Source organism: Oryctolagus cuniculus, chromosome 6, assembly GCF_051225735.1.
Source record: "Oryctolagus cuniculus isolate XC-2025 breed Fujian yellow rabbit chromosome 6, ASM5122573v1, whole genome shotgun sequence".
Taxonomy (NCBI): Eukaryota; Metazoa; Chordata; class Mammalia; order Lagomorpha; family Leporidae; genus Oryctolagus; species Oryctolagus cuniculus.
In genome coordinates this window covers 62,496,731-62,568,477 of record NC_142872.1, presented here as the reverse complement: position 1 = coordinate 62,568,477, position 71,747 = coordinate 62,496,731, and the positions used below count along the sequence as shown (strand labels likewise).

General features: G+C 48.5%; 1 long non-coding RNA gene and 1 pseudogene across 1 annotated transcript; one reads left to right on the top strand and one right to left on the bottom strand.

Moving 5' to 3' along the window:
- LOC138850003 (ganglioside-induced differentiation-associated protein 2-like) overlaps positions 1 to 563 on the top strand; it is a 1,796-nt pseudogene extending 1,233 nt beyond the window's left edge.
- Positions 564 to 21,858: 21,295 nt separating this feature from the next.
- On the bottom strand, positions 21,859 to 57,838 carry LOC103347975 (uncharacterized). Its single transcript, XR_007918575.3, has 3 exons — positions 57,625 to 57,838; positions 56,753 to 56,824; positions 21,859 to 22,191 (listed from the first exon to the last, which is right to left on the bottom strand). It is a non-coding gene; the product is annotated as an uncharacterized LOC103347975 (long non-coding RNA).
- Between the last annotated feature and the right edge of the window lie 13,909 nt (positions 57,839 to 71,747).

The window sequence follows — 71,747 nt, the reverse complement described above, 5'->3', positions numbered from 1 at the left end:
AGGCAGCACCGCAGAAGCAGCATCAAAGAAATTATAATCGTTGGCTATGTCGAGTGAGATGCAAGGTATTGCTTCCCTCAATGCCTGATCCCAAACAGGTGTTGATAACTGTGGTCGCACAGTGATGGCGGCGGCTGGAAGAAGCATTCCTGAAACATTCCTGTAACATTAATACGCATGGGCAAGGCTCTCTTATATTTCATCTCTGCAACGGATCGCATTGCTGTGAATGAATATACACTAGTAGTATATTTTCACACACCGACCAGCGAGCACAATCACCCCGACTCTGACTTCCTGAAGAAGCATCTACGATATTGTTGATGTCAAGTACAAGAGGAATTGGAAGGCTGTTTCTTTTGCTCATCCAACATTTTGTTCAAACGTATCCATGTGATTTCCACCACCTTTTCTGTCTCAGGACTGAACAACCAAACCCACCGCGTGGACAGCGTCCACCAGCTGTCCTCTGCTGTGTCACCAGAGCGGATGGGCTTTCCTCCTCCGATGCCGGGGAAAACGGGCCTTACCCTCCAGCTTATCCCCCATCACCGGATTTGTGACCTGCCATCTGCCCGTGAGTCTTGATTCCCAAGGATGCCACTTCCGCCACAAATCACTACCTACTGAAGTGATACTCATTTTTCCTGTACAGATCCAGAGAGCCTTTTGTCCCTACCTTGCTGGTATTTTTTTTTTTATTGACTGTCTATTTTCTGGCACATAAGTAATCTAAAAATGGTAGGCCATTTTGAACTGCACACATTTTAAATTTGTATATTTGCATCAAATGTTAATAGAAACTGTGGAGCAATTTTTTAGTATCTTCAGTTTCCTGAGGGACACTGGATTCTGCATTAGACAAGCCACCAATTTTATTCATGTCATCTCTTTAACATTGCACACTTCCTTTGTGTATTTCAAGTGTTTCTTGAAATATATAGAACCAATGTATGCTGGCCAAAAAAAAAAAAAAAGTCTGGAGGTTCCCCTTCCAGTCCCTGGTGGGGGACATTGGTTAGGACTTCCAAACGGATCTGTGGGCAGCTGTTGGTGCATTGCAGGAGACAAAGGAGGCCTATGTGTTGAACTTTTGAAGACAACAACTTGTGCGCCATCCACACCAAATGTGTAGCAATTATGCCCAGAGAAATCCAGCTAGCACATCACATACGTGGACAGATCCACCACGGGGGCCGAAGTTGTAGTGCCCCCTGGTAAAGCCACCAGCTGCCACGCTGGCATCCTGTGTGGGCGCCAGGCCATGTACGGGCTGCTCCTTCCAATCCAGCTCCCTGCTAATGAACCTGGGAAGGCAGCAGAAGATGGCCCAAGTGCTTGGCCCCTGCCGCCAACGTGGGAGACTGAGATGGAGTTGCTGGCTTTGGCCTGGCCATTGTGGCCACTTAGGGAGTGAACCAGAGGTTGGAAGATCTCTCCCTGTCTGTCTGCCCCTCTCTGTCTAACCCGTAACACTTATTTTTAAGTAAATAAATCACTCTTTGAAAAGAAAAGAAAGAATCCACTTGAAAGGGAAACATTTCACACTCAAAGTATTTTTCCTTTTCTTCCTGTTATGGGTAGTTCTGAACATCCAAAGGTACCTAAGTGTAAAATTGTGAGCAGAAAAGGAGACCACAAATCAGACACTGGTAGCTTTTCCACTTTCCTTTGTGTGTGGAGTTTTAATATAAATTCAGGAACACAAAGCATTAATGCAAGTCAAAATGTTTCAGTAACAAGTTTCAGCAATTCAACTTTATGACAGTTCTAAATAAGCCTGTCACATCTTTCTGGACAATTGCCAGTATTTGGATTTTTTTAAGCAAGTACATTTCTTATGAATGATAACTAAATGGTGCTTGTGGCATTTTATCAGACGTAGTTTCCACCCCTTCACTGTACATTTCTGAGTTAGCCTACATGTAAGTACATGTTAATTTTTAAAAAAATTTATTTATTGGGGCTGGCGCTGTGGCGTAGCAGGTAAAGCCACCACCTGCAGTGCCAGCATTCCATATGGACGCCGGTTCCAGTCCCGGCTGCTCCAGTTCCAATCCAGGTCTCTGCTATGGCCTAGGAAAACAGTAGAAGATGGCCCAAGTCCTTGGGCCCCTGCACCTGCATAGGAAGACCTGGAGGAAGCTCCTGGCTTTGGATCAGTGCAGCTCTGGCCATTGCGGCCAATTGGGGAATGAACCAGCAGATGAAAGACCTCTCTCTCTCTCTCTGTGTGTTTCCTTCTCTCTCTGTGTAACTCTTTCAAATAAATAAAAAATAAATCTTTAAAAAAATTATTCATTTATTTGAAAGGCAGAGTTAGAAACAGAGAGAGAGAGAGAGATCTTCCATCTGCTGTTTTACTCCCCAAATGGAAACAACAACGCATCCAAAGTCAGGAGACAGGAAGTCCATTTGGGCCTCCCCCATGGGCCATCTTCCATTGCTTTCCCAGGTGCACTAGCAGGAAGCTGGATCAGGTGGCAGATTAACCAACTATGCCACAATACCAACCTCCAAGTACATGTTTTTAATGTTGTCTGACTTCTGTGTTGTTCCTGTAAGTTTGCTGTTTAAATACATTAACCTGGGGCCAGTGTTGTAGCACAACAGGTTAAGCCATCACCTGTGACACTGGCATCCCATAAGAGTGCCAATTAAGGTCCCGGCTGCTCTACTTCCAATCTAGCTCCTTGCTAATGTGCCGGGGAAAGCAGTGAAAGATGGGCCCCTGCTACCCATGTAGGAGACTGGATGGAGTTCCAGGCTCTTGGCTTCAGCCTGGGACAGTCCTGGCCATTGTGGCCATTTGGGGAGTGAACCAGCATATGGAAGATCTCTCTCTCTCTCTCTCTCTCTCTTTCTCTCTCTAACTCTGTCATTTAAATTAAAAAAATCTTAAAAATACATTAAACTATAAGAAAAAATAAAAATATCTACAGAAGATACAAAAAGAAAATCAGAAAGGATTCAAGGCATATTACCAAAAAAAAAAAAAAATCAGTGAAACAGAAATACAGCTTAAGAGGCAAAGAAAGGCCAAAAAAAAAAGTTACCAGATTGCAGGAGTCCACCCTTCCCTTTCAGCAATTAGTTTAAACATACAGGGATAATTAAATTCCCCAATCACAAGACATAAAATGGCTAAATAAATCGGAAGACAAGAGCCCACCATACGCCATGAGAGACTGACTTGCGATGTAAGGACTTACATATGTGAGAGTGAAAGCATGGACAAAGACATGCAAATAGCGACTAGAAGAGACCAGAAGTGACCCTACTTTGATCAGACGAAATAGACTTTAAACACTCGCCCAAGAGACAAAGAACATTTACGTACGGAGAAGAGTCAAGTCACCAGGAAGACATAGTAATTATAAATACGCACCCACCAAATATCAGAGCACCTGAATATATGGCACAAAACTAACGGATTAAAGAAAGATAGAGAGCAGCACAGTCACACCAGGACGTTCTGACGACCCTTCTAATGGGTAGAAATCAATGTCTCTTAATAATGGGTAGGAAAAAATAAATAATGGGTAGAAAAGCCAGACAAAAAATCAACAAGGAAACAGGGGACTTGAGCAACACTCGAGACCAAATGAACCTCTGCAGAACAAATATAGACAGGACACTCTCTCCCAACCGCAGGAGAATACACACTCTTGTCAGTTACACACAGAATCTTCTCCAAGATAAATCACGTTGGATTGAAAAAGTCTTTAAAAACCTACGCAGATTGGAACCGCACCAAGTAGCTCTTCCAACCACACGGGAATGAAACCACAAATCCAGAACAGAAGAGAAACTAGAGAACACCCTTGAAAAATCAATGGGACAACGAAGGAATTGAAAAGGAAGTTAGAAAACATCTTGAGAAAAATTAAAGATGAAAAGAAATCATGCTAAAATGCAGGGATACAGCAAAAGGAACAGTAAGAGAGAAGTGTGTAACAGGAAGCACCCACATCAAAAAAGATTTAAAAAATAGTATTTCCAATTGAAAACGGAACTTTAACCTCAAGGGATATGAAAAGCAGCTCAAATCGGGGCCAGTGACGTGGTGCAGCGGGTTAAAGCACTACTCGTATGAGCATCCCATATCAATGCTCTCTCTCTGTTCCTCCCTCTGTCTTTGTTGCTCTGTCTTTCGAATACATAAATACACCTTGTTTTTTAAGAACAAGCGAAGCCCAGAGTTAGCAAACGGAAGCAAATGAAGACTAGGGAAGAAATAAATGAAATAGAAAGTGGCAGAGAAAAGACAAAAGCAAAAGCACTAGCAGAAAAGATTCAAATGAATTCAATCAGGAAAGAAAACGGAGACTTTGCAACTGAGCTCAGAGAAATAATAGGTATTATAAGACACTGCCATGAACATTGATCTGCTGGCAAATTGGATGACCCAGAAAAAAAAATGGATGAATTCCAAGAAGCATACAACTTACCCAGACTGAATTATGAAGAAATGGGAAATCTGAAAAGACTCATAACTAGTAAGGATATTGACTCCATAATAAAAAATTCTTAACATTATGAGATTTCCATACTATCCAAGGTGAGCTATGGATGCAGTGTGATCCCTATTAAAACCAAACACAGAAAAAACAATCCTGGGGCCAACATTATGGCACAGCGGGTTGAGCCACTACCAGTGACACTGGCTTCCCATGTGAGTACCAGTTTGAGTCCTGGCCATTCCACTTCCCATCCAGCTCCCTGCTAATGCTCCTAGGAAAAAAACGGAGAATGCCCAAATACTTGCCAGCATCCCATAGGGACACCAGTTCGAGACCCGGCTGCTCCTCTTCTGACCAAGCTCCCTGCTATGGCCTGGAAAAGCCACAGAAGATGAACTAAGTGCTTGGGCCCCTGTACCAGCATGGGAGACCCGGAAGAAGCTCCTGGCTCCTGGCTTCAGTTCTGCTCAGTGGCCATGTGGGGAGTGAACCAGCAGATGGAAGACCTCTCCCTCTGTGTGTATGTGTGTGTCTCTATCTCTGTCTCTAACTCTTTCAAATAAATAAAATAAATCTTTAAAAATATATACATAGGGGCTAGCACTGTAATGTAGCAGGTTAAAGGCCTGGCCTAAAGCATTGGCATCCCATATGGGCACCAAATCAAGTCCCAGCTGCTCCACTTCTGATCCAGCTCTCTGCTGTGGCCTGGGAAAGCAGTGGAAGATGACCCAAGTCCTTGGGCCCCTGCACCCATGTGGGGACTTTGAAAAAGCTCCTGGCTTCTGGCTTCGGAACTGCTCAACTCCGGCCATTACAGTCATTTGGGGAGTGAACCAGCAGATGGAAGATATCTCTCTCTCTCTGTCTGTGGTGTGTCTACCTCTCTCTGTAACTCTGTCAAATAAATAAAATAGATCTTTTAAAAATACATACATACACACACATACACACACACACACACACACACACACACACACATAGAGGCTGGCACTGTGGCATAGCAGGTAAAGCCTCTGCATGCAGTGCCGGCATCCCATATGGGCACCAGTTCAAGGCCTGGTAGCTTCACTTCCGATCCAGCTCTCTGCTGTGGCCTGGGAAAGCAGTAGAAGATGGCCCAAGTCCTTGGGGCCCTGCACCTGCATGGGAGACCTGGAGGAGGCTCCTTGCTTCAGATGGGCGCAGCTCTGACCATCTGTGGTCAATTGGGAAGTGAATGAGCAGATGGAAGACCTCTCCCTCTCTTTCTGCCTCTCCTTCTTTCTCTCTGTAACTCTGACTAAATAAATAAACCTTTAAACAAAAGAAGAAGAAGCAGCAGCAGCTCCTGGCTCCTGACTTCATACTGGCACAGCTCTGGCTGTTGAGGCCATCTGGGGAGTGAACCAGTGGATAGAAGACCCCCCTCCCCCGCTTCTGCCTTTGCCTTTCTGAAGTTGAGCCTTTCAAATATATAAATAAATATTTTAAAAATAAATTAATAAATAAGTTAAAGGAGACAGAACCTAAAAACTTTAAATATATATATACATACACATAAGGGAAATTTTTAAAATAAAATAAGTAAATAACAACAACAACAACAACAAAAAAAAAAAAAAACAAAGAAATCTTTAAAAAAGAGACAGAGCAAAACAATTCTAAAATTCCCAGGGAACCCACTAAAGACTCTTAATAGTCAAAGCAATCTTAACAAAGCTTTTTGACTTTAAAACATATGACAAAGGCACAGTAGTCTAAACAGAATGGTGATGTCCTAAAGACAGACATATGGAAATAAACTCACACATACTCAGCCGACTGTCTTCAACAAGAGTGCCAGGACCACACAATGAGGAAAGGGCTTCAATTCAACAAGTGGTTGTGGGAAAACTCAACATCCACCTGCAGAAGAATCAGTTCGGCCCCTTTGTGGGGAGCAACTGAGACTAGACTAAGTTACTGGGATTAAGACTTATTCTATGCATCTGCTCTCCCACAATATGGCGCTGGGAAAGGACCAAACAACTTCTACACAGCTGCCTCTCGCCAACTTGACTGATAAGCTGCAGGAGCTGATCCTGCTCCTGATTGGAGGAGAGCAGCGTGCTCAGCATGTGGGTAGCAGAGTTGGGATTGGTGGAAGAGGACTATAAAGGAGGAGAGAGACAGCATGCACCGGGAACATCTGAAGGAACACCTGAGCCGCCCCCGAGAGAGCCGGCCGGCGGTGTGCCGCTCCTCCGCGGAAGCGGGGAAAGTGGCAGGGGGTGCCGCCCCTCCAGGGAGGTGGAGGGGTCGGCAGCCAACCCGGGAAGGACCAGCCGCAAACCCGGGAAGGGCCGAGCAGACAAAAGAACAGCGCAGGGTCCAGTGTCGTTCCTCTGCGAATGGGGAGCGACACCCCTTACCTCAAATCATAAACCCAAACCCACACATAATGGATGAAAGACCTAATGAAGGCCGGATGAGCATGAGGAGCACGCAGTCTGTGGGCCCTATAAGGCCCATGAGATCATTTGATTTGGCCCTGCCAAGGCAACTGGTAGCTGGACTTGGAAATCAATGATGGTATAGCAGGCTAATTTTTAAGTGGATAGTTTCATCTTTTTCCCTAAATTTTGTTATTTATTTTTATTTCAGAGTCAGAGAAAGAAGTACAGAGAGAGATCTTCCATCTGCTTGTCCATTCCGCAGAAGGCCACAGCAGCAGGCACTGGGCCAGTCCCACACCAGGAGCTCCATCTGGCCTCCCAATGGGTGGCAGGGGCCCAAACACTTGGGCCATCTTCTGCCACTTTTCCCAGACCATTAGCATAGATGGATGGGAAGTGGGGTGGACAGGACACGAACCAGTGGCTTTACCCGCTTTGCCACAAGGCCGGCCCCAAATGAATAATTTTCTATGGTCCATGAATGATGCTATAAATATCTGATGGCCCTTGGCACAAAAAAAAATTCCCCACTCTTGGAAGAAAATGAAAGAAAAAGCTTCATAACATTTGTCGGAAACAATTTTTTGGATATGATGCCAAAGACACAGCGACACAAGCAAAAATATTCAAGTGGATTACATCAAACTAAAAGCTTCTGTATGGCCAGGGAAACACAACAGAGAGAAAAGGCAACCTCCAAATGAGAGAAAGCATTTTCCAATTATGTATCTAATAATGGGGCTTTTTTCTTTAAAAAGGTTTATTTATTTATTTGAAAATCAGAGTTACACAGAGAGAGGAGAGGCTGAGAGAGAGAGACATCTTCCATCTGCTGGTTCACTCCCCAGTTGGCTGCAAACGGTCAGAGCTACGCTGATCTGAAACCAGGAGCCTCCTCTGGGTCTCCCATGTAGGTGCAGGGGCCCAAGGACTTGGGCCATCTTCTACTGCTTTCCCAGGCCACAGCAGAGAGCTGGATAGGAAGTAGAGCAGCTGGGACTCGAACCAGCGCCCATATGGGATGTTGACACTGCAGGAAGCAGCTTTATCTGCTACACCACAGCACCGGCCCCTAATAATGGGTTAATATCTAAAATAGAAAAGGAACTTCAATAGCAAAAACAAACAAAAGCAAACAATAAAACAAAACAAAAAACAACTTGATTTAAAAATAGATAAAGATGAGATGGGCTCTTGGTCTGGTGGTTAAGACATAGCAAGCATGTCCCGTGGTAGAGTTCCTGTGTTGGATGTTCAGCTTCAGCTCCTGCCCCCAGCTTCCTGCTATTGCTGATCCTGTTAGGTAATAATGATGGCTCAAGTGGTTGGGTTCCTATTGCTCACGTAGGAGACCTAGACTGTGTTTCCGGCTCCTGGTTCTGGTCCCAGCCCAGTGCCAGCTGGGCATTTGGGGGGTGAACTGGTAGACAGGGGTTCTTTCTATCTCTCTGCCTCTCAGATCAACAAATAAAATTGAAAAAGAGGCAGTGAATTTGAATAGATTTCGCCACTGAAGATACACAAAGGATAAACAGGCATATGAAAAAAACACTTGACAACATTTGATGTCAGGGAAGTGTAAACCGAAACCATCATGAGATGTTGTATCACATCTGTTAGGATGGCCATTATTAAACACAAAAACAAAACAAAAAATAACCAGCGTGGGTGAGGATGTGGAGAAGCCGCGATGCCTTCACACTGTTGTTGGGAATGTGTAATGGTGTAGCAGTTATGGGAGAGGGTGGAAGTCCTCGATAAGTTAAAAATAGCACTACTACAGGATCCAGCAGTTCTGGGCAGACATCCAAAATAATTGAAAACAGAATCTCAAAGAGATGTTTGTACTCCCATGTTCCTTGTGGCATTATTCATAATAGCCAAGTGGTAGAAATGAACTAAATGCCCATCAGTGGATAAATACATGAAGCAAATGTGGGAAGTACATACAATGGGATATTATGCACCATCTTTAAGAAGGAAATCATGGGATAGAGGCTACAACGTGGCTACCCCTTAAGGGCATCGTGCTGGGTAAAATAGCTCCTTGCAAAGAACAAATACCACCCAGCTCCACTTGCATTGGGTATCTGATATAGTTGAGCCAGAGTGGGAAATGAGTGGCCAGGAGCTGGTGGGGTGGGGAGGGAGGACGGACATTTCTGCTTAATGGATATGGCTTCAGTCATGTATGATGACAAAGCTCCAGAGACATGTGGCACTGCAGCATGCCTGTAGTTGGTCATGCTGTATTGTACCCTTAAAAATTGGTTAAGTAAATAAATTTCCTATTATGTGGGTTCTTAACACAATTTTTTAAACGGCAGTAGATTCAAATCTTAATTGCATCCAAAGCATCTTTACAGAAATGCTCAGCACAATGTTTAAAGAAATGCCTGGGCACCCACTGGCCCAGCAAGGTTGACACAGAAAACAGACACAAAAAAATGGCCCATCCCATATGGGCACAGGTTCAAGTCCTGGCTGCTCCACTTCCAATCCAGCTCTCTGCTATGGCCTGGGAAAGCAGTAGAAGATGGCTCAAGTCCTTGGGCCCCTGCACCCATGTGGGAGACCCAGAAGAAGCTCCTGGCTCCTGGCTTCAGATGGGCCAAGTTCTGGTTGTTGCAGCCATTTAGGGAGTGAACCAACAGATGGAAGATCTCTCTATATATATCCTTACCTCTCTGTAACTCTTTCAAATAAATAAAATAAAATTTAAAAAAAAAAGAAAATCAGCCATCACATCCATCATGCTTTTGCATAATCAGTTCAAAGTCAACACAGTGAGAAGGTCAAAGCATATGCTTGTACTACTAAGAAGATGCTTTTGACCTTGTGGACCCCAGACTCTCAGGGACTCTCGAGGTGGCACAGTTCACACTTTGAGAACAGTTGCCCTATGGGGAAACCAACCATTCAACACACAAATACAAGGCTTCATTCTACTCCTTAATGTAGCACCTCAAGATCAATGAATGGTGTGCCAGGCATGTCCAGGTGTGTCCAGTTGTGTCCAGATGTATCCAGACATCTGATGAGAACACACACTGTGAAGGAAACCAAAATAAAAACAAAAGAAGAGAAAGAGTAGGAAGCAGAGAAAAAATAATAAATACAATGCAAGAAATAAAGGGAATATAATAATTATAGTAATAATATACATTATATAGTGCCCTAGGAGAGATGAATGACATTGTATTAATGAAATAAAGGTTACAGCATAAAACCAGAATATAAAATAGTTATACTGAAATTGAGAATATAATAGAAGAAATTTTTAATATTCCCTGAATGGTGGTGAAGTAAATTTGAAGAACTCTCCCAGAAGATAAAATGGAAAGAAAAATGGGTTTAAAAATTGGAGACAGATTATATGAAAATTAGAGAATTAGCACAGGAAATCCAACAACCAAAATAACGGTAATTCCAGAAAAGGAGAACAGAGAAATGGAGGAAGGATATTATTAAAGAGATTTTTTCAATTTCCCGTAATTAAAGGAAATTAGAGTCCACATTCCATACTGAAAGGACCCAGCCATATCCAGAAAAAATAGCAAAAATAAGAGAGAACCACCCCAAGTTTTCAAAATTATGAATTTTGGGAAAGCAGTAGTTTTACTAGGTCCTGGAATAGGGGGAAAGATAAGGCAGCAGATCCCATTACAATAATCAGAGCAGAAAATGGTGGCAACCCACTTATTAGTATTAGCATTGGAAATAATCAGTGGGTGGACAAGAGCCTTCAAATTTGGAAAGAAAAGTTATTTTCTTTTAAATAGTCCAAGTAGTTAAGACAACTGAGTGTCTCCGAACTTTAAGAAAATATTCACCAAGACAGCTGAAACCCCAGGACATAATTCCCATTTCACATCCAGTCTCTCTCCCAACAAAGCTGTCACTGACATCCTAGGTAGAACCTGATCCCTCAAATGTCTGAATACATTGCTATGTATGCATGTATGTGTCTTTAAACAATATTGTTATTTTGCATGTTAAAGCTGTAGATAAAATCTATGTATCTGTACATCTATAATGTATATAAAGTCAGATATGTACCATATGTAATTCCCACCCCCAGCACTGTTGGTAAGACTTGTGTTAATAAGTCCAGCCATGCGCCCTTTAATTGAGAACTGTATCCTCAGGTACTTTCATCACCGTGTGAGCATCACAGAGTGTGTTTACACAGCCTACAAGGTATGGGTCAATCACAACACAGCCTCTTCGTGCAATCAAGAAATGGGTAAACACAAGGCGCAGGCAAACTCCTTCACCGTAAACTTTTATCTATAAATAGGAAGCGGACACTCTAAAACAATAATAAGAAGTAGAGTAAATATACAAACCAGTCCCATGCTGTTTATTACCCCTGTCGAGTGTTCTGCACGATACATAATTGTATACGCGGTTCTTTTACGTGCCAGGCAGCACAGCAGTCGTGTTTACGCAAGCAGCACCACAAACGTGAGCAGTGCATTGTGCTATAACTTTACTATGACAACGACAGCACCAGGCATAGGAAGTCCTCAGCTACATCATAATCCACAATAGGAAAACTCACTCTCACAACTCTTGAGCCCCTGACCTATTTTGAGACTATTAAAGCAATGAATGTAACTGACTTCCTATAGCACATCGTCTTTGCATGTCTTTTTTCTTTGGCTGCTCAATCCCAATCTTTTGTAATGCCATTTCCAAAACGTATTTCAGCTTAAAATTAGTTACTAACTTCTATCATGGGAATTCCTTATTTAAAGATTTATCTTTTTGAAAGGCAGAGCAAGAGAGATCTATTTTCCATCTACTGGTTCACTCTCCAAATAGTTGCAACAGCTGCAGCCAGGATCCAAGAGTTCCATCTTGGTCTCCCATGGGTGCCATTCTCTGCTGCTTTCCCAGGGAGATGGATCAGAAGGGTAGTGGCCTGGATTCAAACCACCGCTCTGATATGGGATGCCAGCGTCACAGGTGCTGAGTGAACTTGCTGCACCACAACACTCATCAGGGAAACTCCCTATGTAAATGACAACAAAGCATCTGTTTGCTTATGTCCTTGACTGATTTATAGAATGCTAAAGAAAGGTATTTCACATAAATAATCTTTTATCAAGCTTTATCATGGCATACTCTGTAACAATAAATTCCAAAGAAATTATGGAAGCATTAACATCAGTTGTCATATGTGCACCTCTACACTGCAGTGAAGGTACTTAGAAAATGTAGTGTGTTTACTTAAATAGAACCTCTTATATCAAATATGCATTGTTTATGGGAGTTGGGAGAGTGAAGAGGACTTTGGAAGAGATTTTGTTTGAAAAAAAAAAATGTAATGATCTCAGTCTTACCATCCCACTCCAGGGAAGAAAGGGGGGATTTTGTCTCTCGCCGCAAGCTTTATGAAAGATCTCAACAGAGTCCTTCGTAATCCCTGCAGTTCAGTAGCCATAGTGATCTGCCATCTGACTCTGGCCCAGGAAATACCAGAGTAGACTTGGATGGATAGGATTATGGATGGGTGGGAGGATAGATGGATGGATGGTGGATAAGTGGATGGGTGGATATATGGATGGATGGATGGTGCCGCCGGGTGGCTCACTTGCTTAATCCTCCACCTGTGACACTGGCATCCCATATAGGCCCGGGGTTCTAGTCCTGGTTGCTCCTCTTCTCCAGTCCAGCTCTCTGCTGTTGCCCGGGAGTGCAGTGGAGGATGGCCCAAGTGCTTGGGCCCTGCACCCGCATGGGAGACCAGGAGGAAGCACCTGGCTCCTGGCTTCAGATAGGCATAGCTCCAGCCATAGCGGCCATTTGGGGGTGGAGTGGGGGGGGTGAACCAACGGAAAGAAGACCTTTCTCCCTGTCTCTCTCTCTCTCACACACTGTCTAACTCTGCCTGTCAAATGAAAAAAAAATTAAGAAGTCTACAGGCAGAATTTCATATCCTTCATGTAAGCTACCATTCTTTAAAAAAAATATATATGGATGGATGGGTGGATGGATGGATGGATGAATGGATAGATGTATGGCTAGTGGGTGGATGGTTGGATGGATGGATGGATGGATGGAGGATGGATGGGTGACGGATGGGTGATGGATAGATGGATGAGCACATTGAGGAGAATGACCACTGATCCGCATCATCCTGGCTTCCCCTGCACAGGGTCAGAGGTCACATGTCTCTTTCTCATGGACCAAAGGTAGCACTTACAGCACAAAAATAGTCTTTGGTCATTGTGGATTTTTCCGTTGAAGGCCCTTGGAAGGCTGACAGCTGGAAAAACAAAATGCAACTCTGATATCACACAAACATGCTCTCCCCTACTTCAAGATCAGTCCTGGAGGATGGAAGAGAAGCCTTATGTGTGGATGAATGTGGAAAACTGATTATATATTAAAGTGAATGGGGCCGGTGCTGAGGCATAGTGGATAAAGCCATCGCCTGCAGTGCTGGCATCCCATTTGAGCGCTAGTTCACATCCCAGCTGCTCCACTTCTGATCCAGCTCTCTGCTAGGCCTGGGAAAGCAGTAGAAGATGGCTCAAGTCCTTGGGCCCCTGCACCTGCGTGGGAGACCCGGAAGAAGCTCCTGGTTCCTGGATTTGGATAGGTGCAGCTCCAAACTGGGGAATGAACCAGCAGATGGAAGATCTCTCTCTCTTTCTGTCTGCTTCTCCTTCTCTCTGTTTGTAGCTCTGACTTTGAAATAAATAAAGAAATCTTAAAAGAAAGAAAGAAAGCAAGCAAGCAAGCATTACAGAAAAAAAAAAAAACATGTTGTGATGTGAATAACTTCTGGGGTATCAGAAAACATTGTTTCAGAAGAAATGACTGGAAAGTTGAGCCTTAGGCATGGCCAGAACATGAAAAATAAAGATGGCCATGAGGGAGGCCACTGTCATAGGGAGCCCTTGCAGACTCTAGCAGCTCAACCAGGGTTTGCTGCCTCCTGGGGAGCTGCCCATTCACCCAAGCTTATGGGGCTGATCCAAGAATCTGTGGGTAGGAGAGTGAGGGGGCAACAACGGTAGAGAAGTTAATATCGGGGTAGCAAGGACACCAACGCAAGAAGTGCTTTATACGTCAGCTATACGATCCACCTGCTGTGTGATTTGGGACATGGGATGCAGCTTCTCTGAGCCTGGGTTTTCTCACCTTCAAAACGGGAGCTGGGGGGAAAGTAAGTGTCGTACAGGATTTACGAAACCTTCGCTGCAGTCATCCATGTAATGTTAGCACACATGGCACCTCAGTGCTTGCTGAAAGCCAGCAACCAGGGTGGGAAAGATGCAGCAATGGTGGTGACCTCTGAGGCTGTCCCTTTGGGAGCCCCTGCAACGCATGTACTTCTGGAAACAAGCAGACTCATTCGGAAAACCACAACAGTTTGGGAAGACCTGGATCTGACACCCAGCAACAGGAACCTGGGTGAGTGGCTGTCATTGCCAGAAACTTGACGGACCAACTGGGGGGATGAAGAGGGGGACCAGCTGGGCCTCCTAAGGACCGTTCCCCAGATGCACTGGACCGAAAGCTAACAAGGAAGGAAACCAAATCCACATGTGGAGACCTGGAGAGTGCCACTAAAGAGCTGGAAGGTGGAAGAGGGTGTCAGGGACAGGGTTTGCTACTTTCTACCCTGTTTATGGAATTAATTTATTTAAAAATGAAATAAGAACCTTTCTTTGCAGGAGTGGTTTGACTGATATAGGACAGGAGTAAATAAAGGGTACAGGTCCCTTAGACCATCCCAAGTGGCAGCCACCTGCTGAAACTCCACCCAAGGCCAACTGGACCTCTCCACCACTCACTCAATGGGATAACTTCTGTGTTAGGAATTTAGCTACAGTAGTCTCCCCGACAAACCCTTATCCATGGGGGGATGCAATACAAGACTCTCAGTGGACGCCTGAAACCACAGATCATACTGAACCCTAGATGTAATATGTTTTTCCTGTATATCAAAACCATGATAAAGGTTAATTTATGAAGTAAGCACACTTAGAGATTAACAATAACATAATAAAATTGAACAACTGCAATAATTATATACAGACACAAAAGTGTCAGTGAATGTTCTCTCTCTCTCCCTCCCTCTCTCTCTCTCTCTCTCTCTCTCTCAATATCTTAATTGTACTGTACTCAGCCTTCTTCCCATGATGGTATGAAACGATTCCATGCCTATGTGATAAGATGAAGTAAGTCAGGCCAACGCTGTGGTGCAACAGGTAAAGCTGCCCCTTGTAGTGCCAGCATCCCATATGAGCACCAGTTCGAGTCCCAGATGCTCCACTTCCAAGCCAGCTCCCTGTTAATGTACCAGGGGAAGCAATAGAAGATGGCCCAAGTCCTTGGGCCCCTGAACCCATGTGGGAGACCCATATGAAGATCCTGGCTCCTGGCTTGGATCTAGCCAAGCCCTGACTATTGTGGCCATTTGGGGAGTGATCCAGTAGATGGAAGATTCATTCTATATCTATCTATCTATCTATCTATCTATCTATCTATCTATCTATCTCTGCCTTTCCTTGTCTGTAACTCTGATGCAAATAAATAAACAGATCTTAAAAAAAAAAAAAAGACAAAGTGAGGTGAATGAGGCAGGCATCATGACATAGTGTGAGGCCACTACGGAGCGTTGCTTGGACACAAATACTGCAACGGCACCACAGTTAGCCTGAAGGCAGAGTGACTGCCAGGTGACGAATGGCAGGTGGCGTTGATGTCATGGATACACTGGGCAAAGAGAGGACTCACATCCAGGGTAGGGTGGAATAGGGCAGCACCAGAGCTCATCACATCACTCAGAACAATCTCATTTAGACGTAGGGATTTCTTATTCCTGGAATTTTCCATTTGTTTTCACTTGAATAGGATTTGACTCCCAGAACTCAGGCAAACTTTCAAATCCCAAAGTCTTATGCTAACAGTTAATGGATTAATGCTAAGGGGTGATGGATCAGGGAGGAGGCTTGATCCAATTATGGTGATTGAAGGTGGAGCCATTGAGAAGCGACTGGATTGGATGGATTGGCTGCAGGGGTGGAGCCCATGACGGAAGCATGATGACTCTATAAAGAGACACACGGGCCCGAGGACGAGCGTGCCTCCTGTCTCCCTCGCTCCCTGTTTCACCAGGCGATCCTTGCTCCACACTGTCCACCCAGCCTCACCAGGTGGCTGAACCTGTGGGGCCTGCCCAATCTTGGACTGTGGTCCCCCAAAACTGTTAGCCCAAACACAGCCCCTTCCGAAGTAACTCCTCTCTGGGATTTCAGCTGAAGAAACAAAACATATGTGGGGACCCCATTGACCTTGAGTGACTCCAACTAAACCACGGATGAGGAGAAATTCTCGTATTATGCAACCAAGCCACCGCTGGATGCACCACGAGAGCCCGCGCTCAGACTAAATGACCAACAGCTGGGGTTCAAGCCTCATTTGTTTTTCTTTTTTCTTTTTAAGATGAAATTTCACAGTATTTCTAAAATTAAAAAACAAACAAACTAATAACCTCATATGGCTTTAAAACTAGCAATAAAAGGTACCGTGCTGTCAGGCACCCTGCCCGCTCTGAGCGGCTGGAGTCTGACAAGAGCGCTGAGTACACTGTGGCAAGAACAGAATTAATAAATGACATAAGACACTACTTTAATATGAAGAACATTGGGGCCGGCACCGTGGCGTAGCAGGTCAAGCCCCCACCTGCAGCGCCGGCATCCCATATGGGCACCAGTTCAAGACCTGGCTGCTCCAATTCCGATCCAGCTCCCTGCTAATCACCCCCAAAAGCAGCAGAAGATGGCGCCGGTGCTTGGAGCCCTGCCACCCACCTGGGAGACCCAGACGGAGTTGCAGGTTCCTGGCTTCAGCTGGTCCAACCCTGGCTGTTGCAGCCATTTGAAGAACAAACCAGGGGATGGAAGGCCTTTCCTTCTCTGTCTCTCCCTCTGTCACTCTTCCTTTCAATAAGCAAAATGAATTCTTGACTTGGGGCCCAGCTCACAGACTGCGGCGCATCCCTCTGGGCTTCAGGTGCTAGCTGAGTCTACCCAGGTCATTGAGTTCAAACAAAGCCATTAGGGGGGCCCTAAACTGAGATGTGTGGTGTCCTTCTAAGAAGACAGCCGTGTAGGGCACAGGCGCAGGTGGAGAGGCTGTCACGTGGCGATGCAGGCAGAGATGGGAGTCAGGAAACAGCAAGGTAAGGAAGACCACCGACTGCCAGCCAAGCCCCCGGAGTGGGCAGAGGCTCCCCTGTGTGCATCCCAAGAATGCGGCCGGCCAACATCTGATTTTAGACCTGCGGCCTCCAGACCCAGGAGTCAGCAGCTTCTGCTGTTTTTTTTTTTTTTTTTTTTTTTTTTTTTTTTAATAATTATTTTATTTATTTGAAAGACAGAGTTACTCCCCAAATGACCGCAAAGGCCAGAGCTGAGCTGAAGCCAGGAGCCAGGAGTTTCTTCCAGGTCTTCCACATGGGTACAGGGGCCCAAGGACTTGCTTTCCCAGGCCATAGCAGAGAGCTGGATCAGAAGTGAAGCAGCCGGGACTCGAACCGGCGTTCATACAGAATGCCGGCGCTGCAGGCTGAGGCTTTAACCCGCTGCACCATAGCGCTGGTCCTAGCTTCTGCTGTTTAACCACCCACTCTGCAGGCTTTGTCACAGCAGCCCTGAGACACCAACCTCACTTGCTGATGGTTTGCCTAATTATGCACCCTGTTCCTTCTGCGTCTTTATACGGAAACTATGTCACAGGCTATTTGTAATCAAACATATACATGATTGATTAATTGAAGATCGAATAAAATATTGGATTAATTCATTAATGCCTATCACGTTCTCCAGAAGAACAGAGCCAGTGGGACATACACAAGAGTAATTCAAAAAGTTCCAAGAGAGACAGCCCTGGCCGGCACCACGGCTCAATAAGCTAATCCTCCGCCTGCAGCGCCAGCACCCCGGGTTCTAGTCCTGGTCAGGGCGCCGGATTCTGTCCCGGTTGCTCCTCTTCCAGTCCAGCTCTCTGCTGTGGCCCGGGAGTGCAGTGGAGGATGGCCCAAGTGCTTGGGCCCTGCACCCCATGGGAGACCAGGAGAAGCACCTGGCTCCTGGCTTCGGATCAGAGCGGTGCGCCGGACGCAGCAGCCATTGTGGGGTGAACCAACGGAAAAAGGAAGACCTTTCTCTCTGTCTCTCTCTCTCTCACTATCCACTCTGCCTGTCAAAAGAGAGAGAAAGAGAGAGAGAGAGAGAGAGAGAGAGAGCCTTGCACTCATCTCCAAAAGCTGTTACCAAAAGAGTCACCATGGTCTCTCCAGTATGAGCGGCTTCCTCCACCCCCCACTCACCGTCAGCCTCCTGGTTATGACTCAGACACAAACCTGAGTCTCCAAGCGTGGGCCTCAGCACTCAGCGACATCCTGCCTGGCCGAGCGGCTTCCCCCCAGCCTAACTCTGTGTCCCCTTAAGCAGCCACCACCATCACCCACCAGAGAATACCACCTGGCACGGTTCTTGGAGGGGTTGATGCCAGAGATCACTTGGGCATGGACTGACAGGCAGTGCTGGCAGATAATGGCCAGAAGCAGGTACCACCTGCCGGAGGTCAAGAAAGCCTAGTCCTTGGGGCAAGAGTGGATGGAGAAAAGGAACTAAAGATAGTGTGCATTTTTAACGAACTTTTCAAAGACCCCTTATGTATGTATGTATGCATGCACACCCGTGTGCGTGTGTACATGTGTGTGTTTGTGTGTGTGTGTGTTCATGCATTTGGAAAAGGTCATAGAAAATGGGATTAAAAAATAATGGTTTTTAGTGGAATAAAACTTTAACATCCACACACATGAAGGGTGTTCAAAAACCTCATGGGAAATGCATATTGTGAGAAAAGGAATGGATTTCAGAATTAAAATATTTGCACTGCAGTAAACTTATTTTTCCATCTAATATTTCCAGGAACTTTTTGAAGTCCCCTCATGTACACACTCAGGAGAGGATTTCTCATGGGACTTGGCTCACATGATTATGGAATCTACGGAGTCCCGTGCTATGCTGTGGAATCAGGACGCCTGAGAGCCAGAGCACGCCATGGCGTGAGTTGCGATTCAAGGCCAAGGCCTGAGAACACATAGAGAGGTTGGGGTAGGGGAGGGGAGGGTTTGGGTAGAACAAACTCAGAGAGCAAAGGCCTGTGAGCCAGGGCTCTAACGTCCAAGGGCAGGATAAGATGGATGTCCCAGCGAAGGGAGAGAGACAGACTCCCCCTGGCTTCCACCTCCTTTGCCTATGTATTAAGTTTGAGACCAGATTGAATTACTTGGGTGTGTTAATGACCTAATGTCGCCCAACAAAGTACCATGAATTTAGCAGTTTTAACACAACACACATTGATATGTCAGAGTTTCCCGGGGTCAGGAATCTGGGTGCTGCTTTTCTGGTTTGTGAATGGCCATGGGCCTCTCCCCACGACAGCTGGCTTCATCAGGACACGGAAGGAAAAGAGGAAGAGAGAACATCAATAAGAAAGAGGGCAGGCTTTTTACAGCCTGATGTCGGAGGAAGTGACATCATTGTTTCTGACGAATTCTACTGCTTAGAAACAAAATCATTGGCTCTAGCCCAAACGCAAAGTGCCGCCGATGAGGGCCAATTTAGAAGGCTGCCAGCCATGCCAGGGACAGCTAAAAAGAAGCAAAGTTCAGTCAATCTTGTCTCCAATTCTCAGAAAAAAAGAGAAATTATATATATATACACACATGTGTGCAAGTAAACATATAGTGTGTGTGTGAGTGCATACATATACAGTATATTTGCAGTAAATCTATAAAGTATATGTGTGTATTTCGAATACACAAACACATACACACATATAAATGTGTATGCATATATACAGTATGTGTGTATGTATATATGTGCATATGGCACATGCAGTATATGTGATTACACATATAAAGTATGTATTGTATATTGCTGATATATATGGTGTGTGTAGTGTGTGTATACATGTATGGTCTTTGTAGTGCATGTGTGCATGCATATAGTGCATATGTGTATACATCTATGTGGTATCTGTGCTCACACATATTTGTAGGATTGTAGTATGTATGAATGTACACATACATGATTATGAGTATGTTTATACATATTAGATAGAACTTATATAATTGGGCATTTCATAAAATTCATGGAAAAGTGGAATTAGAGAGAGAGAGGTCTCCCATCTGCTGGTTCACTCCCCAATTGGCCACAATGGCCAGAACTGCACCGATCCAGGAGCTTCTTCTGGGTCTCCCAGGCAGGTACAGGGGCCCAAGCACTTGGGCCATCTTCCACTGCTTTCCCAGATGCATTAGCAGGGAGCTTATTGGATTGGAAGTGGAGCAGCTGGGACTCAAACCTGCACTCATATGGGATGTTGGTACCACAGGCAGCGACTCAACCCGCTAGGCCACAGCGCCAGTCCCTTGGGCGAGTCTTAGATGTCCCTTCATGCGTAGTACGGGTGTACATCTGTAGTATATGCAGTACATGTGTGTGTAACGGTTTTTGAAGAATATAATTTGGAAGAATACAAATTATTAGCTTGGCTCTCAAAAGAAGGCTTTTCAGTAGGAACAGGGCACAGACAGAACCACATTCCGGGCTATTATACCCTGAATACTGATGTGGGAAGATTGCTTTTCTAGGTCAGTTTCCCAGAGGGCAACAATGCCAAGGCATGAGGGTGAGTGGGTGAAAGCTGAGATGCGACAGGAATGGGGGCTTGCGGGCCTGGGGCTGGGGGGAAGAGCGAGCAAGCCGGAGCTGCAAATTCCTTCCAGACTTAATAATCCCGGGCATCATTAGGATCCAAAGCAAGACTTCAGAACATATGTTTTGTGTTGACAGCGGACCCTTAATTAAAACAGCCCCGGTGAAGAACGGCCTGATTAAAGAAAAGTGGTGCTTAAAGAACAATTTGACTGCTGATTGACATGGGTTGGCAGAGTGGGTAATTCCCCGCCTGGGTCCACAGTCCCCGGAGACCACAGGGGGCATGCATCCCCCTGAGTGCTCCCAGCGTGTCAACGTGCAAAGGCCATTCACGGCCCTGGTCTCCTTGATGGCTCCAGATCCACAGCATTTCCACTTCAGAGACGAGCCAGCTATGCAGGAGAAGCGAGGGGACCTGCTGGTGGCCCCCGGCAGCCGGCACGGCCACAGCCAAGCTCCTCTTGTGCCGCGTTCACTTGCATGCCAGTTCTGGCCGTTGCAATGAATCCACACGTCTTGTCGGTTATAAAAACCATATGCCTCCTTTGCACAGCCCTTCTTGGGCAAGCGGGGTTTGTAGCGGCACTGGGGGTCACCGCAAGGGATCGGGGAGCCTGCGGTCCACAGGTCGGGATGGTCTGGAAGGAACTGGGCTGGGACGGAGCTGCCCCACGCAGCAGGCTGTCTGTGTTTCCCGGAAGTGCCAGAGAGGTGGCCACAGGGCTGACGATGGGACACGCCTATTCCATGAGACAGCTGAAATCATTTTGGGGTTTGATGAAATGAACCACTTCCCAGGAACAGCAGATCTTCTCCGAGGAAACAAGATTCTCAGGAAACAAATTCACTTTTATGTCAGTTAGGGATGGAAGATTTAGGGGAGGGGCAGCAAATCCCATCCTGCATGGGACACCCACCTCCCCACCCCACACAAACAGGTACACACATACAGATCTGTGCCCCTACCAGACCCTCTGCTTCTGCGGCCCTCAGGGAGTCACCATGCATGCCAGGAAATGATGGAGACTTTAGGTGAACACCTTCAGAAGGGCTCTCCTCGCGTGCATAATGACAGCCAGCTTGCTGTGTGCCCGGCACACGGTTTGTACCTGAATTCCGTCATTTAATCCCCACGGGAGTTCTATGAGGTGCCACTATTATTAGCCCCACTTAAACACTACCCTTTATGGGCCTTTTTATGAGAAAGACACTTTTTAACTTCAGTGAACTAGGAATTTATGATCCGACACGATCAGCTTTCATAGGTAAGTAAAAACCATGGGTTAGAATTTGGTGGAGGGGCCCATCTGGCCGTCGCTGGCTTCCGTGGATAGTGGAACTGTTTTCTCAAAGTTTCCTCTCTCCCTTGGTGAGTTTGACTGCCTCGATACCCTGGGACTCTTCCACAGGCACACACACGCTGGTCATGGCTGACAGGTGCCAGGAGGGTGATCCGACCCAAGCTGTCCCTTCCCTGGGCAAAATCCCAGCCAGTTTCTCTTCTAGTGGCAGAACTGCGGCGTTGAAAGACAGGCCACGTCACCATGGGCTGCACTGCAGAGAGGAGAAAATAAAGCCGCTTAGAGAGAAAAACCATGAAATGAGGCAGGCACAGTGTTCCGGAACATTCCATGTGCAGATGCTGATTGTTCCTGAGCTCGGCTCACCTATTCCCCTTCCTGAGGTCCGGCTCTGCAGCCCTTACTTGGATTCATACTTCAGAGAGTTTTACCCGGCTTTTGACACTTGCACCAAGAGTCCTGGCTAATAAACAAAGAGTTCCTTGGGAGGATGATCCAGGCTGAGGCTTCAGGAACACCCCAGCTTCTATATATACCCATGACTCAATCTCAAGATTACAACTTTTTTGAGAGGTAGAACAACAGAGAGAGCTCCAATCCACTGCTTCTCTTCCCAGATGCCCACTCTAGCTGGGGCTGGAGCTGCGCCTAGCTGGGAGTTAGGAACTCAATTCAGGTCTCCCACATGGGGGGCAGGGACCCAGTCATTTGAGTCACCTTGCTGCCTCCCAGGGTCTGCATTGGCAGGAAACAGGAGTCAGATCTGGAGCCAGGAGTGGAACCCTTGTCCTCTGATGTGGGATGCAGGCATCCTCACTGCTGTGCTCCATGCGGGCCCCATGGCAAGGGTTAGAGCCGACAGCTAGAACCACCGAGCTGAGCTGACGTCTTTGTGATCCACCACCATGGTGGTCATCAGGCTACTAAGAAAGACCAAACCATACAAAGTGCTTTAGTCTGTCCGGCACGAACCAGGGAAGTCAACAGGACTGTTAAACCACTCTATTCCCTGATTCCCTGACGCTGGTGAGTGGGCTGATGGATTTGGTTAATGAAGGAGACTAAGCGGCAAGGTGGGTGATGCAGTAGCTACAAGTGTGGGTCTGGGGTTAGACGGCCAGCCACAGCAGCCCAGGAGCAAGCCGGGCGGCCGGGAAGCCTGCACCCGCTTCCCATCGGTGAGGTGGAGATGACAACAACTCAGCTCAATAGAGCAAAGCACACTAGGTACACAGCATGCCCCACTAGACACACGGCAGCACCGTGCATGCAACACTGCATGGACTCCCAAAGGTTTCTACCATGCAACCTTCACAGACGCTCCTGGAAACACGGACACCAGCATCAAAAGAGATCATGCATACACCCTGGCCCCGCCTCGGAAACTTACAAGTACATTAGCGCAGCAAAGACTCTGAGCAGTCCCGCAGCAGAAAGAAACCTTATCTTTGCTTACATCAGCATTTCCCAAATTGACTTCGCTACAGGATCTTGTTCGAGGGGCTTTCCCCATGCACCACTTTAATGCTGGCCTAAAGGTCTCATAGCCCAACTGAGATCCTTTTGCTCCAGGACAAAAACATCTCAATTCCCCTTGCAAATCTGCTTATGTGCGGGCTTATTTCTCTGGGTTCAAGTGACTTCCTGGGCATACATATTTACAAAACAACAGGCAAATTGTGTATCTGCCTTGATTTACAAGGAGGGGGAAAAACACAGGTCATGTTGGTTTGGGGAAATTTCTAGATTAGGCCACCATGCTAGGAATCCAAACAAACAATCAGACCAAAAAAGCAGATTTTTATCTGCCTGGGTTACGAAGGAGCCGAATGTTTAGAAAAAGTAACTCATAATAAAATTACCAGTAAGCGAATCTGCATATTGTGCCATAAATACCACAAACTCGCAGCTTGGGGCAGGTACACAGGATCTTCAGAAAGTTTGCTCAAGACGGAATTAAGAGATAAGTTTATTTTTAGAAAGAATTGAAATCCATACCTTTGAGGAGTTTTCAAAAAGTTCTTGAAAATTCATAGTATGGAAAAACTAGGCATGGATTTTGAAAAATTTTACATCAAAATAAGTGTGTTTTTTTTTTTTTTTTTTTTTTTTGAGAGGCACAGAGACAGGAAGACAGAGTTTCTATCTGCTGGCTCAACTGCTCAGAATCCTGCAGCGGCTGGGATTGGGCCAGGCCAAAGCCAGGAGCTGAGAACTCAACCCGGCTCTCCCGTGTGGGTGGCAGGGACCCAAGGACTCGAGTCTCCCTGAGTCTGTGCTTGCGGGAAGCTGGAGTCAGAAGCAGAGTGGGGACTCCCCTTCAGACACTCGGATGCGGGATGTGGGCGTCTGGCCAGCATTTTCACCACCACACCAGACACCTCCCCCTACACTTCTCTTTTTCATTCCATTTGCCATAAGCTCTCTGAAGCACCTTGCACAGGCAGAGTGGCTGTGGAGCCAAAGCCAAGGCTCTGAGTTTCAGCCCTAATGCCTACTGGCTGCAACCTTCAGCCAGTCACGCCATCCCTCTCCCCTGCTGTGCTGTCTTCTGATCCTTGAGAGCAGGGACAGTCCCGCCCTCCTGCAGCCCAGTGAGGTCCGCGTGGGAGATGGTGGCTGGGAAGGAAAGGCCTGTAACCCCCTGCCCACATGACACTAGTGTATTCTGTGCTGTAGCAATGACAGCACGGTGCAGCTGAAGTTCTGCAGATGGTGTGTGCATGTCATAGAGACAGGCAGAATGTCCATTAAAGGGGTAGCAGGTGCAAACCTTAGGCTCTGCAGCCCATTGACGGTTCTCTGTTACAGCTACTCAACTCTGCTGCTGGGGAATGAAAGAAGCTAGGGAGAGAGGCCCTTGCTGTGGCATAGTGGGTAAAGCTGTTGCCTGTAGTGCTGGCATCCCCTGTGGACGCCAGTTCGAGTCCCAGCTGCTCCACTTCCAATCCAGCTCTCTGCTATGGCCTGGGAAAGCAGGAGAAGATGGCCCAAGTGCTTGGGTCCCTGCACCCGTGTGGGAGACCCTGAGGAAGCTCCTGGCTCCTGGCTTCAGATTGGCCCAATTCCAGCCACTGTGGCCATTTGGGGAGTGAACAAGCAGATGGAAGACCTCTCTCCCTCTATCTCTCTCTGACTCTCTGTAACTCTGCCTTTCAAATAAATAATATTTTAAAAAAAATAAGCTTTGGAGAATAAGGTTAGTGAACAGATGTGGCTGTATGTGCCAATAAAACTTAATTTCAATTTATTAACTTGAGAGGCAGAGAGATGGAAAGAGACCAACGGAGCTCCCATCTGCTGGTTCACTCTCTAAATGCCCACAATGGCCGGGATTTAGGAACGCAGTCCAGGTCTCCCACAAAGGAGGCGGGAGCCCCCTGACTTGAGCTGTCACTGCTGCCTCCCAGGATCTACACTTGGCAGGATGCTGGAGCCAGGAGCAGTGCCCAGAAATGAACGCAGGCACTCGGATACGGGACCCGCCTGTCTTAACCACTGGGCTAAATGCCTACTCCCTAAAACCATATTTATTAAAAAAAAAAAAAAAAGCAGACAGATCTGGCACATGAGGTGTCGTTCCCCACCCCCTGGTAGATAAGACCCACCAAGAAACAAAACAAAACCAAAAAAGCAAAAGGCAGAGAAAAGCTGAGGTGTGCGGGATGGTGAGATTTGTAGCGCCGACAAAATGGATTTCCCTTCAGTGTTACAAGGCTCCTTTTGCAATGAGTGAAATAGGTGTCTTTTACTAAACCAGCCATGTTCTACTAAGATTCCAAGGATTGTCTCGGGATTTCTGGGAACAGCTTTCAAGTTCCACTTCCTCTGCTTCAAATTCCAACTCTGTAGGGGTCCTGGGGACCTTTCCCACATCACAGACAGGGCTGTTTGTGTGGGAGGAGGGGCCTGCATACCATCGCAGAGCTGCTGTCTTAGAGTAAGGCAAGCTACACTGGCTCTTTGGGCGGCTGTAGCTCCAAGGTCCTCTCCCAGAAGCAGGGGGCTCTTTGCGCCTCCCCTCCTAAGATGCCTGTCAGTGTCTGGGCGCATTTCCCGTTCTTAACTGGGGGAGGGGGAGAGGGGATTGCTACTGGTATACGGGGAGGAGCAGAGGCTGGGGTTGTCAATAAACACCCCACAAGGCACAGGACAGCCCCTCCGTCACAACGAGGAACTGTCTGAACCGCTCACAGCACTGGGCGGAGGAGAAGCCTGGTGCTGTGCTGATGAACTTGACATTCAAAACAAACAGGCATTTGCATACTGACATCTCTGCAGCACCCTTCGTATAATAAAAGGGAGTCGTGTCTTCCCAGATGTTTTTCTTAAGGCGCCAGGGTCGACACCAACACCGGGACAGCCTGTTTCACAATCAACATTACCAGGAAAACGCAGGGGGAAACAGCATGGTTACTATGGATGCATTCCCTATATCATGGAGCTAACAGTGAAATACATGACGTCAAGTCATCTCAGGGAGTCTGGGCCTGGGTTAGCTTGGGAGACGGACAAGTGCAGGAGTGATGACGGGTTTGTAGGCATGTACGGTAACATAGGTTCTTCCTCATTCTGTCCCTGACTTTTGCAGAAGTCCTGAGTTTAATCCTAGCAGTAGGGGACAGAGAAGGGGAAAAGGGAGAGTGTTCCGGAACCTTTTGAAATGCAATACCCATGCCAGCCGCGTTGGTAATAAGAGCATTCATGCAGAACACTGTCTGAGCAGCTTCGAATGCTGTCCCTTCTGGGCTCGCAGCCCCCCAGGGAGGGCAGCATCGCCCCCCCCCCTTATTTAGAAAACTTAATGACTCACCCAAGGTCATACAGTTCCCGGGTCTGTCGCTGAGACAGTCTGGCTCCAGTCGTTAACTCTGACCCTCATCTTTGTCTGTATCTGTCTCCACGTGCCGCCACCCCACCGAGCCTGAAAGTTCTTGTTTACAGGCCCTCAACGGCCCCGCACCAAGCCTCCCTCCCAGCCTCACTCGCTCACCTCCCCCTCCTCCCCTCACTTAATAGAACTGAATCAAAACCAGATTTTTGCCTCGGCAGAGGACGAACTTCCCGCCGGCGGCCGCGCGGGGGCGCCCCGGTGCCAGCCTGTGGAGCAGCGCGGAGGAGGCCCTGGGAACAGGGACCACCAGTCCCAGGGCCCGGCCGCCGGGGAGAAACGGGAGGACCTGGGCGGGAGGGGGAGCCCCACTCCGTACCCCACACAGGATCGCATGTTTTCTGCATTGCAAAGACAAATATTATTCCGCCCGCGAGATGGCTGTAACCACTTAATTAAGTCTGTCTTGCTGAAACACAGTGGTGAATTCAGTAATTGACCGTTTAAATGTCATGGAAAGCTGCTCGCTGGGCAAGGACTGACACCAAGGGCTGGCAGGGGGAGTTTGTTTTGCAGGCCAGTCTATCTCCTTCCAGAGAGTTCTTTCGCTTTCATAAGACCTCCCTCCCCCAGGTCACCATCCTGCCTGTGGCTCTCTGTCTAGCCACCTCCGGAGTGACTGCCAATCTTAGACCTTACCTGGGCCACTGTGGGGCGTGACCCCTTGGTGACAAGGCCAGGACACAGGTCTTTCTCCTGTCTCCCTCACTGGGCAGGTACAAGCCTAAGCTCCCGTCCCCACAGTAACAACCTCTGTCTCCTTGGTTGTCTCCACCAGGCTCAGCTCACACCATGGCCACCGGTTCCCCAAATAGTTCATTAACAACACTACATGGCCCATGGCGACTTCCTTCCACGGAGGGAGTCCAGTGAATTCCTAAAGAAGGTCTCATCAAGAAATTCTCCGAGGGCAGGTGAAACACAGCGGTCCCTCTGCAGCCTCCAGCCAACCACAGAAACAAGATATCCCAAAGAATCGGGGGTGTCCTGCACCAGTCCACACTTCTCTCTTATTCCCCAAACAATCTGGTTTAAAAACTATTTGCATAGCATTTGCGTTGTGTTAGGTGTTCTGATTCATCTGGAGTTGATTTAGAGGGTAAGGGAGGACGTGTGTAGGTTCTATGCAAATACTGCACCATTCCCATGCCGTAGAAGCCAGCATCTGAAGAGCTTGGTATCCGGGGGTGGGAGGTTGGGGGGGGGGGTGTTCCTGGAACCAATCGCGTTGGGCTGGGGGGTGTTCCTGGAACCAATCGCGTATCACAGATCTTTTCTGCTTCTCTGTTTCAAACTGAAACCCCCTGCCTTCTAACCCAGCTCCTTTGTTTTATTTTTCTCCAAGGCATTTATCATGGCCTTACACACTAAATGCCATCGTATTTGTTGGTTTATTGTCTCTGTATTCACTCTGTATCGCCAGCATCCCGAACAATTCTCTGAATTGCTCTCAGTCTCTCTCCATCCCTACGAGCTCAGATTAAGTGTAAATCTCACAATTTAGCCCATAAACAGCTCAACAGCAGCCGCTTACATCCAGGGAGCAAAAAAATCAAGCTGGGCCTCTCCGACACCCCCGAGAGCCTCACTCGGTGGGCAGGGCAGGGCAGTGGCTCTATTCTAACCAGTGTCCCTGGCCTTCTCTGTCAGAGCCTGGACAGACGGGCCCTGGCAGCAGCCTCCTGTCCCGCCCACCCCCACCCTGCCAGCTGCCTCCAACTCCTCACCTTCCAGCACCCCCCCCAACCCCGCCTTCCTCCACTTGAGATGTCAAAATAATCTTTCTTAAAGCAGGAATCTGTCCCTGTCACTTCTCTCCTGGAACTGTCCAGTGGCTCCTCCTTGGCTGCCCAGGGGAAGCTGGGAGAATCGTGGTGGTGAGCACCGCTGTCAGAGCTATGATGTGGGTGGAGACATGGACCCAGGGCCTTGGAGGAGTTAGACCCTCATTCTCAACAAGCCCTAACCACAGCGGTTTGCCCGCCAGAAGACCACAGATGGGAGAGCCAGGCTCTGGTCTGAGCTGCCAGAGGGCAGGTTCCGCCCTAGTTTTGTCTTTTTTTTTTTTTTTTTTTTTTCTTTTTTTTTTTGAGTGCAGTAGTGATTGCAAATCATGGAGTGTGTTGGTGTAGCTCACATGGATGTAGGTTAAACAGCACAAATCCACAGAGGTGCAGCAAACACCCATCGTGCCTGGATGCCAGGAAGACTTCCAACACTTAACCAAAAGCTCTCCCATCTCAGCCACAGGGCTCTTGTGCGTCACAAAGAGAAACCAGACTTGCGAGATCAAGCCAGGGCTCCTTTGAGAGATGGGTACGACAGAAAGGTTCTGTACCTTAACCACTGAACCTTGGGAGAATCTTAGGCAGAGAGCTCTGGGTAAGTATTGAAGGATCTTGATACAAGGAAGTTGGTTATGGAGTGCACCTTTGCACCCCTCTAAAAGGCAAGTGTTGGCATCCTAACTCCCACGGTGATGATGTCAGGAAATGAGGCCCTAATACCATCAGGATCGGGATTAGAGCCCAGCGAGGCACACAGGAGTAGTGGAAGGGGAAAAGCACCACATGATCATCTTAACTGATAAAAAGGCATCTGACGGGGGTCGGCGCTGTGGTGTATCAGGAAAACCGCCTCCTGTAGTGCCGGCATCCCATATGGGCGCTGGTTCGAGACCCGGCTGTTCCACTTCAGATCCGGCTCTCTGCTGTGGCCTGGGAAAGCAGTAGAAGATGGCCCAAATCCTTGGGCCCCTGCACCCACATGGGAGACCTGGAGGAGGCTCCTGGCTCCTGGCTTCGGATCCGCTCAGCTCCAGCCATTGCAGCCAATTGGGGAGTGAACCAGCAGATGGAAGACCTCTCTCTCTCTGCATTTCCTTCTCTTTCTGTGTAACTCTGAATTTCAAGTAAATAAATAAATCTTAAAAAAAAAAAAAAAAGGCATCTGGCCAGCGCCACGGCTCATTAGGCTAATCCTCCGCCTGTGGCACCGGCACACCGGGTTCTAGTCCCGGTCGGGGCACCGGATTCTGTCCTGGTTGCCCCCTTCCAGGCCAGCTCTCTGCTGTGGCCAGGGAGTACAGTGGAGGATGGCCCAAGTCCTTGGGCCCTGCACCCGCATGGGAGACCAGGAGAAGCACCTGGCTCCTGGCTTCAGATCAGCATGGTGTGCCGGCAGCGGCAGCCATTGAAGGGTGAACCAACAGCAAAGGAAGACCTTTCTCTCTGTCTCTTTCTCTCACTATCCACTCTGCCTGTCAAAAAAAAAAAAAAAAAAAAAAGGCATCTGATAATGTCTATATATCCTTTCTCGACAAAAGCACTCAACACACTGGGAATCAAAGGGTGTTTCCTGGACCTGATGAAGGGCAGCTAGGAAGGAAGTCACAGATGAGTTCATGCTTGGTGGTGGAGGTCCTCCCCCAAGATTAGAAACAAGACAAGGATATCCTCAAATCCCTTTCCTGGTCCACATGCGTTAGAAGAGCTAGCCATGCCGAATGGACAGGAAAAAGAAACAACATTCAGGTTGTAAATGAAGAAGTAAAAATATCTCCATTCATGAAAGATATCATCTTATACAGAGAGAAAATCCAAAGAATACACAAACACACACACACACATACACAACTTTTAGAGCCCCTGAGAGAATTCAGCAAAGGCGCAGGACACAAGGTCAACGTACAGAAATTGGTGGTTGGGGCCCGTATTGTGGTATAACAGATAAAGCCGCCCCTGTGACGCCAGCATCCCAGGTGGGCATGGGCTCGAGACCCAGCTGCTCCACTTCCAATCTAGCTCCTTGCTAATGGCCTGGGAAAAAGCAGCAGAAGATGCCCCGAGTGCTTGGGCCCCTGCACTCATGTGGGAGACCTGGGTGAAGCTCTTGGCTTCAACCTGGCCCAACCCTGGCTGTTGTGGCCACTTGGGGAGTGAACCAACAGATGAACCAACCATTCTCTTGCTCTCTCTCTCTCTCTGTAACTCTGCCTTTCAAATAAATAAATAAAATCTTCTAAAAAGAAGTCATATTTGCTTACACTAGCAATAAGTAATCTGAAAATGAAATTTTAAAAAGCAATTCAGTTTGCAGTAACATCAAAAAGAATAAAACAGTTATAAATAAATTTAACTAAGGAGATGTAAGCGTTGTATACTTAAAATTGTACAATAGTACTGAAAGAAACTGAAAAGGACCTAAATAAGTACAAAAATATCCTGGGGCTGCTGGGGGCATTCAGGAAGTGAACCAGCACAGGGGTGCGCTCTCTCTCTCTCTCTCTCTCGCTCTGTTAAATAAATAAATAAATAAATAAATAAATAAATAAATAAATTTGCTTTAAGCTAAACATAACATTGCTGTGTGACTCAGCTATTCCACCTGTAAGTATATGCTTAGGAGACTTGAAATTGATGTTAAAACAAAACAAATGTTAAACTTTGTGTGCAGATTTCCATGGCAGCTTTATTCATGTTAACCACAATGTGAAAACAGTCCAAATGTCCACCAATTCATGAATAGATGCTTCAGGTTTTTGGTTTTTCGGTTTTTTTCCCTCCCCTTCCTGCCCATCCTGCTCTGGCTGGAGGTCTTTGACTCTAATGAATTTTGCTTTTAAAATAATAATAAAAAAAAAACTCATCAATAGATGAACAAGATGCAGTCTATGTCTATCCACACAGTAGAACATAATTCAGCCATAGAAAGGCAGTACAGCCACACACTACAAATGATGACCCCTGAAGACCGTATGCAGAAGGAAAGAACCGAGACACAATGGGCCGACTAGTCTCTGTTTCCATTCATGTGAAATGTTCAGAAAGGCAAGGCCGCAGAAGCAGAAAGGCAGTGAGCGGTTCCAGGGGGAGAAGCAAGCGGGAGTGACCAGTTACTGGACAAGGCTTTCTCTTCAGAATGATGAACATACTCGGGGGAGTGGTTGGAGGAGCGGGTTAGGCCGCCCCGGAGATGCTGCGTTTCCTACCACAGCGCATCACCCCACCTCCAGTCCTGGCTCTGTTCCCCACTCCAGCTTCCTGCTGCTGTGCCTCCTGGGAGGTGGGAGGTGACGACCCGAGTAGTTGGGTCCCCGCAGCCCATAGGGGAGACCCGGATTGAGTTCCAAACACCTCGTGTTGGCTCCTGCAGGCTTTTGGGGGGTGAACCAGTGGATGGAAGATCTCTCTCTTTTTCTCTCTTGCTTTCACACTCCCCACAGGGTATGTGTGTGTGTGTGTGTGCGTGTGTGCCTTTCAAATAAATTAAATAAATAAATCTTATTTTTCTTAAAAAAGAAAATATTCTCTAATTAAATAATGATGGTTGTTGTAGAACTCTGTGAATGCATTAAAATCACTGATTTGAACACTTAAAAATGGTTTACAGTGATGAATTTTATATTATACGAACTTTAACTGTTTTTTAAGAAGTCATATATACTCATTCTGAAAATAAATACAAAGTTACATAAATTAACAGCGGAAATGCCCATCTTTGCCCACTCCTCAGATCTACTCATCTTTAACGCTTTGCTATGTGTTTTGAGGTCTTTCTGCTATATATGTACACACAAAGATGAAGGTGGAGGTTTTGCAAAATGGGATAATAAATGATAATATTCATAATATATGCCTGCCATTTTCTTTTTTTTTAAAGATTTATTTATTTATTTGAAAATCAGAGTTATACAGAGAGAGGAAAGGCAGAGAGAGAGAGAGGGAGAGGTCTTCTGTCCGATGGTTCACTCCCCAGATGGCCGCAAAGGCCAGAGCTTTGCCGATCCAAAACCAAGAGCCAGGAGCTTCTTCCGGGTCTCCCATGTGGGTGCAGGGGCCCAAGGGCTTGGGCCATCTTCTGCTGCTTTCTCAGGCCATAGCAGAGAGCTGGATCAGCAGCGGAGCTGCCGGGACTCAAACCGCCGCCTATATGGGATGTGGGCACAGCTTTACCCACTACACTACAGCATCAGCACCCTTTACATTCTCTTTTTAACAACTACCTAAGTTTCTGTAGAATGAATAGTAGTGCTACAATTTTGTGTAACTGTTGTCCTGTCGCTAGGCATTTAGAATGCAAACAACTTTTTTATCTTCTAACGCTGCCACAGCGACCATCTCTGTGTTCGTGCCCTTACATACTAGAAGCGGCGACCCTATAGGATGGGCTGATTCCATGTGAATTGCGCTGGCCTGGGTAGTGTGCTCTTCCCAGGAGTATCTAGGGGTCTGGAAGAACCCATTGCCATCTTTCCTTGGCACTCCCTTGCACAATGGGGAGTTGGGGCAAGGAGAAAAGAGGAAGGCTGCTGCCATCAGAGGAACGGGGCTATGCAGGGGAGAGAGCCCCTGCGCTGCCACCTTCCAGAACTCTGCGCCAGCACCTTGGCCAGCTTTCACTTTCTAATGTATGGAAACTGATGATGGCAGCGCCTGTCCACAGACTGTCATCCGAAAGGAGGGGGAAAGAGTCGCTGGGATTATTTCAGATGACGAGAGTGCTAACCTGTCTTTCTGGCGCCAGCTCCTCATACAAGCTCCTGCCCAGGCAAACCCTGGGATGCAACAATGTCTCAAGTCACCAGTTTCCTTCCATTCACATGGGAAACCTGGATTTAGTTCCCAGCACCTGGCTCTGGCCCTAGCCTAGCCCTGTCCTAGCTGCTAAGAATGAATCAGAGGATGGAAAACTTCTCTCTGTGTGTGTCTCCCTCTCTCTCTCTCTCTCTCTCTTCTCTCTCTCCCTCTTCTCTCTCTCTTGTAAATAAAAATATTTCTTAAAAAATTTTTGTAAAGAAAGCTGTTAGAGGGACCAGCACTGTGGTTCAGTGAGTTAAGCCACTGCCTGTGGTGCCAGCATCCCATATGGGTGCTGGTTCATATCTCGGCAGCTCCACTTCCTATCCAGCTCCCTGCTAATGGCCTGGGAAAGCAGCTGAAGATGACCCAGGTACTCGGGTCCCTGCATCCATGTGAGAGACCTAAAGGAAGCTCCTGGCTCCTGGCTTTGGCCTTGGCCAGCCCCAGCTGTTGCGGTCATTTGGGGAGTGAACCAGCATCTCTCCTCTCTTTCTGTAATTCTTTCAAATAAATAAATACATCTTTGGAAAAAAAAAAAAAGAAGAAAGAAAGAAATCTGTTAGGTCTCGGCACTATGGTGCAGCAAGTTAAGCCTCTGCCTGTGATACTGGTATCCCATATGGGCACCAAGACCTAGCTGCTCTACTTCTGATCCAGCTCCCCTGCTAATGGCCTGGGAAAGCCCAAGTGCTTGGGTCCCTGCACCCACATGGAAAACCTGGAAGAAGCTTTGGGCTCCTAGCTGTGGTCTGGCCCAGCCCCAGATGTTGTGACCATGTGGGAAGTAAACCAGTGGATGGAAGATCTCTCTCTCTCTCTCTCTCTCTCTCTCTCTCCTCTTCCTCTCTGTAACTCTTCCTTTCAAATAAGTCAAATAAAAATTGCTAAAAAATAAAGAAAGAAAGCTGTTAGTCCTGATGAGTCAGCCGATTAGGGCCCAGTCTTCACTGTAGCTTCCAGAGCAGGTATTTTCTGGAGTGTGCAGTGAGTTTTTGCCAGTTCTGAACACTGTTCAATACAGGAACAGTGAACTATGTTGGTTTCTTTTTTTAAAAAGATTTATTTTATTTATTCAAAAGACAGAGTTACAGAGAGAGGTAGAGACAGAGAGAGAGGTCTTCCATTCCGCTGGTTCACTCCCCAAATGGCCACAATGGCCGAGGCTGAGCTGATTGGAAGCCAGGAGCCAGGAGCTTCTTCTGGGTCTCCCACGCAGGTGCAGGGGCCCAAGGACTTGGGCCATCTACTACTGCTTTCTCAGGCCATAACAGAGAGCTGGATTGGAAGAGGAGCAGCCGGTACTTGAACTGTCGTCCATACAGGATGACAGTGCTGCAGGCTGGGGCTTTAACCCGCTGTGCCACAGTGCTGGTCCCAGTTGTTTTCAATTCCCTTCCCACAAATAGACTGTAGGCTCCCCAAGAACAGGATCTTTATTCATCTGAATTCATCTGAAACCAAGCCCTGAAGCAGTGCTGTTGACAAAGATACAAGACTCTACCAGGCAGTCTCCCAGTCTCCCAGTCTGCCTTTCTTAGCTTAAAGTGTCTTTGCCCTGCTTTGGTCTTTCCAGATCAACCTCTTTCTCAAGTTAACTTACTGGGGTGGGAATTGCAACACGGCAGGTTATGCCACTGTGTAGGGTACCCACATTCCACATTGCAGTGCCTGTGCGACAGTCCCGGCTACTCTGCTTCCAATCCAGCTTCTTCCTAATGCATCCTGGGAGGCAGCAGGTGATGGCTCAAGTGCTTGGGTGCCTGCCAGCCACATGGGAGACCCAGATGGAGTTCCTAGCTCCTGCTTTCAGCCTGGCCCAACCATGCTGATTGCTGGCATATAGGGAGTGAACCAGTGGGTAGGAGAGCTCTCTCACTGTCACTCTGCCTTTCATGTAGATTAAATAAATAAATAAATAAATATGAGCAATAGTTTTGCTTAATTCATTTAATTTAATTACCTCACTGCCCTGAGAGTGGTGTATCAGGTTCAGTGAGTCCCCCAGGGTCCCAGATCACAATACTCAGGAGGTCATGTGTCTCCTGTATAGAGCACATCTTGATGTTAGGTCTTGTCTAAAGGGTTGGGTTTTTTTTTATTATTATTATTCTGTTTTTTGTTTGTTTGTTTTTGATTTTGTTTGTATTTTCAGGAACCTCAGGTCCTGAGCAAAAAGAAACCACCCCCTGGAACCTACTTTGCCATCATCAAAATCCTGCTAAAGCGTGATTTCTGTCCTAACACTGACCAGTCGGAGCAGGGTCACAGAACTGCAGACCGACCAAGGCCTCGCACGCAAACTCAACACGCACCTCTCAAGGCCGGCTCCGATCCCTAGGGCCCCTCACCCTTCCTCGCTTGGGCAGTCTAGGAATCACAGGACAGCTGCCGGTACTCCTTGCTCTGTGCTTTGCAAGTAAATACCTTCCCCTTCTACCACCCCAGTGGCAGCGACTGGCTGAGCCAGTGCCAGGCAAGTGGAGCCCAGCTTTGGAATTGTATAACATCTCTGCTTGCCGTTGTATGCCAAGTGCCTAGCACGAGGTATGCCATGTAGGCCTTCCAGAAATACATGCTGGTTGAATGAACAACTTATTACTTGGTCCCTAAGCGGCTGTGATCCTGGGAAAAATACTGTATCTCAGAATAAAAAGATAAAGACCAAGAAATGTGTTGAGTCTGCCATTTGCCCAATACCCTGCTAACTTCCAGGGATTCGGTGATAAATCAAACAAGGTTTCTGCTCGCATGGGGCTGACACTTCGGTGTAAAACGGCAGACAGTAAGGGAGCCAGCAAATGAAGACACTAAATCGTTCCAGATTGGGGAAGCCGGTGTTAATGTGCAAGTCTGGTTAGGAAGGCAGAGGTAGCTTTTGAGACGCAATCTAGAAAAAGGCTGCACTCCAGTGCGGATCGTGATACAACTGTATTTTGTTATTGTTTTCATTACAAAAGCAATGTGTGCTCGTTGTCACAAGTGAGATGATTTTCTTAAGTACACAAACAGAAAGTTAATTAGATCCTGACCAGCGCCCCCAGGCATTTGCCTAATAGAGACCCTTCTACATGCAAGAGTACCTCAACAAGTTTGTGGAGGAATGAAATCAAAGATCAGCTAACTGCGGTGCAAAAATTTTTTTGAAATCCATAACATGATTTTTTTTTTCAAAATATGCCTTTTCCATTGATGCCAGCATCTCATATGAGTGAGAGTTCCAATCCCAGCGGCTCCATTTCTGCGCCTGCTCTCTGGATACTAACACACCTGAGATGGTAGGGGAAGTGCTTGGGCCCTGTCGCCCACATGGGAGATCTCGATGAAGCTCCTGGCTTCTGGCTTCAGCCCAGCCAGCCCCAGTGACTGCTGAAGTCACTGCAGGTGAAAGATACCTCTCTCTCTCTCTCTCTCTCTCTCTCTCTCCACCTCTCAGTCTGTCACTCTGCCTTTCAAATAAGTAAAATAAATCTTAGTGGGGGGGAGTTAGGCTTGCTTTGTGCATGATGCTGCAGCTCTGCTGTGCACACTGCGATATCTCATGGACACTGCCTCCAGCCAACAGGTAGAGATTCTGCTAGATGGCTCCAATAATTGAGGAATGGCCAAAGGGCACAGGCTACCTCCCCAGATCAACCAGTCTCTGCTGATGACCGTTTGTGGATGTTACAGGTGCAGCGCTAATGCTCCAGTGCAGCAAAATCACACCTGATAGCATTTTTGTGCTTTGATATGGAGCAAACCAAACATTCTGGCCCAGGAGAGCGCATTCAAATAGTGGGCATTGGCAATCAACAAGCTCTTGACATAAAAAAAAAAAAAAAATCAAGTCCAGAAACTAACTCTTTTGTTACTAAACATTTTTTAAATTTATTTTGAAAGACAAAGACACAGAGAAAAGTGACATACCAACAGGCAGCGGGGAGCTCTCTCATCCACACTCCCCAAACGCCTGCAACAGCAGGGCTGGATGAGGCCAGAGCCGGGAGCTCAGAACTCGACCTGAGTCTCCCAAGCGGAAGCAGGGACCCTGGTGCTTGAACCATCATCTGCTGCCTAAAGGGTGTGCATCGGCAAGGAGCTGGAATCAGCAACAGAGCAGAGCTGGAACTCAAACTCGGGCATGCTCATATGGGACGCAGGCTTTCCCACACGGCGTCTTCGCTTCAGCACCAAATGCCCAGCCTCAGAGGCTAATGTTCCATCCCAACCATTCACATTCTGCTTTCTTTTGGACTCCAGCTTTAAACTAGTGCAAGCATTACAATGCTATTAGTTCCACTTCCGTGAATGGTGATGATATGTGTCTGATGCGTCCCTTGGGAATCTTGCTGTTTTGAGTCTTATTAAAAGAGATTTTTCCTTTTGAATTGAATGGCAAATCATGGCAATACTTGCTAATAGACACAAATAAAGGGGACTTTTGTTCTGAGCTTTTAAAACTTCCAGGGCAGCGTGGATTTCATCATTGCAAAGGGACTTTGCTGTTGCTCTTTTTAAGAAAATGCTGACCAAATGTCCTTCCCATGGGTGGTAATACTCATTTTCAGCTGGGAACTTTTAAAAATCCTCTCAAAGGGACTCTTCCTGGTTCTCTTCTGAAGTATTTTATTTAAAAATAAAAAGATTATTTATGTGAAAGGCAGAGCTATAGAGAGGCAGAGGCAGAGAGAGAGAGAGAGGTCTTCCATCCACTGGTTCACTCCCCAAATGGCTGCAATGGCCAGAGCAGTGCTTATCCGAAGCCAGGAGCCAGGAGCTTCTTCCAGGTCTCCCACGTGGGTGTAGGGGTCCAAGGACTTCGACCATCTTCCACTGCTTTCCCAGGCCATAGCGGAGAGCTGGATCAGAAGTGGAGCAGCGAGGTCTCGAACCAGCACCCATATGGGATGCTGGCACTGCAGGCCGGAGCTTTAACCCGCTGCGCCACAGCGCCGGCCCCCGGGATGGGGTGTTCTTATGATGGCGGCCCGGTGGAAGGTGGAAGAATGCAGGAAAACTCTGCTTCTTGGGGAGAGTGTCCAGCAGGGCACTCAAGACACCTCTTACTAGAGTGCCAAGATGTGCGTCCCAGCTCCACCCGGACTCCAGCTTCCTGCTGAAACGTGTGCGCTGGAAGGCAGCCGATGTGGGCCCAAGCAGCTGGGCCCTCGCCACCCATGCTGGAGACCTGGATCGAGTCCCCAACGCCCAACTTCAGCTGGTCTAGGTCTGGCTATTGGGGGGATTTGGAAAGTGAGCCAGCAGGTGGAAGACCTCTTTCTGTCTGTCTGCCTGCCTCTCTCTGCCTTTCAGATAAATAAGTGAATAAACACATTTTTAAGTTAAAAAATAAAAAGGAAATTGCTTCCATAGGCAGACCTGGGTCTGATCCACGCTGTGTTTGATCGCCTGCTCACCACGCTGTCCCCTGAGGCTGACCCATGGTCCTGAGTCTTTGGAGAGGCCCCAGGGGCAGCCGTGAAGCCCCCTAAGCTTCCACACCCGTTCCCCGGAGGGAGAGTGCTGGGCCTGCCATTCCCAAAACTCCTGACTCTGTGGAGAGGCTGTCTCCACTTACATCTCGGGCGAGGGAACTTGGCTTTCAGCTCCGAGGCCCAGGCTGGACTTACTGTGATTTACATACCATAAACTTCTGTGAGTTTCGTTCACCTCTGTGGTCTGATATTAAACAGGCTCTCGGGGGAGCCACGGTGACTGGCGGCTTTTCTGGGCAGCCCAGGGCAGAGTTAGAAGAAAGACAACGTCGAAGAGGCAGAGCAGAGCGCATGCCGGCCTTTGGATCCCCGCTTTTCCTCATCCCCAGCCTTGACAGCCAAAGTGGCAACGTGGTGACCTAAAGGCCGAACTCCAGCTCACCTGTGGTTCCCTCGGGTGACACAGCATGGACCTGCCCCTCCAGAGAAGAAAACCTGTCACCTGCAAGCTAGAAGAACACCACGTGTGCGTCCATAGTCCTCTTCTCAAGTTTTCTGCTCAAGTCCTGCGTTCCCGTTGCTTCCCTCAGCCCATCCTCCATCAGCACAGCGAGGGTGAGCGCTGCTCAGAGCCCAAGTCCTACCGAGTCAGACAACCTCCCGAAAACCTGGGAGGAGAGCAGCTCTCTTCTCGCCCCTGTGCCTTCTTCCCCTCTTCCGCATGCATGCTTGCTCCTCGCCCTTCCTCCTGGACCACCGAGACAGCTCCAGATGGTCTTCCTTCAATATCAAGAGCACTTTGGTCGTCGTTGGCATCTGGTGGCAAGGTTGTGGACCCAATCCCAGCCACTCCACTCGGCCTGATGTTTAAGCAGATGACCCAGTCTCAAAGGTGGCTGGGATTAATATTAAAAAATGTTTTCTCTCTTTTTTAAAGATATATTTATTTATTTAGAGACCTTCCACCTGCTCGTTCACCCTCCAAATGTCTACAATAGCTACAGCTGGGTCAGGCTGAAGCCAGGAGCCAGCAACTCCATCCAGGTCTCCCACAAGGGTGGTAGTGACCAAAGCACTTGGGCCATCCTCCACTGCCTTCCCAGGTGCATTAGCAGGGAATTGGATGGGAACCAGGCCGGCTGGGGCGCAAACCAGTGCTGCAACATCGGATGCTGGTGTCTCAGGTGGCACCTTAACTTGTGACATCACAATGCTGACTCCAAGATATGTTTTCTTAACACAGTCCAAAAAGACAGGTCAGATCCCACAATAGAAACGAACTACCCAGCCTTGGTGATTCTGAGATTCTTCTAGAACTAATGTGTTAGTTATCCAGTGCATGACAAGTTACTCCAAAATGTAGTTTCTGTAGTTCAGGCAGTTGTGGCTGGGGGGTGAGGGCTGCAGTCACGGACTGGCCTGGGGCTGGGGGACCCTTTGCTCAGAGAGCCGTCATTCTCCCGGCTGAGGGCAGGAGGCCTCAGGTCCTCTCCACACAGGGCCGCCCGGCAAACTCCCGGCAGGCAGGTGGCTTTCTCCAAGGCCAGTGAGACACGTGATCATCCTGGAACCTACCGGGCCGTTCATGCTCCGGTCCCACAGTCACACAGGCTCTGAGTTAATGTCCAGAAGCCAAAGACCCCTGGGTCTCATCTGAGACCACAGCCAGCTCACAGTCTACCCGTATTCTTTTTATTAAAAAAGATTTATTTTTGAAAGAGTTACAGAGAGAGGTAGAGACAGAGAGAGAGGTCTTCCTTCCGCTGGTTCACTCCCCAGGTGGCTGCCACAGCCGGAGCTGCGCTGATCCGAAGCCAGGAGCCAGGAGCTTCTTCCAGGTCTCCCATGCCGGTGCAGGGGCCCAAGGACTTGGCCATCTTCTACTGCTTTCCCAGGCCATAGCAGAGAGCTGGATCGCAAGAAGAGCAGCCAGGACTAGAACTGGCACCCATATGGGCTGCCGGCACTTCAGGCAAGGGCTTTAACCTGCTGCGCCACAGCGCCGGCCCCTACCTGTATTCTTTTCCCCGTGGACCCCTTATGTGATCTCCATCCCTCCCAGATGAGTGCGTGGTCCATTAGTGCTTTTACTATCCTGGTTGAACGTTCCTCTCCTTCCTCTGACACTTGGTCATCATAAAGTGGCGATTTCCCACCCACTTCACACAGCGGTTGTGTAATCAATGAGCCCAGGGTGCCTACTGCAGCACCTGGCCCACCTTAGCTGTACAATAAATGCAAATGGCTCTTTTTATTATTGCTATTACTATTATTCCTATGACCATGATGCTTAACTCCCCACTATCAAGACAATCGCACCATTATGAGCTGCCCTGCGGAGAGTCTAGCCAGAAACCTCACTCCTGCAAGAGATTAGGGGATGGATGGTGGGGACCGCAAATCTGCATCCCTCCTTCCCATCCTAATGCCTTTCAATGCACAGAGCTGCATTCAAAAGAAAGAACCGTGAGCCCCCAAAGCCATGAGAAATTGCCTTGGCTTCACTATTTTTAAAAGATTTACAGGAGCCGGCGCTGTGGCGCAGCATGTTAAAGCCCTGGCCTGAAGCGCCGGCATCCCATATGGGTGCCAGTTCGAGTCCCGGCTGCTCCTCTTCTGATCCAGCTCTCTGCTGTGGCCTGAGGAAGCAGTGGAAGAAGGCCCAAGTCCTTGGGCCCCTGCACCCGCGTGGGAGACCCAGAAGAAGCTCCTGGCTCCCAGCTTCGGATCCGCACAGCTTCAGATGTTGTGACCATTTGGGGAGTGAACCAGCAGATAGAAGACCTCTCTCTCTCTCTCTCTCTCTCTCTCTCTCTCTCTCTCTCTTTCTGCCTCTGTCTCTCTGTAACTCTGCCTTTCAAATAAATCATTAAAAAAGAGAGAGAAATAGCAATTTAATTGCTATGACATCAGTGAAATTCCCAGACTTTACCTTTAAATACATTTTTCTTGTGCTTTAGAAACATACTAGCCTGCACCAGATTATAAGTGGAAAAAAAAACAAGCTGATGCTTCATCAAAAATAATTCTGAGGGGAGCCGGCCTTGCACACATTAAACTTTGCCATGCGGCACCAGCATCTCATATGGGCACCGCTTTTTGTCCTGGCTGCTCCACTTCCAACCCAGCTCCTTGTTAATGGCCTGGGAAAGCAGTGGAAGATGGCCCAAGTTCTTGGGCCCCTGCCACCCACAGGGGAGACCTGGATGAAGCTGCTGGCTCTGGCTTCAGCCTGGCCCAGCCCTCACCATTGCAACCACCTAGGGAGTAAAACAGCAGATGGTAGATCTCTATATCTCTCTCTCTCCCTCTCCCCTCCAGCTCTTTCAAATAAATAAATTAATATTTAAAAATAATTTGGTGGGTGGGTATAGCCCACCCACATCATATAGCCACATCACATAACAAGGTGCTTGGTTCAAGTCCAGCCTTCTTTGCTTCCAATCAGCTTCCTGCTAATGTGCACCCTGGGAGACAGCAGGTAATGGTTCAAGTGCTTGGCTCCCTGCCACCCACAGGGGAGACCTAGACTGACTTCTGGGCTCCTGGCTTTGGCCTTTGACCTTGGCTCAGCCCAGGCTGTTGCAAGCATTTGGAGAATAAAGCAACAGATTGTCTGTCTCTCCTGCTTTCTTGCTCTTTCTCATAAATAAATAAACATTTAAGAAATAACTTTGAGAAGCTCTAACGTTCTCAGGGAATGGCTGAGCTATACCACACTCCCATTTCTCTGCCACCCCTGGATTCACCAGTGAGTGCATTCCTCCAGCCACCTGAATCTGGGTTTGAATCCCAGCTCCACCCCTCCTTGCTGTGTGACCTCTTCCAAAGCTACTTGTCTCTGATCTCTTCCCTTATCCATAATTTGGGGATCATAATACCTGCCTCACAGAGTTATCTGAAGACATATAAGACAGCGCCCATCAAGCAGAGTGCAATGCCCGGTGCTAAGAAAATGCTCAGTAAATAGCAGCCACTACTACCTGTTAGCGCTGGTCATCTTTCCCCTGTCTGCCCGAGGAGCAGTGCTTCATTCTCCAGCGTCGGTGCCTGAGCTATTTCCCCGACAGGACAGAGGTTTGCCTGCATCCACCAGAGTCGGAGCATAGAGGTCCCAGTGGACAAGCTGCTTTTGTCCATATTGTAAATAAAAATAGTGGGCTACTGCTGAAAAGCGGGAGAGCACCATAGTCACGGTGGAAAAAAAGAGGCAGTTGTGCGAGTCCGCTGACACGGGCTGCCTGGGAAGAAGCGGTGTGTTTAGGTCACCGTTCCACAAGTTCGGAGTTCAAATGGCACGCTGTGTGGTGGGGGCTGCCCCTTGGCTGTGTCCTCTGGCTGCGTCCTCTCAGGGCATGGATGAGTCAGCAGAGGTGCCTGTGGGAGAGGGAGCCATTCCATCTCAAACCAGGAGTGCCGGGGCGGGTGCTGGGGCGTAGCGGGTAAAGCCGCCACCTGCAGTGCCAGCATCCCAGATGAGTGCCGGTTCGAGTCCCAGCTACTCCACTTCCGGTCCAGCTCTCTACTGTGGCCTGGGAAAGCAGTAGAAGAAGGCCCAAGTCCTTGGGCCCCTGCACCCACATGGGAGACCAGGAAGAAGTTCCTGGCTCCTGGCTTCAGATCGGCCTAGCTCCGGCTGTTGCGGTCAACAAGGGAATGAACCAGCAGATGGAAGACCTCTCTCTCTCTCTCTCTCTGCCTCTCCTCTCTCTGTGTAACTCTGACTTTCAAATAAATAAATAAATCTTAAAAAAAAAAAAAAAGGAGTGCAGAGAGGCTGCACAGGGTCATACTCAGGGGTTTAAAATGACCCTCTCAAGAGAACTGCCCAGGGCCGGCGCCGTGGCCCACTAGGCTAATCCTCCGCCTGCAGTGCTGGCACCCGGGGTTCTAGTCCCGGTTGGGGTGCTGGATTCTGTCCCGGTTGCTCCTCTTCCAGTCCAGCTCTCTGCTGTGGCCCGGGAGTGCAGTGGAGGATGGCCCAAATGCTTGGGCCCTGCACCCGCATGGGAGACCAGGAGGAAGCACCTGGCTCCTGGCTTCAGATCAGCACAGTGCGCAGGCTGCAGCGGCCATTGGAGGATGAACCAACGGCAGAAAGGAAGACCTTTCTCTCTGTCTCTCTCTCACTGTCCACTCTGCCTGTCAAAAAAAAAAAAAAAAAAAAAGAGAGAGAGAGAGAGAACTGCCTGGAAGTCCCACAGGAACTCCCTTCTGAGGGCAGTGCCCCCATGGCCTGCATGCTGGGCCCCCCTCTCAAAGGTTCCATCATCCCCTAATATCGCCACCTTGGGGACCAGGCCTCCAGTTACAGCTGGGGGACCACAAACCACATCCAAGCCATAGCGGAAGCACATGAGTGATTTTGGAAGCTGGAGGATCTGGATTCAAGTCTGAAACCAGTCCCTTGGGCAGTTACTTCAATTTTCCATCATTTCATTTCTTAATCTGTAGAAGGGTGAAAACAATGGTACCTGTTTCATGGAATGGTGGTAGGGATTCAGCTGGAGAATTTATGTAAGGAGGTCAAAAATAATGGGGTATTGGTCAATTCCTTTTTTAAAAAGTTGTACTTATTTATTTTCAAGAATGACAGAGAGAGAGAGAGCTTCCATCTGCTGGTGCACTCCCCAAATGCCTACAACAGTCAAGGCTAGGCTAGGCCAAAGCCAGGAGCCAGGGACTTCCATGTGGGTAGCAAGGACCCAAGTACTTAAGCCATCATCCGCTGTCTCCCAGGTGCGCTAGCACAAGGCTGCATTGGAAGCAGAGCAGCCAGGACTTGAACTGTGGGACTCTGACATGTTATATGGGTGTCTCGGGCAATGACTTAATCCACTGCACCACAACACCTGGTCCTATTGGTTAATCTTTTTTTGTTTTTCTTTGAAAGGCAGAGTTACAGAGAGAGAGAAAGAATGAGAGAGAGGTCTTCCATCTACTGGTTCACTCCCCAGGTGGCCACAATGGCCAGAGCTGGGCTAATCTGAAGCCAGGAGCCAGGAGCTTCTTCCAGTTCTCGTACATGGGTGCAGGGGCCAACACTTGAGCCATCCTCCACTGCTTTCCCAGGCGCATTAGCAGGATTGGAAGTGGAGCAGCCAGGACTCCAACCGGTGTCATTATGGGATGCTGGAGGCTTTACCCGCTATATCACAGCTCCAGCCCCTGGTTAATTCTTTACACTTATATGATTAGACTGCACTTTTAGGAATAAATAAAAAGATGGATCCTCTTTCTGTGAATTTCCAGGCACCCCAGTGCTGCGCAGAGGGCTCCCTTAGACCCTCATCAAGGTCCTCCTGGTACGAGCTTGCAGAGGGAAAAACAGGCCATATATTCCCCACCAGCCCTCTGAAAAACTGAGTCCTGCCCAGATACAGCTCCTCGTGCACCAGAAGCCTCCCTCGGACCTGGAGGATCCGGGCTCTTGTCTGCTGACCGTCCAGCACCACATTGCAGAAAGACACAGGACTGCACACAAAGAGAGTGAAGGTGGCCAAGGACTCGGATCACTCAGCGAGGCTTTGACAAGGGGGGATTAGGTGGAGTTAGCACAGTTTACACCGGTGAAAAGATTTCTAAACGATGACACCTCAAAAGAGAGAACACTGAATTGGCAGTATTAAAGCTGAGGCTTAGGCAAGCAGGCGAGCCCTTCCAGGACTGTTACAGAAATGAGCCTCTCCGTGACGCACGGTGCCAGTCAGATGTCACCTGAAAGACGTGTGTGCAGTGTGCTGACACCTGCATCACTCTCCAGGCTGCGACTCTGCGCTTAGCTGCATTAGCCCTCAGTATCCCCGGGACACTGGTCCAGGACTCACTGACGATGCCCAAATTCACACATGCTCAAGTCTCTATTGTAAAATGGCACAGTTTGGGGCCGGCGCTGTGTAAGCTAAGCCTCTTCCTGGAGCGCTGGCATCCTATATGCGTGCCAGTTCGAGTCCTGGCTGCTCCAGCTCTCTGCTGTGGCCTGGGAAAGCAGTAGAAGATGGCCCAAGTACTTGGGCCCCTGCACCCGCGTGGGAGACCTGGAAGAAGCTCTCTGATCCTAGCTTCAGATTGGCCCAGCTCCAGCCATTGCAGCCATTTGGGGAGTGAGCCAGCAGACAGAAGACCTCTTTCTCTCTCTGCCTCTCTCTCTCCTCTCCTGTGTACCTCTTTCAAATAAATAAATAAATATTAAAAAAAAAAGTCTGTATGCACAGCCACTCTCTCCTCGCCTCTGCACACACATACTTCCCGCACAAACTTCACACGCCACACACGCCTTCATGCACAGCCCTCGCTCACACACAGCTATTCCTCTCTCTTTCCTGCTTTGTTTTACTGTATAACATTCAGTGCCATTTGACATTGACAGGCTAAATATGGTTTTCAATGACTTGTCTGTTAGCAGTTACAAGATCAGAGACTTTATTCATTTTGTTCACTATTTTGTCTCCAGTAATAGCCATGTAGGAGGCATTTGATGTTTGCAAGATAGTCGGATAGATGGATGGATGGATGTGCAGGTGGATGGATGGATGTGTGAGTAGATGGATAGATGGCTAGACGGATGGATGGACAGACGGACGGACGGATGGATGGATGGATGGATGGACGGATGGATGAATGGATGGATGGTTGGGTGGATGGGTAGATGGTGAATGGTGGGTGATTGGAACCCAAAAGCAAAGCAATGAGATCATTTTGCTGACGTAGTTTACCTAACCACCATTTTCGTTCTAAACTGAAGATGTCCTGAAGGCAGGGGTTACAGCTCCTTTGTACTTTCAACCAGTATTTCAAGAAGCCCAACACCGAGGTTTTTCAAAAATACCTGCTTCACTGAAATAAAGTCCCTGCCAAATCTTCCACATTCCCCACTTCTGAGTGTCTTTTCAAAGCCCCAACCTCAAACCCTAATATCAGCAAAGGCTGCTGCTCCCAGCCCAGGCCTGGGGCTTTTGCCACCAGTGTCTCTGTGTTGCAAAAGCAAACCAGAGCAAAACAAAGAACTGGAGAAACTGTCCAAAGAGCGTTCTACCCCAAAGTCCTTGAAGGGGAGCTACACCCCAGATTATTTTCAAAAGGCCAAGCTATGAGCCCTGTGCAGCCAAGCTCCAGAACATGCATGTTACATGTGGCCTGCACAAATGCGGGGTCCAGAACATGCATGTTACATGTGGCCTGCACAAATGCGGGCTCCTGGCTTTGAATCAGCTGAAGAGGCGAGGGTGACTGATGGGTAATCAGCAGTGGCCAAGGAAGAGAAACTATGAGCTGTGTGTACAGTGCACAGCTGCTCCCTCAGGCCTGTGCTTAGCAACAGGACAGTAGCAAGCAGAGCCACATGGCTGGGAGCCAGGTCACTTATTTCCATCCATGTATACCTAGTTTATATCTCATCACCATACACCCATCAAGGAGCCTGGAGGAGGCTGGCCCAGCCCTCTTGCTGAACAGAAAGGACCCCCTCGGCTCAGAAGAGCAGCCTATTACAATCTTAACACAGCCTGACTCCGGCCCAGGGCTCCTATATAAACTGATGCACAGCCATCCCTTGAGATCCACATCCCTACAGATTCCCAAATTCTCAGGTGCTCAACTCCCTCATATAAAATGGCCCAGCATTTGCCTAGAACCTACGCATATCTGGTGTTCCTCCCTTGTGTGCCAGGGAGCCCAGAGCAGAAAGCTATGTTGTTAAATGCAGAAAATAAAAATGCATCAAGTGCAAAATGACACTGATTAAAATATAGTTGTAAAACTATGTTGATAATAAACTCACCTAACATCATTGTATTCTGAAAGGTGGCTGCCCGGTGTTAGGGAAGGAAGCATGGGTCCATGGTTAGTTTCAGGTACCAATAGGCACAGGCCACTTTGTAAGCCGCTCAGACGCATGTTTGTCCTTTGACGCGTATCTATAGTCTGAGTTTAGAATTGAAAATAGAGGCTGGCATTGTGGGGCAGCTTGTGAAGCTGCCATCTGGACACCCGCATTCCATCACAGAGTGCTGTTCGAGTCTCCATTCCTCCGCTTCAATCCAGCTTCCTCCTAACACACCCGGGAAGCTAGTGACGGATCCATACCTGGGTCCCTGCCACCCACGTGGGAGACCTAGATGGAATTCCTCGCTCCTGGCTTCAGCCTGGCCCAGCCCCGGCTGTTGCACACATTTAGGGAGTGACCCAGTGGATGAAAGATCTCCCTCTCTATTTCTCTCTCTCTCTCTCTCTGACACTCTGGCTTTGCTTTTCAAATAAAGAAATAAATCTTTTTTTCTACAATTTTTTATTTATGTAAGGTGAATAAATGTCATGTATTTCATATATACACAGATTTAGGAGCACAATGGTACTTCCCACCCTACCCTCCCTCTAGCCCTACCTCCTCCTTCCTTTCTTATTTCTTCTTTTATTTTTTACAATGACATATTTTCAGTTTATTTTACAATCACCACTTAACCCTCCGCTAAATAAAGAACTCAATAAGGATCTGGCACTGTGGCTTAGCAGGTAAAGCCACCACCTGCAGTGCTGGCATCCCATATGGGCACCAGTTCAAGTCCCGGCTGCTCCACTTCCAATCTAGCTCTCTGCTATGGCCCAAGTCCTTGGGCCCCCGCACCTGCATGGGAGACCTGGAAGAAGCTCCTGACTCCTGGCTTCAGATCAGCACAGCTCTGGCCACTGCAGCCATCTAGAGAGTGAACCATTGGATGGAAGACCTCTCTCTCTCTCTACCTCTACCTCTCTGTAACTCTGCCTTTCAAATAAAATATATAAATCTTTAAAAAAAAGAAAGAAAGAAAGAAAGAAAGAAAGAAAGAAAGAAAGAAAGAAAGAACGAACGAACTGGCCAGTGCCAAGACTCACTAGGCTAATCCTCTCCTGCGGCGCCAGCACCCCGGGTTCTAGTCCTGGTTGGGGCATCAGATTCTGTCCCTGTTGCCCCTCTTCCAGGCCAGCTCTCTGCTGTTGCCCGGGAAGGCAGTGGAGGATGGCCCAAGTGCTTGGGCCCTGCACCCGCATGGGAGACCAGGAGGAAGCACCTGGCTCCTGACTTCGGATCGGCGCAGTGCGCCGGCCACAGCGCACCAGCCGTGGCAGCCATTGGGGGGTGAAGCAACGGAAAAGGAAGACCTTTCTCTTTGTCTCTCTCTCTTTCTCACTGTCCAAGACTCCCTGTCAAAAAAACAAAAAACAAAAAACAAGTCATAAGTAGAAAAACCACTGTTACTCAAGAATATAGACAAGGGATGTAATCTTTAAAAATTTTTTCAGATAAAAAAAGTTAATTTTTTTAAATTTGCAATAAACTTATATGTGTATTCTTTCTTTTACATAAAATAACAAGATCTATTTGCTTGCTTTAGTCATGCCACTATATATACATATATGAGTCTTTAAATGTACATAGAAAATGTATTTTGTGAAAAATTATGCTTGATTTCAATATTTTACACAAAAACAGACTTTTTTATTTTTTAAAGATTTATTTTATTTCACAGAGTTACAGAGAGAGGTAGACACATACACACACAGAGAGAGAGAGAGAGAGAGGGAGAGAGAGAGAGAGATCTTTCATCTGTTGGTTCACTCCCCAAATGGCTGCAATGGCCAGAGTCGAGCCAATCTGAAGCCAGGAGCCAGAAGCTTCTTCCAGGTCTCCCACGTGGGTGCAGGGGCCCAGGGACTTGGGTCATTTTCTACTGCTTCCCCAGGCCATAGCAGAGAGCTGGATCAGAAGTGGAGCAGCTGGGACTCGAACTGGCACCCATATGGGATGCTGGCACTTCAGGCCAAGGCGTTAACCCACTGCGCCACAGCGCCGCCCCCCAAAAAAGGATTATTTTTAACTGCATCTTCCCATAAACCATTTGGAGTATTTTGTGTTTCAAAACACCATGTTCTATATCATAAACAGAAATTTTTGTCAATTAAAATATAGTAATAAGGAAAAAAATCAAGTAACAAACTCTAATAACTAACCTAACAAAGTAGTGATAACCATCAATTATGTTACAAAATATCTACAAATATAATGTGGTAGGAAAATATCTGTGACTGTGATGCGAGGTCATCTTACACTGCTTTCCCAGGCCACAGCAGAGAGCTGGATGGGAAGAAGAGCAGACAGGACATGAACCAGCGCCCATATGGGTTGTCAGCACCACAGGCGGAGGTTTAACCTACTAAGCACAGTGCCGACCCTAAATAAATTTTTTTAAATAGAATAGAATAAAATTGTTTTAAATAGAAAGGGAAAGTTCCATGCCCAGTATTATAAAGGACAGCTGTTTCAACTGGAGGAACATTCCAGAATAACAGGCAAGTCTGGACAACGAGGAGAAAAGGATAATATGCAGCCATTTGCCAACCAGATGCCTTAGTTTCCAAGTTCAAAGCCACTGTTCCTCTTCCACAACAGCTGAATTTGTGCTACTACAGAAAGCAAACCTGAGTCAGCCACTAGATGCAAAGCCCTTGTACTTTTCAATGTGGCAGCTGGCAAACTGGAGAGGGCATGTGCTGCCACTCCAATACCCCTCCCCCTCAGGGCGTGAGGACTGTTGGAGCAGCCTGCCCAACCCCCACCACGACCCAGACCAGCTACCAGACTGGCACAAGGTCTGCCCCTGCAGAGTGGGCTTACCCACAGGGCATTAGCCGGAACAACAGGAAAAGGGCTGTTTCTTTCTCTGGGGTTGCTGAGATGGTAGGATGGAAACCTACCATCAGCACCCCGTGGGGAGCACCTGCCTGGTAAAGGGAAGAAAGCAAAGAAAATCAAGGCTGAGAAGTGAAGCAATGATATCTTCATATCAGAGCTTGGATGGAGCCAGGCCTAAAGACAGATTTGTGCATTAAACTCTTCATTGCTATCTAATACGTTTTCTTTTCTGACTTACCTAGTACAAGGTGGATTTCTGCAGCTCACAAAGAAAATCATCTCAACTAATAAAATCTGCTTCTCGTTTTCCTGCCTTGCGCCTCCCTAGCTCACCTCCGTGCCCCATCACTGGTAGGACTGAGTCTGCAGCCATGTCTGAGCTGCCATTTTTATCTCTTAGAATGTCAATGTCTTTGCTTTTTCCTTTCTTAGAAATTTTCAGTTCTGTACTTGTTTTATTTGGAAGGCAGAGAGAGTCTCCCTTTGCTAGTTCACTCCCCAGAAGTCAGGAGCGGGGAGCTCAGTCTGGGTCTCCCACACGGGTGGCAGAGACCTGAGTACTTGAGCCACTGTGGCTGCCTCCCAGGGCACACAGGACCAGGAAGCTGGAATGGAACGTGAAGACAGGACTTTACGGGACAAACACTCTGATACGGGATGTGGGTTTCCCAGCTGCACCAAACTCCTGTCCCAGAGCAGTGTCTTCACCCTCTCCCCACTGGATCTCCGTTGCCACCAAGCAGCAGGGCCATTTGCACATTCAGGGCCCTGGAGACGCTCCTGCAGCTGTGTCTTGGTTCGGGAGCTCAGCCCTGGCTCCCCATCGTGCTCAGTTGGCAGGAGGATATGAGGTCTTGAGCCCAAAGCTACCCCCATGTTTGCAGGCCCTGGTACTACCTCCCTTCTCTCAGTACAGTGTCCAAGCACAGACGCAGGCCGCCCTCCAAGCCAACCCCTTTCCCCCACCTCTAGTCCAAGGCATATCATCCACACACCAGCATCTTTCAGCTCAGTTATGGCCTGACTCGTATCTAATTTTTTTTACACTGTTCCCTATCTGGCAAGGAAATCGCATGGAAAGCGAGACCTGGGGTAGCCTATTAAACTGAAAATAAATTCCTTATGGAGATCATTTAAACCTAAGCCATTACAAATCCCAGCCATAAGAAGAAGGAGAGCTAAGACTTTCTAATGCCCTAACAGTTAAAATGGTCATTAAAATCCAGCCTGACTCTCTAAGCTACCATTTTAAAGTCCTGTTGAGAAAACTCACTCGGCCAAAGTGGGTTTACTCGCAGCTGTGGGCATAGGCAGAGGGACGAGAGTGTGCATTTCTCTGCTTCCAGGCTTCAGGGAGGCCGGCTGCGCATTCCCCAGTGGACCCACTCCTGGCTCAGGATGCAGACCCAGAGGCCGGGACAGAAAACAGCCACATGGTGGCGAGCAGTGGGGACTCTCTGGGCCCTGAGCTCTGTGCGAAGAGGGAGGCAGCCCCTTGGGGCACATGCACTGGCTGCAGGCTCAGATGGGCACTGTGCACAAGGGCTCCCACCTGCTGACGGGTGCCCATGTGCCAGGCCCCATCCTTGGGCTTGGGGTGTGTGTGTGTGTGTGTGTGTGTGCACTGTAGCACAGTGGAATAAGCTGCCAAGTGCAATGCCAACATCCCACACAGAAGTGCCGGTCTCAGTCCTGCTCCTCTGCTGCTGCTCCAGCTTCCTGCAAATGCACTGGGAAGACAGCAGAAGCCCTGGGGCTCCTGCCGCCCATGTCCAAGACCTGGCTGGAGTTCTGGGCTCCTGGTTTTAGCCTGGCCTAGCCCTGGCCACTGGGGCCATGTGGGGAGTGCACCAGTGGGTGTGAGATTGCTCTCTGTCTCTCTCTCTCTCTAACTCTATCATTCAAACAAGTAAATCTTTTTTCAAAAGTGGCCCCTTTAGTTCTGGCTTGGTCTCTCAAGCAGTTGCCATGAAGATACTGACCAAGTCCAAGATCAACTAAAAACTCTGAAGTCACACAACAGGCTGTAGATCGAGAAGCAATTCCACCTCCCTACCCACAGGTGAACTCTGCTGCTAACTCCTCCCCAGTGCTCCCAGGGGAAGGCTAGGCTGGAGGCGGCAGCAGCACCTGGGAACTTGCTAGAAACACACATTCTCAGGGCCCCACCCCATTCTATTTTTTTTTTAAAGATTTTATCTGAATGGCAGAGATCCAGAGAGAGAAGGAGAGAGAGAGATCTTCCATTGGCTGGTTCACTCCCCAAATGGCATCAACAGCTGGTTCTGGTCAAGACTGAAGCCAGGAGTTTTTTCTGGGTTTCCCATGTGGGTGCAGGGGCCCAAGGATGTGAGCCATCTTCCACTGCTTTCCCAGGCCATAGCAGAGAGCTGGATCAGAAATGGAGCAGCTAGGACTCGAACTGGTGCCCTTATGGGATGCCAGTGCTGCAGGCAGAAGCTTAACCTTCTATGCTACAGTGCCAGCCCTGATAATTGTATATTCTCTTTTTTTAAGGACATATTTATTTATTTAAGAGGTAGAGTTACAGACAGAGAGACAGAGAGAGGTCTTCTATCCACTGGTTTACTCCCCAAATGGTTGCAATGGCTGGAGCTGGGCTGATCCGAAGCCAGGAGCCAAGAGCTTCCTCTGGGTCTCCCACACAGGTGCAGGGGCCCAAGGACTTGGGCCATCTTCTACTGCTTTCCCAGGCCATAGCAGAGAGCTGGATAGGAAGTGGAGCAGCCAGGACATGAACTGGCACCCATACCTGATGCCAGTGTCGCAGGCAGACACCTAATATACCATGCCACAGCACCGGCCCCAACTGTGCTTTCTTAAATGACTGATGATATCCTTGTCACTTCTGGGGAATTACCTCAATTTGTAAGAGCCTGCCCAAGGTCACACAGTTAATTAACAGCAGAATTTGAACTCAGGCAGACCAGGAGGAAACATTCCAGACTGTTAATCAGAGTTCCTGGATGATGGGTGTGAAGATAAGTTAATCAAAGTCAACCATTCTTTTTAAAAATGTTCTGGATTTTCCAGTCTTCTAAATAACTAATAATAAATCTCTGACATTTAATGTTAGGCTCTGTGGTGTCCTGTGTCACACAGCCAAATGCACAGGTTTGCCCCCTAAGTTCCTGGTCCAGCACTCAGGTTGCTGGGTCTCTCCCACCAACCACACCCACACCACACCCATACAGCTGCCCCGGAGCCTGAAGATGCACTCACACCTTCGAGGTGTGGGCGTTGTGGGGCCCTGCAGCCACTCTCTCCAGAGCGGCTCTTCTTCCTGGGTTACCCAATGGGAGTTTCAAAAGAGGGCTCCTTGCAAGAGCCCTTGTGGGAGTTGGGTTTTCTAATTCCTGGAGAAATGCCTTGGAACCCCAGATTTTATTCTGCAGATTTCCAGTCCTTGAAGTCTGGACATGGTCCCCTCTACACGGCATTGTTGCCTTGGAAGAGTGAAAATATGAGAACAGCCTACATGCCCACCAGGACATCACGACCACAACCACCATCCCCCCAAGGCCTGAGGCAGAATCTTCCCCCAGGTGTCCTGGGTTGAAAAGCAACAGAGGGGCTGGCGCCGTGGCTCACTAGGCTAATCCTCCGTCTTGCGGCGCCGGCACACCGGGTTCTAGTCCCGGTCGGGGTGCTGGATTCTGTCCCGGTTGCCCCTCTTCCAGGCCAGCTCTCTGCTGTGGCCAGGGAGTGCAGTGGAAGATGGCCCAAGTACTTTGGCCCTGTACCCCATGGGAGACCAGGATAAGCACCTGGCTCCTGGCTTCGGATCAGCACGGTGTGCCGGCCGCAGCGCGCTGGCTGCGGCGGCCATTGGAGGGTGAACCAATGGCAAAAAAGGAAGACCTTTCTCTCTGTCTCTCTCTCACTACTGTCCACTCTGCCTGTCCAAAAAAAAAAAAAAAAAAGCAACAGAGGACCAAACAGTGGGTCCATCTATACTCCACTTGGGTTGTCTAAAAAGATTGCGCCACACTTTTATGGGGCACCAGTGTTACAGCAAAGCAGTTAAGCATCCCATATAGGTGCCAGGTCAAGTCCTGGCTGCTCCACTACTGATCCACCTTCCTGCTAATGAGCCTGGGAGAGCAGCAGAAGCTGGTTCAAATGCTTGGGCCCCTGCACCTATGTGGGAGACCCAGAAGAAGCTCCTGGCTCCTGGCTTTGGATCGGCCCGATTCCGCCTGTTGCGGCCATTTGGGGAGTGAACCAGCAGATGGAAGACCTCTCTCTCTTTGCCTCTGCCTCTGTCTCTCCAACTCTGCCTTTCAAATAAATAAATAAATAAATCTTAAAAAAAAAAAAACTTCTATGGAACTACTGTAATGCTTTGATCTTTTTCGTAACCATGTATGCATATGACTTTAAAAATTACATGAAAATCTAACGTCAATGAATAAACACGAGAGGTCTCCAACACATTCATGGAAAATGCATATTATAAACAAAGTAAGCATGATTTCAAAATGTTTGTACCTGAATAGCTTATTTTTAATTCAACTTTTCCACCAGTTTCTTTATAAAGACTTATTTATTATTAATTTATTTGAAAGGCAGAGTAACAGAGAAAGAGGGAGAGGAGAGAGATCTTCCATTTGCTAGCTCACTCCCCCAAAGAGCCTCAAGAGCCAGGTCTGGGCCAGGCCTGTGACAGGAGCCAGGAACTCCATCCGGGTATCCCACATGGAAGACAAGGGACCCCAAGTACTTGAGCCATCTTCTGCTGCTTTCCCAGATGCATGCACAGGCTGATAAAATGGAAGCAGAGTAGCCAGGACTTGAACTGACACTCAGATATGATATGCCAGCATTGTAAGTGGTGGCTTAACCCTCTACTCCATAATGCTGGGTCCCCATGAACTTTTTAAGTACTCTCATATACACGTACATGCTACTATGAATTGTGAAAAAAAAGGTAAAATTAGACATAAAGCCAAATTTACATGTGAAGAAAGGTCAGCCTTAGAAGTATATTTTTATTGAGTTTGAATAAAGACTCCCTAGACCCACACCAGACCTATAAAATCAGAACTTCTAGGGACAGGTTCGGGCTCCTACACTATAAAGTTCCTGCGGTGATGCTAATGAGACTCCTATCTGGCCCCATTCCCCTTGCCCCCCAACACACACACACACACACACACACACACACACACACACACAAGGCAAAGAGCACTGTCTCTGGTCCTGCCACTTACTGGATGCCTTTAAGAGGTGTCGTGAACATCCGGGACCCTCAAGATGAGACTCAGGGGAAAACAATCTATCTCATTGGTTCCTGTGGCCATCAGGTAACAGAGGTGTGTGAGAGCCCTGGGGGTGGAATGAGGAGGGGGCACACCCAGAGAGATCTCGGGAGCCATCGCAGCCAGCGCTCAGACTGACCTCCCCCTCTCAGGGACCCGGGTTTGTAGCGGGAGCCTTCTCCTGCTTCAGGCCCGACAGCACCCAGTCCCTGCAGGTGTTGCGGTACAGCTGTTTAAGCCGCCAGCAGTCCTGGCGTCCCTGATGGGAGCACCAGGTGCAGTCTCAGCAGCTCCGCTTCCGATCCAGCTCCCTGCTAATGCACCTGGGAAAGCAGCGGAAGGTGGCTCCGTGCTTGCGTCCCTGCACCCATGTGAGAGACCGGGATGGAGCTCTGGACTCTTGGCTTTGGCTTCGTGCAGCCCTGGCCGTTGCAGCCATTTGGGAAGAGAACTAGCATGATGGAAGATCTCTCTCTCCCTTCCTCCCTCCCTTCCTCCCTCTCTCTCTCCCCTTTTCTTCCTCCCCTCATCTGTAACTGCCTTTCAAATAAATAAATAAACCTTTTTAAAAAGAGAATTAAATGGCATAATCCATCTCATTGCCAGCCCATAGCAGCTGCTAAAACAGCAGGTGTAATTGATAAAACACTCAGTCCTTCTTCCTCCAGGGAAATGGTTGGGTACCAAGTAGGGCCACGTGCGCCACACACTTTCTGTATGAAGGACACAGGCTCATACTCTTTCTTTTCCAGCTTTGCCAACAGCAAGGGAGGCAAGAGGGACGACGGGAAAATTGCAGCTTGATCTGGACAGGCAAGTAACTGCTGAGGCCCTGACAAGCTTCCCAACACCAGAATTCAGAACCTGGAGCAGTCAGAGCGAGTCCTGCGCCTCAGTGACTGGAGCCTCAGGAGGACTTTGTCCCAAGGTTCAGGCTCCTGGTCACCTGCCCCAAGATACTCTCCCCAAACAGCTTACCCAAGAGACACTGGAAACAGATTCTGTTCATCACAGGGCTTCAAGACTAGGTCCACACCTCTGAGCCAGCACCTGTAATTCACAATAAAATTAATATGTATTGGGGGCCGGCGCTGTGGCACAGTGGGCTAAGCCTCCGTCTGCAGTGCCAGCATCCCATATGGGCACTGGTTCGAGTCCTGGCTGCTCCTTCTCTGGTCCAGCTCTCTGTTGTGGGATGGGAAAGCAGTGGAAGATGGCCCAAGTACTCGAGCCCCTGCAACCACATGGGAGAACCGGAAGAAGCTCCTGGTTCCTGGCTTTGGATTGGCCCAGCTTCAGCTGTTGTGGCCATTTGGGGAGTGAACCAGCAGGTGGAAGATCTCTCTCTTTGTCTCTCCCTCTTCCTGTAACTATACCTCTCAAATAAATAAATAAAATATTAAAAAAAGACCTGTTTAAAAATTAATCTGTATTGCGGGGGCTAGAGTTGGAGGTCGGGGTTGTGGTTGGGCACCAACCTGCTAGGCTGATTCGATACTGCATCTCCAGTAGGAGTCCTGGTCACTCCCTTCCTGTCCAGTTCCCTGCTAATGCACCTGGGAAAGCAGCCCCGGTGTGCTTGGGCGCCAGCCACCCACGAGGGAGACCTGGATGGAGTTCCTGGCTCCTAGCTTCCTTGCAGCCATTTGGGGGAGTGAACCAAGGATGGAAAATCTCTGTCTCTCTCTGTCACTCTGCTTTCCAAACAAATCTTTTTTAAATTAATGTATTTTTCCCTGAATCCTGCCATTACCCTTTGAGTCTCATGCAGTGTGAATGTGCGTGCGTGTGTGTGTGTGTGTGTGTGTTAAAATAGCAAATATTTTAAGTACAGTGTAATACGGTCTTACTTGGTTCTGGTATGTCTTCCTTCCGTCATAATCACTGCGAGAGACTCACAGAGTGGGTGTGGCCCGGCCCCTGTGGGACAGCTCCACCCACGGCAGCGCGCCGTCCGTCCTGGGCAGGGACCCCGCTTGCCCGGCTCGTGGCCAAGCACCTGATCGCGCCACTCCCGCGCCAGGGCGAGCCCAACAAAAGGCGCCATGAAAGGGGGCCCGCAGCCCCGGTGGGTTGGGAATCCCACCCCCCACTCCCCACCCACCCCCGGCCGGGCCGCCCTTGTCCCCGGCGTGAACTCTCGGTCTCCGCGCGCAGCGAATGGTGGGGCGCGCGGCCGCGGCCCCTGTCCCGGCCGCCTTTAAAGAGAAGGGCGCGACTGTGCGGATTTCACAGTCTGCGCGCCGCTGAAAGGCACAGAATGCAGCGTCGCTCACGGCTCTTTTCACGGGGGCCGAGGCTGCGATTCGCCTCCATTCAGAGCGCACGCAGCCTTTGTGCGCCGCCGGCCGGGCGGCGGCGGGCCCCGGGCGCGGCCGCCTCTCCACGCTGCAAACGCGCAGTAATTAACGCGGGCGCCGCGCCGCCTCCGCGCGCCTGGGAACGCGGCCGCCCCGGGGCCCGCCGCGTGCACCTGAGAGCGGCGCGGCGCGGCTGTGCCCGTGCCCTTGGCGCCCGGGGGGCCATCCATTGTGGCTCGGGGTTGGGGGGAGGGGGCGGCGGCGCGGGCGGGGTGCGCGCGGGCCGCGCATGTGTTGCTAATGAAAGTGCAGCCGGCTCCTGCCCGCCGCGGGGGAGGGAGCCCAGGGCCGGCCGCGGCGACCCGGGGAGGGTCGCTCTGTCTGGGACCCGGGACGCGGCAGGAGGGATGGAGTCAAAATACTAAAGCTCCGCCCCCATCACTTCTAGGGAATTGTCACCTTCAGATGAAAATCTAACTTTTTTTTTTTCGGTCTAAAAGATGAAATCTGAAATCTGGCCCCAGGGGCTGGAGCCTGCTGGTATTTTCGTTGTGCTTTTTTTTTTTTTTTTTTTTTTGGTCACTCTGGGATGGCTCCCGCTGGTGAGCCTCTTGTATCATTTACACAGTAACGCGGCGCAATAAAAGCCCTTTCAAATGTGTTCCTTGGAGAGCAAGAATTTGTTCCTGTGGACTCAGACCTGTGTTCTTAATAAAGCTTGATTGAAGAGAGAAGTGGTATTGGGCAAATCTGACAGCCTGCCTATGATGACACACTAGCTCTGCCCAGCCGGGTTCCCATCCTGTCTTAAAACTATGTGGCCTAAGGCGAACTTGTGGATGCAAATTGTTTGAAACCAACCTTCTGGGGGCCGGGCTGCGCTGGGGCAGAGTTGGGGAGTGGGCCGAAAGGAGAGAGGTTGTGACTCAAGGGCCTGCATCCCGTAAGGGCTCCGGTTCCAGTTCTGGGTGCGCCACTTCCCATCCAGCTCCCTGCTGATGTGCCTGGGAAGACAAAGGAGGATAGCCCAAGTGCTTGGGCCGCTGCACCCATGTGGGAGACCAGACTGGAGCTCCTGGCTCCTGGCTTTGGCCTGGCCCACTCCCAGCCTTTGCGGCTGTTTAGGGAGTGAATCCATGGATGAAAAAATCTCTTTTTTGTCTTTCCCTCTCTGTGTGTAATTTTGCCTTTCAAATAAAGGAGTTACATAAATCTTGAAAGGAAGGAAATTAGAAAGAAAGAAAAAGAAAGAAAGAGGAAATTAGAAAGAAAGAAAGAAAAAGAAAGAAAATTAGAAGCCAGCGCCGCGCTCACTAGGCTAATCCTCCGCCTTGCGGCGCCGGCACACCGGGTTCTAGTCCCGGTTGGGGCACCAGATTCTGTCCCGGTTGCCCCTCTTCCAGGCCAGCTCTCTGCTATGGCCCGGGAGTGCAGTGGAGGATGGCCCAGGTGCTTGGGCCCTGCACCCCATGGGAGACCAGGAGAAGCACCTGGCTCCTGGCTTCAGATCAGCGCAGCGCGCCGGCCGCAGTGGCCATTGAGGGGTGAACCAATGGAAAAGGAAGACCTTTCTCTCTGTCTCTGCCTGTCAAGAAAGAAAGAAAGAAAGAAAGAAAGAAAGAAAGAAAGAAAGAAAGAAAGAAAGAAAGAAAGAAAGAAAGAAAGAAAGAAAGAAAGAAAGAAAGAAAGAAAGAAAGAAAGAAAGAAAGAAAGAAAGAAAGAAAGAAAGAAAGAAAGAAAGAAAGAAAGAAAGAAAGAAAGAAAGAAAGAAAGAGAGAGAGAGAGAGAGAGAGAGAGAGAGAGAGAGAGAGAGAGAGAGAGAGAGAGAGAGAGAGAGAAAGGAAGGAAGGAAGGAAGGAAGGAAGGAAGGAAGGAAGGAAGGAAGGAAGGAAGGAAGGAAGGGAGAAAGAAAGAGAGAAAGAAAGAGAGAAAGAAAGAGAGAAAGAAAGAGAGAAAGAAAGAGAGAAAGAAAGAAACTTTAAAATCAGTACATGAACTCACTTTGCTGGTAAACCATAGCAGAGTGGCGCTATGGTTTACCAGCATGGTACCAGAGAGGCTTATCCATGACATCACAAAGTTCTGGGTTCAAATCTCATCTCTGCTCTTTACTCACTGGGTGACTTTGAGCAGTTTCCTTAGTCCCACAGGAGCCTCAGCCTCCTTATCTGTGAAATGGGCATAATGATAGTCCTTTGCTGTTGCGCAGATTCAATCAGACAATGCATGTCTAATTAGCTATTGTTATTAGGGAACAGAGTCTCCCCACTCTGATTTGGAAGGTGTGATAACTTGGCCCTCTGGTAAGGAATCCCCTTCCTTGACCTGGGTGTTTTGAAATCTGTTACTACCCACTTAGGGTTTATCCTCTACCTTGCTACCTTGTTGCATATCCCATTCTCCTCTGGTCTCATTTAATCCAGTTACTGGGTGAGCAGAGGTAGCTTTCCCTGGGTCTCGATTCTTCCCCATCACCACCTCTTTCTGCAGAAGCCTTCTGGGAGCCTCATCCTGGACCCATTCCTCCGCCAGCACTGACATGGCTCCTACACCTGCCCTTCCTAGCCCTCCACACCTTACCAAGGATGTGCTCCAGGGAGCCCTACAGTGCCCAGGCTGCAGCCTTGAGTTTCATTTCCCAGATGAAGGGCCAGTAACCCTCTTTGGAGCAATGGCTGATCCCAAGTCAGGGACAGGAAACATGCAAGATGAGCTGGGATTGTCTTTCATAAGAAAACAGTTTCAGGGCTTTGCTTCCCATATGGGCGCCAGTTCGAGTCCCGGCTACTCCACTTCCGATCCATCTCTCTGCTATGGCCTTGGAAAGCAGTAGAAGATGGCCCAAGTCCTTGGGCCCCTGTACTCACATGGGAAACCCGGAAGAAGTTCCTGGCTCCTGGCTCTTGGCTTTGGATTGGCCTAGCTCCAGCCGTTGCAGCCATTTGGGAAATGAACCAGCAAATAAAACTCTTTCTCCCTACTTCTCTCTCTCTGCCTTTCAAATAAATAAATAAATCTTAAAAAAAAAAAGAAAGAAACTTTGAGAGATGTCAATAGATCACAATGGACCTTATTTCTATACTGATTTCAATAAATTGTAATTTTTTAAAATTGTGAGTCAAGGAAATTTAAATACTATTTGCATATGTAATGGTGTTAAAGAGTTAGTGTTCATTTTTAGATGAGATAATGATATTAAGCTTACATTTTTTTACAATAATTGTATTTTAGAGATACATGCTAAAATGTTTATGGATTAAGTAATAACATGTGATTTGCTTCAAAATTTCATTTCTCCTTGGCAAAGGAGAAATGGACAGGAGTGGTTTAGGCGTAGGCAGAACCTGCTAACTGGCCACCAGTATACTGCTAAGTAGGGATTCGTTATACAATCCTCTCTCCTTTGCACACAGTTGAATTCTTCCAGAATGAAAAGAAGACAGGAAAAATTATCGATATCAGTTCTGTCAGGCACAGGAGATGTTGGGAATCAGGGAACTCTTATAAAAGAAGCCCATACAGTCCATGGAGTCTACGGCTGATTTCCCATAATGAATACACTTGTTGATGCTCCTGTGTTTGATTTCATTCTCTGTTTTCACTGCTGGGTGGTGAGCACCGTGGGAGCAGCGCCATGGTTTGAATGCCTCCTCTAAAACTCTGGTTGAAATTTGATTGTCAGGGCAGTCATTTGACACGGCAGTTAAGACCCCACCTGGCTGGTGCTGTGGCTCACTTGGTTAATCCTCTGCCTGTGGCGCCAGCACTCTGGGTTCTAGTCCCAATTGGGGCGCTGGATTCTGTCCCGGTTGCTCCTCTTCCAGACCAGCTCTCTGCTGTGGCCTGGGAAGGCAGTGGAGGATGGCCCAGGTGCTTGGGCCCTGCACCCGCATGGGAGACCAGGAGGAAGCACCTGGCTCCTGGCTTCGGATCGGCACAGCGCTGGCAGTGGCAGCCATTTTGGGGGGTGAACCAATGGAAGGCAGACCTTTCTCTCTGTCTCTCTCTCACACGGTCTAACTCTGCCTGTCAAAAATAAAAAGACCCCACCTGGAATGCCTGCACCCCATTATCACAGTTTCTGGATTCCAGTCCCAGTTCCGCTCCCAATTCCAGCTTCCTGCTAATGTAGACCCTGGGAGGCAGTGGGTGATGGCTTAGGTACTTGGGTCCCTGACATCCATGTAAGAGACCTGAATGGAGTTCACTCTGGCCCAGCCCCGGCTGTTGAAGGCATTTGGGGAGTGAACCAGTAGATGGGAATTCATGCTCCATCTCTACACGTGCACACACGCACAAACATGCCACTTCCTTTCTTCCTTTTTTTTTTTTTTTTAAGATTTTATTTATTTATTTACTCAAAAGGCAGAGTTACAGAGGCAGAAAGAGAGAAAGTCTTCCATCCACTGGTTTAGTCCCCAAATGGCTGCAATGGTTGTAGCTGAGCCAATCCGAAGCCAGAAACCTGGAGCTTCTTCCAGGTCTCCCACGTGGGTGCAGGGGCCCAAAAACTTGAGCCATCTTCCACTGCTTTCCCAGGCCATAGCAGAGAGCTGGATGGGAAGTGGAGCAGCTGGGACTCGAACAGATGCCCATATAGGATGTTGGCACTTTACCTGCTATGCTACAGCAACACCACTTCCTTATTTTTTAAAAGATTTATTTATTTATTTGAAAGTCAGAGTTACACAGAGAGAGGAGAGGCAGAGAGAGAGAATGAGAGAGAGAGGGGTCTTCCATCCACTGGTGCACTCCCCAGTTGGCCGCAACGGCTGGAGCTGCACTGATCTGAAGCCAGGAGCCAAGAGCTTCTTCTGGGTCTCCCACATGGATGCAGGGGCCCAAGGACTTGGGCCATCTTCCACTGTTTTCCCAGGCCATAGCAGAGAGCTGGATTGGAAGTGGAGCAGCTGGGTTTCGAACCAGTGTGCATATGGGATGCCGGCACTTCAGGCCAGGATGTTAACCAGCTGTGCCACAGCGCTGGCCCCCACCACTTCCTTTCTAATATAAAAAAGAAATTGTATTGCCATTATGACTCTATTAAGAAATGAGACCTTTAAGAGGTGATTCGATGAGGACCCTGCCCTCATGAGTGGATCCATGCCATTATATCGAGACTGGGTTTCTTTTAAAAGTAGGATAGGCCCAGTCTCCTTTCTCTGCTGTGTGCAAGCTCGCTTGGCCTTCTGCTGGGTTCTGACGCAGTGTGAAGGCCCTCACAGGATCCTAGCACCAGGCTCTTGGACTTCCAGCCTCCAGATCCAGGGGCTGAATCAATCCCTATTGTTTGTAAACGGCCCGGTCTGCGCTATTCTGTTGTAGCAGCAGAATGTGGGCCATGCCAGGCAGCATCTCTGTCTTGCTCGTTGCCCATCCCAGGAGCCCGTCGTTGTGCTGGGCGCTGAGCCAGTGGTCTGTAATATCTGTCGGAGAAATGTGTCTCCTATGAAGGCCAGGGCACCCACATTTCCATGTTTGATTATTTTTTGTTGTTGTTGTCGTTATTGGAAAGGGAAAGAGACACAGGAGACAGACGACAGACAGACACAGCTCCCCTGTGCTGCTTCATTGCCCAAAGACCCACAACAGCCAGGGTTGGGCTGGGGCCAGAGCCAGGAGCCAGAACCACAATCCAGGTCTCCCATGCGAGTGGCAGGAACTCAAGTCCTTTGGCCCTCACTGCTGCCTGCCGGGGTCTACACTGGCAGGAAGCTGGACTCAGGAGCCAGAGTGAGGACTTGAACCCAAGTACTTGGCTGGTTCACTCCTCAGGTGTCTGGAACAGCTCAGGCTGGGCCAGGCTAAATGCCTGATTCCAACATTTTCATTTTACAGATGAGAACCTTGAAGCAGAGAGCTAATATCCTTGCCCAGGGACACCTAGCTGGTTAGTGGTGGGGCTGGGACTCACACCCCAGTGTCTCTAAGGTCCCCCACTTAGCATCTTTGAGTAAGTGCACCCCAGCCTGGTGTAGGAAGGGGAACCAGGGCTTCAAGTCCTGGCATCTCTGTAGCTGCTCTCGGTGGAAAGGCTGGAGAGGGGAGAGAGGGAGAGAACAAGGCACAGTCCACACTTCCAAGGGCCGAACACCATGGCGAGCACTGTTCCAAAAATCAACTCACTGAGTGCTTCCTAAGATCCCAAGAATCGGGGTCTACTACTACACAGCAGACTGAGGCTGAGAACGACACACATGCTGACCACACAGCTCAAACCTTTCATCCTTGCATAAGGCCCTTAACTGCCACGTTAAAGGCTGTTGAAACACAAAACTGTACTGTGGCATTCTGTGGAAGGCGGCGTGGCTTGCGGATCTGAATCCTGGCCTCTGAGGACAGGCAGATGCCGCAGCTATGACAGCAGGCAGTGCACAACGACACGGCGCTCAGTGCTCTCATCCTCCGAGCACTGACTGCCTGAAATCCTACAGCAAATCCCCGAGTTGGCCACAGGCTCCCCCTGAAGCTCTGGGCATGCATCTCCCCCTTTCTTGGGCCTCAGTTTCTCCATTCAGACCATGAGACTTGGCCCAGACAGATGTTCACAAAAGACACTGCCATCTCTGACATCCTTTCGTTCCACGCTGAAATTCTATGATCCCACCCAGGGAGCCGCGGTGTCTCTGCGCCGTCCCCACGTCAAGCGGCCGAGACTCATTTTGAACCCCTCGTCGATGTCTCTTACAAATTATCCAGGGTCATGGATTAGTTGAAATACAAAAGCTTAATTTCCTCTGTTGGAAGCGATGATCAAAAGGAGTGGAGGAAGAGACACAGTTGGCTGGAGAGAGAACGCCAGGCAGGAACCGAGGGGCCAAGCACTCCCTGGACCCCTCGGGGCTGGGAAGTCTTTGGGGCCTGCCATTCGCCACAGCCCTGGGCAGTGCTGAAATGAATCCTAACGTTTGGAGCCCTCAAAGGGAAGGGGGAAGAAAGGGGACAGAGGCCAGGGAGAGGGAATGCTCTGTGCTTTCTCGGTTAAATACATGTTTTCATTGCAGTGTGATGTGTTGAGAGCAATGAATGGCCATGACTTACTTATCTTTTGGATGGATGATTTTAAATGCTGGCTGGGAACGGCTTTCATGGGACCGATCCCCACAGGCTCGGCACGGAGTGGAAGTCTCTGGATGGGGAGTGTTGCTTGTCTTTCATGGGCTGTAGAAGCTCAGGACTCCGAGATTCCTGGTGCAGGCATTCTGTTTCTGTTTGCAACCAGTACCCGCTCACTTCCGCTGTTCACACTGTCCTCAGATACCTTGTCATAGGCAGAGAGGAGAGGGCAAGACAGACGGACACTACAGGGTGAGCATGCAATTCTTCTCACCTGTGTCCCATTTGTGGGGTGGGGGCTGCTATGGTTGGAATGTAGGCGTCCCCTCCAACCTCTTTGTGCAAAGTGAATCTCCAAGGCTGCAGCAGTAAGGCCTCTAGGAGGTGCCATCTGGGGAGTGAACCAGCGGATGGGAAGACCTCTCTCTCTCTGCCTTTGCCTCTCGTAACTCTGCCTTTCAAATAAATAAATAAATCTTTAAAAAAAAAGACATTTACGAATTGAACATACTCACGGGCTGCAGTGTGAAAATCTCATACATGTATACCAGGCATAATAATCCCATCGGATCATCAGTGTTTCCATCTCCTTCAATATTGACTGTTCCCTTGCACTGGGAACCTGTGACTTCCTCTCTTCCAGCTACTTATAAAACACAAGGCAAACTGTTAGGAGGTTTCTTATCCTATTGTAAAAGGAAAGAAATTCGGACACATGTTACAACATGAGTGAACCTTGAACACATTATACTGAGCAAAATAAGCTGGACACAAGAGCACAAATGTTGTAGGTTTCCACTTATAGGAGGCACTGGGAACAGTAAACTCCATGGAGACCAAGGTAGGACCAGGGTGACCAGGAGCTGCAGCAAGGGAGCATGGACAGCTATTTAGTGGATACAGAGTTCACTTTGGCCGAGGAACAAGTCTTGGACACAGATGCGGCTGATGGTTGTGTCAGGAGTGTATTTAGTGTCACTGAATGAATTTTACACTCACAAGCGGTTAGCGAGGCCAGTGTTGTGGCACAGTGGGTTAAGGGGCTGCTTGCAATGCTCCCATATCGAAGTGCCTGTTAACATCTGGCAGTTCCACTTCCAATCCAGCTTCCTGAAGGTGTGCCTGGGAAGGCAGCAGATGCTGACCCCTCTCACCCGTGTAGGAGCATCAGCTGAAGTTCTTGTCTCCTGGTTTTGGCCTGGCCCACACCTGGCTTTTGTAGCCATCTGGGGAGTGAACCAGCTGATTTTAGTACTGTAGTACTCTTCCTGTCTCCCACTTTCTCTCTCTCTCTCTTGTTCTGCCTTTCAAGTAAATCAATAAATATTTATAAGGTGGTGAGAATGTTAAATTTTGTTATGTATTTTTATTACAATAAAAAGGAGGGAAGGAAGGAGGGAGGAAAGAAGGGAAAAAGTGAAAAACAAAAAGAACTAAGATCCATGAGAAAGACCAATAGTTAGGGGCTGGCACTGTGGCACCAGCATCCCATACAGGTACCAGTTCAAGTCCCAGCTGCTCCTCTTCCAATCCATCTCTCAGCTATGGCCTGGGAAAGCAGTGGAAGATGGCCCAAGGACTTGGGCCCCTGCACCCATGTGGAAGTCCTGGAAGAAGCTCCAGGCTTCTGGCTTCAGCTTGACCCAGCTTCAACCATTGTGGTCATTTGGGAGTGAACCAGTGGATGGAAGACATTTCTCTCTGCCTCTCCCTCTTTCTGTAACTTTCTCAAATAAATAAATAAGTCTCTAAAAAAAAAAAAGACCAATAGTAAGTAACACTCTTTTGTATACCATTTCCTTCAATTTTAAAATATGGGGTCTTCAAAAAGTTCATGAAAGGGTCCACTGCGTGGCACAGTGGGTTAAGGTGCTGTTCGCATCACTCAGATCCTTTGTGGGTGCCGGTTTGAGTCCCAGCTGCTCCACTTCCGATCCAGCTCCCTGCTAGTGGCCTGGGAAAGCAGAAGAGGATGGCTCATGTACTTATTTATTTATTTGAAAGACAGAATTACAGAGAGAGAGAGAGCAAGAGTGAGAGCGAGAGCAAGAGAGAGACTCTGCCATCTGCTGGTTCACTCTCCAAATGGACACAATAGCCAGGAATGGAACTCCATCCAGATCTCTCATGTGAGTTTCAGGAGCCCAAGCATCTGGGCCATCTTCTACTGCTTTCCCAGGCCGTAGCAGAGAGCTGGATTGGAAGTGGAGCAGCCGGGACTCTAACTGGCACCCACATGGGATGCCAGCCCTGCAGGCGCTGGCTTTACCCGCTATGCCACAATGCTGGCCTCTCACAGCCGTTCTGACCTCCTCTGCTCCTATTGCCTTAAAAAAAAAAAAAAAAAAAAAAAAAAAAAAAAAGCTGACACCCTCGAGCTCCAATTCTGTGTTTGCAGCAGAAGCTCCGACTCTGCTGAGCCCCGTGTGACCCTCGCTGTCTGTGAGCCGCTTCCTCCTCTACCTGCGGCAATGACGGAGGTGACAGCGCTTCGTAAGCCGTGAAGAGGGGCCTGCATGTCACTCCTCACTCACTGCCCGCAAAACGGGCTAAGGAGCGAAGGTCTGCAAGGATGGCACCACGTGCCTCCTGCCCCTGTAGAGGACGGAGTTCCCGCCTTTCCAATGCCGTTCGTGTCCAGATGAACCCACACCCGGAGCCCTCACACCACAAAGTGCTCTTTGTCCATGTATTTTATGTGAGTCACTGAATTTACGATCATATTTCAGAAGCTAGTAGCAAAGGGCCTGCCGTATATTTCTGAAAACTGATGAAGTCTTAGTAATGTGAGACCCTGCTCTGGCCCTGGGCTTAGAAATCTGGGCTCTGATAAGTGCAGGGGGACTGCCAGACTTTGGGTGAGATTTTCACGATCTTTGTGTGTTTGTCACGTGTGAAATGATCAGGTTTTTTTTCACAATGATGTTGGAAATCAAGATAAATTTCGAAAGCATTCGCTGTACCCCCAGATTGAGGCCCTACAACTCAGTCTCTTCCCCTCAACCCCTGAAGAGACTCAGAGTTGAGTTCAGTTCAGTCTATGAGAATGACACCTTTTATTCTGAAATTACCTCCAATTTAATTTGCCACCTAATTCCTAGAAGGTCCTTTTGCTTTAAAACCCCTACTGCTGGTGTCTAGGAGACAGGGAGTGGTAAATATGTTCTCACTATGCCTCTGAACTTGCATCTGAGGGTGACTGAAGCAAAAGTCCCAAGTCCCATAATACAGAAGAGAAGACTGAGGTCTTAAAGATAATGAATGTGGGGCCAGCGCTGTAGCATAGTGGGTAAAAGCCACCGTCCGCCGTGCCGACATCTCATATGGGCGCTGGTTCGAGTCCCGGCTGCTCCACTTCCAATCCAACTCTCTGCTGTGGCCTGGGAAAGCAGAAGAAGATGGCCCAAGTCCTTGGGCCTTTGCACCCACGTGGGAGACCTGGAAGAAGCACCTGGCCCCTGGCTTCAGATCAGTGCAGCTCTGGCCGTTGCAGCCAATTAGGGAGTGAACCAGCGCATGGAAGACCTCTCTCTCTCTCTCTGTCTCTCTCTCTCTGCCTCTCCTTCTCTCTGTGTGTAACTCTGACTTTCAAGTAAATAAACATATCTTTAAAAAAAAAAAGATAATGAATGGAGCAGGCGCTGTGGTGTGGTGGCTGTTTGGGATGCCTACATTCCATATCAAAATGCCTGGATCAAGTCCCATTTCTGCTTCTAACCCAGCTTCCTGCTAATGCATCCCCTGGGAGGCAGTAGATGATGGCTCAAGTACTTGGGTCCCTGCAGCCCACGTAGGAGACCTACACAGAGCACTGCACTCACGGCATCAGCCCAGCCCAGCCCAGCCCTGGCTGTTGCAGGCTTCTGGGGAGTGAAGCAGCCGATGGAAGTCCTCTCTCTCTGTCACTCTTTCAGGTAAATAAAAAACAAAGTTAAATAAAATAAAAAACACTGGGGCTGGCGTTATGGCATAGCAGGTAAAGCCGCAGCCTGCAGTGCCGGCATCCCATATGGGTACTGGTTCGAGTCCCGGCTGCTCCACTTCCAATCCAGCTCTCTGCTGTGGCCTGGGAAAGCAGGGGAAGATGGCCCAAGTCCTTGGGTCCCTGCACCTGTGTGGGAGACCCTTAAGAAACTCCTGGCTCCTAGCTTCGGCCTGGCTCAGCCATGGCTGTTGCAGCCATTTGGAGAGTAAGCCAATACATGGAAGATCTGTCTTTCTGTCTCTCTCTGTAACGCTGCCTTTCAAATAAATAGATAATTTTTTTAGATAGTAAAATAAAACATGGAATCATTTTATAAAGTGGCCTGTAGCAAATCATCTGCTTTAAAAAGTAAATAAAGAGGATAAATAGAATGTTTCTGCAGAGTCTCCCTTTCCTCCCACATCAGCCGCAGGTCGGGGTCTGAGTCCCCCCGTCAGTGAGTGCATTGATCAAGCACACTGTAAAAGGGGCTCCAGAGGGGATTCTACGTCCTCCCACACGACTTTATAAGTCAGGAGGGCTTCATTTATTGCCCTGTTCTAAGCGTTTTTTGCCTATGAAACATAATGGCAAGTACAACTGGCTCTACACCGTCTGGCTAACCCGCCGGTTGGGGTCATGAAAGTCCCTTTAAAATTCACCTGTGCCTCGTCAGCAGAGGCTTGAGCCCAGTCGAGGATTTTTTTATAACCATCTTGATAGCACTACCTGGCCCATCCCACCAAATAGAAATCATTTTTATTGTCTTCTGAACCGAAGCAACTATAAAAAGTTGGAATGCTCGGCAAACCTACACATTTTCTGAAACTTGAAAACATTGGCCTAACTCAGAGACCCCCACATTTTGTGGGAACAGTTCTGTCATTTGGTAGAAACTTCACTTTCATTTAGTCAATGAACACTTGCTTGCTGAGCACCTACTATGGGCCACGCTTGTTCTGGGCACGCGGGCGACAGTCCAGGATGGGACAGCCCAGACCTGTGCCCTGGTAGGCTTCCTGACTCTCACGCCACTGCTAATGCTTGCCGGGGTTTGCGCATGGCCAAGAGAGGCTGACAGTGCCAGCAGTGGCCGGGTTAGATTGGAACTCAGTAGCTCATGTATCACATTTTGTGCTCTTCAATGGAAGTTCAGAATAAAAGGAAAGGTATAGCCAAGCAGTGCACTTGGGATTGGAGATTTGTCTGCTTCCCAAGCATGCTATTTCTACCATTATGGCATGTGGAAAGATGAAGAAAAATAGCAGCGCTTAATAAAACAACACTTTTGTTCACACCTTTTGAGCTTAAGGAAATAGGATTTGATCATATCAAACACTGTACACATGTATTTTGAATGTGGAGTGGCTGAGGGGATGGCTGGATGATATTAAGGGCCAAAACCCAGCCTCTTCTCCCCCAATCCGGTTGCCATGGGTCCTGTTGCTTTCTTAGTGAGCTGCTAACATCTGATTTGTAGGAGACCTGAATATTTCTGGTTGCTCAGAAATCAAATTTGAGGAGTTAGTGTTGGAGCAGAGTTAAGCCACTGCTTGAGACACTGGCATGCCAGTTCTGATCTCATTCCCTGCAATTCATCTGGGAAGGCAGTAGATGATGGCTCAAGAATTTGGGCACCTGCTACTCACATGTGAGGCCAGGATGGAGTTCTGGGCTCCTATCTTTGGCCTGCACCAGCCCTGGCCATTGCAGCCATTTGAAAAATGAGCAAGTGGATAGAAGAGCTCGCTCTCTCTCTCTCTCTCTCTCTGTCATTTGGCCCATCAAATAAATAAACCTTAAAAAATAAATCAAATTTTGAAAGCCTGAGCTGAGATGAACTGAAAAGAACTAGAAATTAGGCGTCCCTCCATTTGCAATATTTCTGCTCCACACAGCTGCAGGTGACTGCAGAGAAGTGACTTGGACACTCGTGCCTGGTATGATCCTAAAATTACCTTCCACCCAACACTCCCCGGGTTGCCCTTCAACGTCATCAGGCTCCTGATTCAGGATGGCGGCAGAAAATGCCACTAGGTCTCAACTTCTTCCTTTCCATCCATTCAGCGACACAGTGCACCTCTCACCCTGGCTGCTTCTGCCGTAGGTGGCCCAGACCCCAGACGGTGGCTGTGCAGCAGCAGTTCTGACAGCATGCTCCCTTGGAATCCAGCAGCTCAGATCCCAGCTCTGCCGTTCGCGGGCTGTGAGATCACGGGCCAGTGACATAATCCCTCAGGATCCCTGTTCTCTGAACTAGAAAATGGCAGTGACACCTGACTGTCTTGCTATGTGGCCTAAAAGGAAACTATGTAAAGGGATTCATCCACCGCTGGGCACACAGGAAGTGCTTATTTAATTCAGTTATTATTTAACTACATGAACACAAATCATCTTTTCCAGGGTGTAGTGAATTTGAATAATTCTTTTGAAGATTGTTTTTGTTTTTAAAACAGAGTGATAGAAAGAGAGAGAGAGAGAAAGCGAGCACTATGTTCTATCTGGTGTTTTACTCCCCAAATGGTTGCAGCTGCCAAGACCAGGCCAGGCCAAAGCCAGGAGCTTCTTCTGGGTCTCCCACGCAGGTGCAGGGCCCCAAGGACTTGGGCCATCTTCTACTGCTTTCCCAGGCCATAGCAGAAAGCTGGATCGG